The sequence below is a fragment of the Oncorhynchus gorbuscha genome, linkage group LG15 (assembly GCF_021184085.1).
Source record: "Oncorhynchus gorbuscha isolate QuinsamMale2020 ecotype Even-year linkage group LG15, OgorEven_v1.0, whole genome shotgun sequence".
Taxonomy (NCBI): Eukaryota; Metazoa; Chordata; class Actinopteri; order Salmoniformes; family Salmonidae; genus Oncorhynchus; species Oncorhynchus gorbuscha.
This window is the reverse complement of record NC_060187.1, coordinates 59,920,067-59,991,939: the sequence shown is the minus strand read 5'-3', so window position 1 is coordinate 59,991,939 and position 71,873 is coordinate 59,920,067. Positions and strand designations below refer to the sequence as shown.

At 43.3% G+C, this 71,873-nt stretch overlaps 3 protein-coding genes and 1 long non-coding RNA gene across 9 annotated transcripts; all 4 read left to right on the top strand.

The window, feature by feature from the left end:
• The first annotated feature begins 336 nt into the window (after positions 1-336).
• LOC123996880 lies at positions 337-1,978 on the top strand. Its single transcript, XR_006832049.1, has 3 exons — positions 337-467; positions 656-748; positions 1,852-1,978. It is a non-coding gene; the product is annotated as an uncharacterized LOC123996880 (long non-coding RNA).
• Positions 1,979-34,154: 32,176 nt separating this feature from the next.
• Positions 34,155-44,462, top strand: LOC123998347 (myomesin-3-like). Of its 6 annotated transcripts, none has more exons than XM_046303477.1 (15): positions 34,155-34,246; positions 34,363-34,484; positions 34,668-34,824; positions 35,239-35,472; positions 35,736-35,864; positions 36,836-37,091; positions 37,323-37,382; positions 38,277-38,344; positions 38,528-38,635; positions 39,534-39,618; positions 41,108-41,146; positions 41,302-41,434; positions 41,575-41,680; positions 42,629-43,489; positions 43,822-44,462. In XM_046303477.1, the coding sequence occupies exons 6-12, from the start codon at positions 36,890-36,892 to the stop codon at positions 41,325-41,327; spliced, it is 588 nt and encodes a 195-aa protein (XP_046159433.1). In that variant the 5' UTR covers positions 34,155-34,246; positions 34,363-34,484; positions 34,668-34,824; positions 35,239-35,472; positions 35,736-35,864; positions 36,836-36,889; the 3' UTR covers positions 41,328-41,434; positions 41,575-41,680; positions 42,629-43,489; positions 43,822-44,462. The 6 variants fall into 6 exon arrangements, with proteins under 6 accessions (XP_046159433.1, XP_046159432.1, XP_046159434.1 ...); XM_046303476.1 differs by having other exon boundaries at positions 35,736-35,932; XM_046303478.1 differs by having other exon boundaries at positions 35,736-36,971.
• A 1,861-nt stretch (positions 44,463-46,323) lies between these two features.
• LOC123997203 (fatty acid-binding protein 10-A, liver basic-like) lies at positions 46,324-47,556 on the top strand. Its single transcript, XM_046301354.1, has 4 exons — positions 46,324-46,495; positions 46,757-46,929; positions 47,148-47,237; positions 47,442-47,556. Exons 1-4 carry the CDS (start codon positions 46,429-46,431, stop codon positions 47,490-47,492), a joined length of 381 nt encoding a protein of 126 aa, XP_046157310.1. The 5' UTR covers positions 46,324-46,428; the 3' UTR covers positions 47,493-47,556.
• A 13,590-nt stretch (positions 47,557-61,146) lies between these two features.
• Positions 61,147-65,500, top strand: LOC123997611 (serine/arginine-rich splicing factor 10-like). The gene is made up of 6 exons (XM_046302016.1): positions 61,147-61,339; positions 62,725-62,829; positions 63,767-63,870; positions 64,154-64,343; positions 64,465-64,515; positions 64,696-65,500. The coding sequence occupies exons 1-6, from the start codon at positions 61,275-61,277 to the stop codon at positions 64,922-64,924; spliced, it is 744 nt and encodes a 247-aa protein (XP_046157972.1). The 5' UTR covers positions 61,147-61,274; the 3' UTR covers positions 64,925-65,500.
• The last annotated feature ends 6,373 nt before the right edge of the window (positions 65,501-71,873 follow it).

Here is a 71,873-nt window from a genome sequence, read left to right as displayed (position 1 = left end):
CCCGCCAAGAGCCCACATGGTGTTGGAGGGCATGGGGGTCAAACTCTCTTGCACCATCCAGGGATGCCCACCCTCTAGGGTCACCTGGTAAGCACTCACACAAGGCTAATTGAAAATCTCTGAAGACGGATAGGTTACAGTATGCTTATTATGTAGCTACACAGGTTTTTGTCGTGTTAACCTTTGATTCCTGAATTGGAATATTGCTCTGATATTTGTGGGTGAAATTACCTTATTTGCTTCGGTATAAGCCTTGGCAATGTGTATAACCATCATCCTTGATAAGCAGATGCACTAAAAGACTAGCTGATGAAAAGAATATGTGTTCAGTATTCATGCCTGAGCATAGTCAGAGCTGTGGACCAGATGACCTGCGGCTTATGAGTTGAACAATCCCACACGGGACGCATGCATCCCAATGAGCTTCGAGAGTCTTGACTCGACTGAGACGGAGCGCAAGAAGAAATGTGAGATCAAAAGCCATCTATAATGCTAAAGGAGTCATGTTAACTGTTGTGTAGCATAGATTAGCATAATTAGCATTGGGCAGGAACATTGCATAACAGTGGTCATGTTTACATTTAATTGGGATTTTTGTTCGTTTATGTTAAGTTTTGTTAGTCATTTGGACTGTTATTAACTCTCTCCATCCCAGGAATAAGGATATGACACCTCTGGGTGCCTATGGCCAGGCCTGGAACTACAGTCTGAAGAAGAAGTTTGGCCTCAACTCGCTGGAAATCAGAAGGTAAACGAAAGGATTTTCATATGTATGCCTTTAGCACCCTGCTGTTCAAGACGTTGTAGTTACTTCCACTCCCCTCTTCCATTTCCTCCCCTTCCTTCTGAGTGAATATGAGAGTGAACCGTCTTCAGAAAGTATTCACACCCCTTGACTTAGTCCACATTTTGTTGTGTTACAGGCTGAATTCAAAATGGATTTTTTTTAAAAAAAAAAATTCTCACCCATCTACACACAATCAATACCTTGTATTTTAGTGCCTTGTTGCAAACAGGATGTATGTTTTGGAATATGTTTTATTCTGTACAGGCTTCCTTATTTTCACTCTGTAAATTAGGTTAGTATTGTGGAGTAACTACAATGTTGTTGATCCATCCTCAGTTTTCTTACAGCCATTAAACTCTGTAACTGTTTTAAAGTTACCATTGGCCTCATGGTGAAATTCCTGAGCGGTTTCCTTCCTCTCCAGCAACTGAGTTAGGAAGGACATCTGTATCTTTGTAGTGACTGAGTGAATTAATTCACTACCCAAAGTATTATTAATACCTTCAATATGCTCAAAGGGTTATTCAATTCTGCTTTTTTTACCCATAGGAGCCCTTATTTGCAATGCATTGGAAAACCTCCCTGGTCTTTGTGGTTGAATCTGTGTTTGAAATTCACTGCTCAACTGAGGGACCTTATAGATAATTGTATGTGTGGGGTACAAAGATGTCATTCAAAAATGTTAAACACTATTATTAGACACATGCAAGTCCATGCAAATTATTGTGTGACTTGTTAAGCACATTTTTACATCTGAACTTATTTAGGTTTGCCATAACAAAGGGGTTGAATACATTTAATCAAGATGTTTAAGCTTTAAATGTTTAATCAATTTGTACAAATTTCTAAAAACATAATTCCACTTTGACATTATGGGGTATTATTGTGTGTAGACCAGTGACAAAACATCTACATTTAATCCATTTGAAATTCAGGTAATAACAATACTTTCTGAAGGCACTGTACATGAGAATGTTGACATGTCTTGTGATTTAGCTTTGGGCTCAGCCTGGAGCCAAGAAGGTGGCACAAACACATGAGTCATCACCCTTCCCCATCCCCAGGTGCTCTGTTGAGGATGCTGGGGAGTACAAGGTGGCTGCCAGGAGTTCTCTGGGTGAAGCTACTACCATTTCCACTCTGGTGGTCAACTGTAAATAGCTGCTGATTCTGACAGCTTTCATGGACATGGTATTCCTGCATGCAGATTGCTCCTCTGTCTCACATTCAAAATGTTAAATGGGTAACCATGTCACATTTCCCCTTTCCTGTTCCATACTAGTCCATACTTGTTTTACTCATGTGAGACAACCTAAAGGGATGCTCATTCATACTTCTATCCAATTTGTAAGTCGCTCTGGATAAGAGCGTCTGCTAAATGACTTAAATGTAAAATGTAAATGTATGGGATTTAAATCACCGTTCATCCATACCAATTATTTCTAAATAATCTTGATCCAGTTTCCATCTGTAGTGACGTATTGCACCTAGATGACTGGTGTTCTAGACCATATCAATCTAGACCTTCAATCTAAACTGATTAGTGCATTACATTACATGCCATTACGAGTGATGAAACGCGTGTAGCCTAGCGCTAAGAGCATTGGGCCAGTAACTGGAAGGTCGCTGGTGTAACTGAGACTCGTGCGCTGAGAGTCGGGAAGCAAGTTCAGGGAGTGAATACATTTAATTAATAAATGTAACATAATACAAAACACGAACAAAGCACAGACATGACACAGAAACAGAAACAATGACGCCTGGGGAAGGAACCAAATGGAGTGACATATAGGGCAGATAATCAAGGAGGTGATGGAGTCCAGGTGAGCTGCATAATGCGCTGAAACGCCTAACGATGGTGACAGGTGTGCGCCATAACGAGCAGCCTGGTGACCTAGAGGCCGGAGAGGGAGCACAAGTGACCGCTGGTTTGAATACCCTACCAGATAAGGTCAGAAATCTGCCGATGTGCCCTTGAGCAAGGCACTTAAACCTAATTTGCCCCAGGGATGCTGTACTACTATGGCTGACACTATAAAACAACACATTTCACTGCCCCTATAAAACATCTGAATATTAAATGGGATAGTCCACTTATTAACTAACCAAAAACCTACGGTGTTTGCAGTCTACCGCCCACATCAACAGAACTTTGGACCTTTCGTTACACCACCACAACAACTCTGTTGACAGAAAATCAAATCAAATTTGAATCAGAAGGGATGTTAATAATATTACAAGAGTAATTAATTAATTAAATTCTGAATCTTTTCCCCAAGCTTCTTAATGGCCTAGAAACAGTGTGAGGGTGCCCCGAAAATATCGGGACACTCCTTCCCCTCGTAGATCAATTAAATGGCAAAGGAGTAATGAGACACTTCAAGGGGCCAAGCGCTCCTATTCACCTATCATCCATATTTCACCTGCTCACGTTCTCCTTCGATTGTTTAAATGGGTTAAAGGGAATATTAGTTGTGACGTGTATAAAAGTGGCCTTGCCAGGATTGATTTGTCTCTCTTTCTCTCTCCTTTCCCTCTACCTCTCTGCACTCTCCCCACACCTCTCTCTCTCTCCCTCCTCCTTGTCCCCCCCACTCCACGATTCAGCATATCAAGGAGCCGAGGCCACAATCGAGCAATCCTGGACCCCAAGTAAGTTTCATGCAGCGTCTAATGAAAAATGTCCTTCTTAATTTCTCTGCAGCCTTTTGGAGTTCACTCTCTTCTCCTCCGCTAAGACGGAGCCTTTGAAGACACGACTCTGAGCCTCTGCTGCATGTGCTCTGACATGGTTTGGCTGACTGGATACAAGGAGGATTGGATGGCGAAGGGATGCTTATGGTTCATCGGAGTGTGTGTGTGTGTGTGTGTGTGTGTGTGTGTGTGTGTGTGTGTGTGTGTGTGTGTGTGTGTGTGTGTGTGTGTGTGTGTGTGTGTGTGTGTGTGTGTGTGTGTGTGTGTGTGTGTGTGTGTGTGTGTGTGTGTGTGTGTGTGTGTGTGTGTGTGTGTGTGCGTGCGTGTGCGTGTGTGTGTGCGCCTGTATATAAAGGAGTTGATTGGGAGGGGCAGGTGAATGAATCGCTGCCATTTCAGCGCCAGTCAGAGTCATTTCACACAGAGAGAGTGTGCGATTTGTTCACATTTGCTGGCAGCTTAGGGAGCCCTATAAATCAAATCATATTGTAATGTTATATAGGCTATGTCCCTCTTCCACCTAGATACAGAGCTGGTAGAGAGGCTGGTTGCACCCACAGGGAGACCATGCGGAGTAGTGATTAGACACTGACTAATAACCAACAGATTATTTATCTATATTGTTTCGCACTGCTGTGTTGCCTTAGTAAATGACTTGCTCTTCCTAGATTGTGTCAGCATCACACACAACTGGAGCAAACTGTTATTGACAATAACAAACTCACTGTGTCACACACTGTTTAAAGTGGTGTGCAAGTCACAATCAATGGACTCAGACGGTGGTGTCCTCTGCATGTTTGAAATGAACTTGCAATCATTCTGAATGAAGCTTTATCAGCATGTAATGCCATTCATACACACTTGCTGAGGAGAAAATGGGATTTGAATTGCAGAATGACATTAGTGTGGTGCTGAGACTTCATTATGCCACGTGGAGCAGGGAGACAGACACTATTATCCAATGTGGATTACTCCCTAGAAATAAGGGCAACCCCAGCACATTTATCATAATCATGATGGGGACGTGCAGGGAATGATTGAAATAGAGAGAAAGTTGGGGAGAGATGGGGAGTTATTAAATTGATGTGCATGCGAATGATTGCCCTGGTCTGTAATTTAGACAAAGATCATTATGGAAACATGTCTGTGACCTTTCAGATCTGTTGGTGGGAATGGGATCTGACTAGGCCCGTTAGTTTTCAGTTTTATCTCACAATTAGGCCAGACCCTGTTTTGTAGACGGAAAAGGGGACCTCCGAAAAGGAAGAGTTTCATGTTCGTAAGTTAGATTTTATTGTTTAAATACATTATGAAAAAGATTGGTGTGTTTTTTCACTATTTAGTCATGGGGTTGTTCAGTGACAGACATGTATTTGTTTAACATCTATCACTTGATTGTTATGTTTCAAAGAGACAAATAATCATGTTTTTTCCCGCTAAATGCTATATATCCGCCTCACTCTCAGAGAAATAAGTAGTACGGATAGGCTTTACACAGTCAAATGTAACAAATAACTCAATTGCTTATAAATAACTGTACATGTGATACATACAATATTCAAAACATGTTTTTAAGAACATTATTCACTACAGTAATATGAGATCTGTTTGTAGAACGTTGACACTTGACATTTTAGTCATTTAGCATATGCTCTTATCCAGAGTGGCTTAGAGTAATTGCATTCATCTTATTAAGATAGCTAGGAGAGACAACCACATATCACAGTCAAATATACAGGATACAAACATTCCATTCCAGCTAAATAATTGATATATAGCATTTTGCAAAAACACATTTTCATACACATCTAAAATCTGAGAAGAGTAATAACATTTTACACACATATGAAGGCACCCATAAGCGATCATTTATGATTAAAAAAACAAAAATGTGAAACATTTGTGGATATAGACTTTTGGAAATCAACTCTTCATACAGCGCATTCAGAAAGATTTCAAACCCCTTGACTTTTTTCACATTTTGTTTTGTTACAGCCTTATTCTAAAATGGATTATACCGGTTTTTTCTTCTTCTCATAAATCTACACACAATAACCCATAATGACAAAGCAAAAAATAATATATATATTACATTTACATACATCAGACCCTTAAATCAGTACTTTGCTGAAGCACCTTTGGCAGCGATTACAGCCTTGAGTCTTCATGGGTATGACGCTACAAGCTTGGCATACATTCTTCTCTTCAGATCCTATGAACCTCCGACAGGTTGTATGGGGAGCATCGCTCCACAGCTACTTTGTGGTCTCTCCAGAGATGTTCGATCGGGTTCAAGTCCATGCTCTGGCTTGGCCACTCAAGGACATTCAGAGACTTGTCCCGAAGCCAATCCTGCATTGTCTTGGCTGTGTGCTTAGGGTCTTTGTCATGTTGGAAAGTCAACCTCCGCCCCAGTCTGAGGTCCTGAATGGTCTGGAGCAGGTTTTCATCAAGGATCTCTCTGTACATTTCTCCGTTCATCTTTGTCTCGATCCTGACTAGTTTCCCAGTCCCTGCCACTGAAAAACATCCCCACTGCATGATGCTGCCACCACCATGCTTCACCGTAGGGATGGTTCCAGGTTTCCTCCAGATATGACACCTGGCATTCAGGCCAAAGAGTTCAGTCTTGGTTTCATCAGACCAGAGAATCTGGTTTTTCATGGTCTGTGAGTCTTTAGGTGGCTTTTGGCAAACTCCAAGCAGGCTGTCATGTACATTTTACTAAGGAGTGGCTTCCATATGGACACTCTACCATAAAGGCCTGATTAGTGGAGTGCTGCAGAGATGGTTGTCCTTCTGGAAGGTTCTCCCATTTCCACAGAGCAACTCCTGAGCTCTGTCAGAGTGACTATCGCATTCTTGGTCACCTCCCTGAACAAGGCCCTTCTCCTCCAATTGCTCAGTTTGGCTGAGCAGCCAGCACTAGCACTAGGAGTCTTGGTGGTTTCAAACTTCTTCCATTTAAGAATGATGGAGGCCTCTGTGTTCTTGAGGACCTTCAATGCTGCAGAAACTTTTTGGTAGCCTTCCCCAGATCTGTGCCTCAACACAATCATGTCTTGGAGCTCTACGGACAATTCTTTCGACCTCATGGCTTGGTTTTTGCTCTGACATGCACTGTCAACTGTGGGACTTTATATGAACAGGTGTATGCCTTTCCAGAGTCTCCTAGCCAAGGGTCTGAATACTTGTGCAAATAAGTTTTTTCTTTTTTTCTAAAAACCTGTTTTCATTATGGGGTATTGTGTGTAGATTGATGAGGAAAGCAATACATGTAATCCGTTTTAGAATATGGCTGTAACATCACAAAATGTGGAAAAAGTCAAGGGGTCTGAATTCTTTCTCAATTCCTGTCTCTCATTAATTCTATGTTTATCCCCTTGTGAGGGCGGTGCATGCGTGCCAGAGAAGGAGTAAGTGTGTGTGTGTGTGTGTGTGTGTGTGTGTGTGTGTGTGTGTGTGTGTGTGTGTGTGTGTGTGTGTGTGTGTGTGTGTGTGTGTGTGTGTGTGTGTGTGTGTGTGTGTGTGTGTGTGTGTGTGTGTGTGTGTGTGTGTGTGTGTGTGTGTGTGTGTGTGTGTGTGTCCTTCGTGCTTGTGTGTGTGCGTGCATGCATTCCTGAAGATGAAAAATATCCCCCCTTCCATTACTAGTACATGCCAGTTGGCGTATCTGGGCCTTCGTCCAGTTAATTAAGGTCTTCTTTGCATTGGGCATTTTCACTCTGCTGCCACAAGTGAGAGAATCTGAGGGAGACCAAGGCTTCTTATTCATTGCTTGCCAAGAATAATGGGATAACACCAGTGTCCTCCATAGTACGCAGATGGCAAACCTCAACTTCATCTGACATAACGTCATCATGAGGTTGGAGATGGTGAGAAAATGACTTATCTTATTGGTGGATTATTTCCCATCTATATGTTTGTTCTTGCCTGTCGGTTATTTCTCTTCTTCTTTTGCCTTCCCCTCCTCTTCTTCGCCCAACTTTCCCACCTACACCTCCTCCTTTTCCTTCTTCCTTATAGTCTTACTCTTCCTCCTTCCCCCAACCCTCCTCCTCTTCCTCTGTAGTTGCAATGCTGGAGCGGGAGGCTCTATTGAGTTCAGCTTCCCTCCGACCTGGGCGAAAGAGGGGGAGAGTCTGACCCTGCAGTGTGCCTTCTCCTCAGCCCTGCTGCCCTTCCAACAGGACGTGGCCTGGTTCAGAGATGGTGAGTGGAAGTGGGTATTAGCTTGGTCCCAGATCTGTTTGTGGGGTCTTGTCAACTACTATCGACAGTGACTATAGGAGTTGGCAAGATAGTACAAACAGATCTTAGACTAGGCTAGTAAGAATCCTTCCCAAATATCAACTAGTATTGGAATTGTTGGCTGTATCGTCTGAACTGCATACAAGCCGTAATTTATACACTGAGTGCACAAAACATTAGGAACACCTTCCTTATATTGAGTTCCACCCCCTTTTGCCCTCAGAACAGCCTCAATTAGAGCGTTGGACTAGTAACCGAAAGGTTTCAAGTTCATATCCCCGAGCTGGCAAGGTACAAACCTGTCGTTCTGCCCCTGAACAGGCAGTTAACCCACTGTTCCTAGGCCATCATTGAAAATAAGAATTTGTTCTTAACTGACTTGCCTAGTTAAAAAATGTAAAAATTAATCGGAGCATGGACTCTACAAGGTGTTGAAAGCGTTCCACAGGGATGCTGGCCCGTGTTGACTCCAATGCTTCCCACAGTTGTGTCAAGTTGTCCTTTGGGTGTTGGACCATTCTTGCTACACATGGGAAACTGTTGAGTGTGAAAACCCCAGCAGCGTTGCAGTTCTTGACACACTCAAATCAGTGCGCCTGGCACCTACTACCATACCCCGTTCAAAGGCACTTAAATATTTTGTTTTGAACATTCACTATCGAATCAAATCAAATCAAATCAAATTTATTTATATAGCCCTTCGTACATCAGCTGATATCTCAAAGTGCTGTACAGAAACCCAGCCTAAAACCCCAAACAGCAAGCAATGCAGGTGTAGAAGCACGGTGGCTAGGAAAAACTCCCTAGAAAGGCCAAAACCTAGGAAGAAACCTAGAGAGGAACCAGGCTATGTGGGGTGGCCAGTCCTCTTCTGGCTGTGCCGGGTGGAGATAACAGAACATGGCCAAGATATTCAAATGTTCATAAATGACCAGCATGGTCGAATAATAACAAGGCAGAACAGTTGAAACTGGAGCAGCAGCACAGTCAGGTGGACTGGGGACAGCAAGGAGTCATCATGTCAGGTCGTCCTGGGGCACGGTCCTTGGGCTCAGGTCCTCAGAGAGAGAGAAAGAAAGAGAGAATTAGAGAGAGCATATGTGGGGTGGAACCAGGCTATGTGGGGTGGCCAGTCCTCTTCTGGCTGTGCCGGGTGGAGATAACAGAACATGGCCAAGATGTTCAAATGTTCATAAATGACCAGCATGGTCGAATAATAACAAGGCAGAACAGTTGAAACTGGAGCAGCAGCACAGTCAGGTGGACTGGGGACAGCAAGGAGTCATCATGTCAGGTAGTCCTGGGGCATGGTCCTAGGGCTCAGGTCAGATGAAACTGGAGCAGCAGCATGGCCAGGTGGACTGGGAACAGCAAGGAGTCATCATGTCAGGTAGTCCTGGGGCATGGTCCTAGGGCTCAGGTCCTCCGAGAGAGAGAAAGAAAGAAGGAGAGAATTAGAGAACGCACACTTAGATTCACACAGGACACCGAATAGGACAGGAGAAGTACTCCAGATATAACAAACTGACCCTAGCCCCCCGACACAAACTACTGCAGCATAAATACTGGAGGCTGAGACAGGAGTATTGAATGACAAACATACACAATCCATGTTTCATTTGTTTCAAGGCTTAAAAATATTTATTTAACCTGTCTCCTGCCCTTCATCTACACTGATTGAAGTGGATTTAGAAAGTGACATGAATTAGGGATCATAGCTTTCACCTGGATTTACCTCAGTCTGTTCCTAATGTTTTGTACAATCAGTGAAAATTCAGGTGAATCTCCAAAAGCCCCACTGGGCACAGGCGTCAAATCTACATCTATTCCATGTTCGTTCAACAGAAATGATGTGGAAACAACATTGATTCAAACAATGTGTGCCAGGTGGGCTGTTTTTTGTTGCCTCAGCTTCTTTGTATTATTCTGGTGTAAAGTACGTCACTTGCTAGAAGGTGCTGGGCCCCAAGAAAACTGGCATAAATGAAGTAGGACGCCCACACAAGAATGCCACCTCCCTCCCACAGGAGTCCAACTGCGCCAGTCCAGCAGGGTGGAGCCTCAGACCACCCTTCGCTCCGCTTCCCTCACCCCGAAGGGCGTGCACAAGGAGCAGGAGGGCATGTGCATGATGCGTCTGCGTACCTGGAAGGGGGTCAAAGAGCATAAAGCCTACATTTTTGTCAAAGGTAGGTTCTGGGATGTTTTGTGTGTATCTGTGGGTCTGGTGTGAGGTTGCATGTTCCCTATAACATTCACAATAGCATGTCTGAGTTTGGAGTGTTCATAGTTTTTCTGGTGAAAATGTGGCCACCATACCTTTGGTGGCAGTGGTGAGATTTCGGTGCCAGTAGGGGCACTATACCAACATTAAGGCAATAATAAGAAACCACAATGCCAAAAGCAAGGCAGCTGCCAGCTGACCTGTTATGATCTTCAAGCAACTAGCCAACACTACAATAAAAGTAACATTTTCCCAAAGTTGCCGGAAGGCCTTGAGATAAGTCTGGGACCCACAGGTGTCTGTGATTGGGATTAGCAGTAGTGCATTTCAAAACAAACCTAACACTTCCACACTTAATTTAAACCCACCACATTCACAGTCACGTCCACTGAATATTTAATGACACCAGTCGCCCACACCTCCCCACCCCCTTGCCCCTCCTCTCTCCCTCATCCCCACCACTGCAAACTCCCAGCCAGAGTGAGACCTCAATATCACTAACACTGCATTGTATTTTCTGTCTTATTAAAAAATCTTGGTCCTTAACTTCTGCTTGAGTTAGAGTCATTAGGGAGTGGAAGTGGATTTTTTTCAGAATTTGCATTACAAATGGGAGGTAAGAGAGAAGAGACAAGGGCTGTGTTTGGTTTAGCCTTATAGCTTATCAGAGGGAGGGAGGGAGGGAGGGAGGGAGGGAGGGAGGGAGGGGGAGGGAGGGAGGGAGGGAGGGAGGGAGGGAGGGAGGGAGGGGGAGGGAGGGAGGGAGGGAGGGAGGGAGGGAGGGAGGGAGGGAGGAGGGAGGGAGGGAGGGAGGGAGGGAGGGACCTCTTCACCACCAAGTACAGCAAAGTAAAATTATGGACTGAGGGTGTCTAATAGTTCAAAATGTTCTCAAGAGAATATGTCAAAATAGTGAGATGTCTGACATTTGACCGCAAGGACATTTATGACCAGTCATGCTGATACCTAGGCAATTGGTCATGACTCATCGGCCTTAAAGCTGAGATCTGCGAAAAGTGAAACAGCGCCACTGGTCGCCCAAGGCACATTTATTTGTTATTGTTATTGCTGTTCTATGGCGCGTGCAATGATGTCCGAGGGTGAAAAAAGGGTTTGTGGCTTTTGAAGTAATGTATTTTATTGTTGTAATGACGCAAACGGACGTGGCAGTTTCACCGCAACGGATTCCAACTTCAATTTCTCACACTTGCAGCACAAACTGTAAGAGAGTTGGGAAGACATTTTACTTGACATTTCTCTACTCTTTTTGTTGGTGCAAAAGCAACAGTCTCTCAAAAGCCTCCGAGAATAGAAAACGGGTCTAATACATGTCACATCTTATCTCTTTAATCCTCTTAACATAATTCCCTCATTCTCTTCTCTCTCTCTCCTATATCTCACTCCTATCTCTCCATCTATACCTATCTCTCTCTCTCTAGTAGACACCTCTCACTCCTATCTCTCCGTCTCTACCTATCTCTCTCTCTCTCTCTTTCTCTGTCTCTGTTTTACTGCTCTCCTTTGCTCTGTCTTTATAACGAATGCAGATTTGATGACCTGTTCACCTTACCTCCAGACAATGCATCATCCTTCCCTGGCCAGAAACCCCCCCCCCCTAAGGTGCGGACTCCCGGACGCACCTCAAAACCATAGGGAGGGTCCGGGTAGGCGTCTGTCCATGGTGGCGGTTCCGGCTCGGGACGTGGACCCCACTCCATTAATGTCCTAGCTCCTCCCCTTCGCGTGCTGGGATAATCCACCCTTGCCGCCGACCATGGCCTAATAGTCCTCACCCAGAACCCCACAGAACTGAGGAGCAGCTCGTGACTGAGGGACAGCTCGGGACTGAGGGGCAGCTCGGGACTGAGGGGCAGCTCGGGACTGAGGGGCAGCTCGGGACTGAGGCAGCTCGGGACTGAGGGGCAGCTCGGGACTGAGGGGCAGCCCGGAACTGAGGGGCAGCCCGAAACTGAGGGGCAGCTCGGTACTGAGAGAAAGCCCAGTACTGAGAGGAAGCCCAGTACTGAGAGGAAGCCCAGTACTGAGATGAAGCTCAGGCAGGTAGTAGGCTCCGGTAGATCCTGGCTGGCTGGCGGATCTGGAAGATTCTGGTTGACTAGCAGATCTGGAAGAGACTGGTTGACTGGCAGATCTGGAAGAGACTGGTTGACTGGCAGATCTGGAAGAGACTGGTTGACTGACAGATCTGGAAGAGACTGGTTGACTGGCAGATCTGGAAGAATCTGGTTGACTGGCAGATCTAGAAGATCATGGCTGATTGGCGGATCTAGCTGCTCTATGCAGACTGACAGCTCCTTGCAGACTGACAGCTCTGGCAGCTCCATGCAGGCTGACAGCTTCTTGCAGACTGGCAGCTCTTTGCAGACTGACAGGTCTTTGCAGACTGACAGCTCTGGCTGCTTCATGCAGACTGACAGCTCTAGCTGCTTCGAACAGACTGACAGCTTTGACTGCTCCGTGCAGGCTGACAGCTCTGACTGCTTCATACAGACTGACATCTCTGGCTGCTTTATGCAGACTGACAGCTCTGACTGCTCCATGCAGGCTGACAGCACCCTGCAGACTGGTAGCTCCTTGCAGACTGACAGCTCCTTGCAGACTGGCAGCTCTGGCTGCGTCATGCAGACTGACAGCTCTGACTACTCCATGCAGGCTGACAGCACCCTGCAGACTGGCAGCTCAGGCTGCTCCGAACAGGCAGGAGGCTCCGGCGGCGCTGTAGAGGAGGAAGGCACTGATAGCGCTGAACAGGCGGGAGACTCCGACAGCGCAGGAGGGAGGAAGGCTTTGATAGCGCTGAACAGACAGGAGACTCCAGTAGCGCAGGAGGAAAGGAAGGCTCTGGCTGTGCTGAACAGGCGAGAGACTCCGACAGCGCATGAGGGAAGGAAGGCTCTGATAGCGCACTGGATAGACCGGACCGTGCAGGCGCACTGGAGCTCTTGAGCACCGAGCCTGCCCAAGCTTACCTGGCTTGATGCCCACTCTCGCCCGGCCAATACAAAGTGCTGGTATGTGCCGCACCGGGCTATGCACCCGCACTGGAAACACCTTGCGCTCCATAGCATAACACGGTGTCTGCCCGGTCTCTCTAGCCCACCGGTAAGCACAGGGAGTATGCGCAGGTCTCCTACCTGGCATAGCCATACTCCCATTAAGCCCTCCCCCCAATACTTTTTTGGGGCTGCTTTTCGGGCTTCCAACCGCGTCGCCGTGCTGCCTCCTCATACCAGCGCCTCTCCGCTTTATCCGCCTCTAGTTCTTCCTTGGGACGACGATATTCTCCCGGCTGCACCCAGGGTCCTTTACGTCCAGTTCTTCCTCCCATGTCCAATTCTCCAAGTGGTGCAGCCTCTCCCACTGCAACTGCTCTTCACGATTAACAGGGAGAGTTGGCTCAGTTCTGACTCCTGACTCAGCCACTCTCCCTCTGAGCCCTCCCCCAATAAATATTTGGGGGTGACTTTCGGTTTTCGTTCTGCGCCGCCGTGTCTTTTTTTTTTAACTCCATTCGCCTATAGCCCTCTTCGCACTGCTCCAGCGATTCCCAGGCGGGCTCCTGCACTCTCTCTGGGTCGGCCGCCCACCTGTCTATTTCTTCCCACGTCGTATACTCCATTCCTCTTCTGTCCATAACGTCCTCCCTTCGCTGCTCCAGCTGCCTGTTACCACGCCACTCGGTCCGTGTGTGGTGGGTGATTCTGTAACGGCATTCTTCGTTTGTCAAAAGAGAGTAGGACCGAAATGCAGCGTAGTGGTTACTCATGACTTTAATGGAAAAGTGACACATGAAATAACTATACAAAATACAAAACAACAAACCTAATTACAGCCTATCTGGTGAAACTACACAGAGACAGGAACAATCACCCACGAAATACAAAGCGAAACCAGGCTACCTAAATACGGTTCCCAATCAGAGACAACGAGAATCACCTGACTCTGATTGAGAACCGCCTCAGGCAGCCAATCCTATACAACACCCCTAATCAGCCACGATCCCAAATACTACAAACCCCAATACGAACATACAATATAACATAAACCCATGTCACACCCTGGCCTGATCAAATAATTAAAGAAAACACAAAATACTAAGACCAAGGTGTGACAACTCCTTCAATTCAAGGGGCTTTAACATTGCCAAAGCAAGTGAAGTAGATAAAATACAAAAGTGAAATAAACAATCAAAATAATGAACAGTAAACATTACACTCACAGAAGTTCCAAAAAGAATAAAGATGTTACAAATGTCATATTATGTATATATACGGTGTTGTACAAAAGGGAAAATAAATAAGCAGAAATATGGGTTGTATTTACAATGGTGTTTGTTCTTCACTGTTTGACCTTTTCATGTTGCAACAGGTCACAAATCCTGCCGCTCTGATGGCACACTGTGGTATTTCACCCAGTAGATATGGGAGTTTATCAAAATCCTTCTCTCCCTCACTTTCTCTCACTCTCTTTCTCCCTTTTCTCCATATCTCTTTCCCTCTGCGTTGCTCCCCATGTTCATGTCTCCCTGTCTTTCTCTCCGTGTCCTCTCCCTCTCCAGCCTTTCAATTCAATTGCATTTTAAAGGGCTTTATTGGCATTTACAATGACAAACCAAGTGAAATGAACAAAACAGTAAACATTTCACACAAAAGTTCCAAAATAATAAAGGCATTTCAAATGTCATATTATGTATATTTGCAGTGTTGTAATGATGTGCAAATAGTTAAAGTACAAAAGAGAAAGTTAATTAACATAAATATAGGTTATATTTACAATGGTGTTTGTTCTTCACTGGTTGCCCTTTTCTTGTGGCAACAGGTCTCACATCTGGCTGCAGTGATGGCACACTGTGGTATTTCATCCAATAGATATGGGAATTTATCAAAATTTGATTTTTATTTTTTATTCTTTGTGGGTTTATGTAATCTGAGGGAAATGTGTGTCTCTAATATGGTCATACATTTGGCAGGAGGTTAGGAAGTGCAGATCAGTTTCCACCTCATTTTGTACATAGTCAAATATTTCCTTCATTTTGTGTCAGTGACAGTGGTCAAGTATTCTGTTTAGGGCCAGATAGCATTCTGGTTTGCTCAGTTTTTTTTTGTAAATTATTTCCAATGTGTCAATTATCTTTTTATTTTCTTATGCTCCCTCCCTCCCTCCCTCCCTCCCTCCCTCCCTCCCTCCCTCCCTCCCCCTCCCTCCCTCCCTCCCTCCCCTCTTCTTTCATGCCTTCCCCATACCCTCCCCTACTCAGATGCGTCTGCAGTCGTGTCTGGTGGCCCAGGCTCTCCTCTGGCCCTGAAGGTTTCTGGCGTACAAAAGGACTATGTCTTCCTCACCTATGAGCCTCCCAGTGCTGATGGAGCCTACCAAGTGGAGGGTTACTTTGTGGAGAGGTGCTTTTATGTTATACTAGGGAAATTGTGTTTCCATAGCTAGTGCTGACAGTGAGGACTTGTGAAGAGCAGAATCAACATCCACTGCATACAGTATTCAAAACAATTGCTTTGTGAGAAGGTGTTAAAGTTCACAGTTAGCCATTGTTATGTAAATGTTAGGAGGCCTTTGTATGGATACCATACCAAGGACATAGGTTGAGGTATAACCTTTTCACATTACTAAGCCAAGCTGGCCTGCATACCTGAAAATATATACATAACTAGGCAAGTCAGTTAAGAACAAATTCTTATTTACAACGACAGCCTAGGAACAGTGGGTTAACTGCCTTGTTCAGGGGCAGAACGACAGATTTTTACCTTGTCAGCTCAAGAATTCGATCTAGTAACCTTTTGGTTGCCGGCCCAATGCTCTAACCACTAGGCTACCTGCTGCCCCAGGCCAAAACAGTGAGTTTTGCGTTAGCACTATAGTGTGAAAAGGGGATTAGAATTACTCTGAGGAGGTAAATGGCAATAAACTACTCTCAGGGTAAATTCTCAAAGTGCAACGTGCGCTCTCAATATATCACGGATAATGACTAGATCTACTCAGGTGTACATTCCATCTAAACGAAAAGAGTTATCTTAGATATGAGCTATCGTTGTCTACTCAAAATCAACAACGCACAGCCAACGAGACTAAACTGTTGGGCCACATCTTACTCTGCTGTGTGTGAGGAAATTGGATCGGGCAGATAAAACCCCAGCCAACTTTGATGTAATATCCATTTGGCAAAGCCCAAAGAAGATGGATGATATGCGTGATAATAATTCAACATGGAACACAGCGTTAACAGCATCAAAGTCCTCCCATAGGTAACAGGTGCTCACTAATCACTGAAGCTGATCGATGTGCGTGTGTGTGTGTGTGTGTGTGTGTGTGTGTGTGTGTGTGTGTGTGTGTGTGTGTGTGTGTGTGTGTGTGTGTGTGTGTGTGTGTGTGTGTGTGTGTGTGTGTGTGTGTGTGTGTGTGCGTGTGCGTGTGTGTGTGTGTGTGTATGCATACTTTCATCGTACTTACACATCTTCTCTATCATGCATGCAGAGGGCACATTAAAGACTAATGTTAGGTCTCTCTCTGATGTCTTACAATTATACAATATATGTATAATCATATATATATATATATATATATATATATATATATATATATATATATATATATATATAATATGCATCAGAGAAAGACCTATCAGAGACCTAACCTTCCAGTTGCCTAGCAACACATACACAGCTTAATGTTCTCTCATGCTATTTCTTTACTTTGTTTGCTTTCCCAGGTGGCATTGCTTCATGTTCAGTGATTTATCAGCATTTGACGGCTGCTTTTCTACTTCACTTTTTCTTATAAATGAGTTGTGAGACTTATATATATTTGGGTTGAAAAATTATTGTCCTTTTTTTGCCTGAAATGTGTTTTTATTTTGTCCAATCAAAAATGTTTACAAATGTATTTTATAATGACAAAATTATATTTCATGGAGAAATAACAAAATAGGGGAATGTTGCGCTAAAAACTATTTTGGAAGTCATAAATTTGTGATTTAAAAAAAAAGTCTCTGATCTTCTCCTTTCCCTTCTCACATGGTCTCTTTCTCTCTCGCCCTCACTCTGCCTCGCTCTCTTCCACTCTCTCTCTCCCTATTCCCAGGTGTGACATTGGTAGTGGGCAGTGGGTGAGTTGCAATGACACCATTCAGAAGGCATGCATGTCACTACCCTTTGAGTGGTCTGAGTGACAGCACCATCTACCAGTTCAGGGTGTGTGCCGTCAACCAGGCAGGTGTGGGACTTCCCTCTAAGGCCACTGAGCCTGTCATCACCACCGACCCTTTAGAACACACTAGAACTATGGGTAATCTGCACACTCAGATTTACACACCGAACACACTCTGGGTAGTGGTCATTATATAGAGAGAGACAACATAGGCTAAATAGAACACATAGAGTATATATTGTGTGTGTGTGTGTGTGTGTGTGTGTGTGTGTGTGTGTGTGTGTGTGTGTGTGTGTGTGTGTGTGTGTGTGTGTGTGTGTGTGTGTGTGTGTGTGTGTGTGTGTGTGTGTGTGTGTGTGTGTGTGTGTGTGTGTGTGTGTGTGTGTGTGTGTGTGTGTGTGTGTGTGTGTGTGTGTGTGTGTGTGTGCTAAGTTCCATGCACGAGAACATACAGTATGCATGTGTGTGAGTACGTGCGTTCCTGTGTGCGCTGTGGGTGGGGGCTATGAGAGAGAAAGTGTAGCGGAGAGGACAGATAGGTGCTCTGGTCAGATGCTGTGGGTCATTAGGCACAGATGAAGTACGGCCAGAAGGTTGGCTTGCCTCTGACTGTTTCCCCCATCTCTCTCTCTCTCTCTCTCTCTCTACCTTTCTCTCTGCTGAGCCCTGGCATGCTGGCATTGGATGGACGGCTTCTTCCATGTCATCTAGTCATTGTGCTATCATGCGTTTCCTTCCTTCATTTCTCTCTCTCTTTTTCTTCTCAATCAGTTATCAAGGTGGACAGAGGTAGAGAGATCACCATCACCAAAGATCAGCTGGAAAGTGAGAAACCACATATATCATCATTGTAGTACAATTAATAACCGTGTTTGTAGCTATGGCACTACAGCCTTTTCAATGGTATTCTCGAGCTACTTACCCTAGACCGAATACTTACGATACAGTACCACTGCATATTTCTGCTTTCCCCTTACTCTTTTTACTCTTTTTTTATTTATTTTTTATTTTACCTTTATTTAACCAGGTAGGCAAGTTGAGAACAAGTTCTCATTTACAATTGCGACCTGGCAATTGTCATTTGAAAGCACATGTTGTGCATTTCTACACAGTTTGACATGATGTATCATTCCTCTCTTGAGGGGATTTTTTTGGGGTGGGAGGTTATATGGAGGGGTATTTTGAAAACACAGTATAAGTGGAAATGGAAAGTTTTTGTTTTGTTTTTGTTTTGGTAAAACCGATTTTTGGGGGGAGGAACAGATAACTGTAACACTTTTGCCATGGGGCAGAAAGAACCTGTGGCAGTTTCAAATTGTAACATTTGTCAACTTCATATTCATAATCTCCAGCGTGTTTCTGTGTTTTGTCGTAAAAAAAGATAGAGAAAGATAAGTGTTTTCAATGACATCATCAACCAATTAGCAGACAGGCAATGCCTACTAACAACTGGTCAGAATCAGGCAATGCACACACTGTTGTCATTGGAAACACTTGTCTTTCACTATCTTTTTTTACTACAAAACCCATCCGTGGCAATGTCGCCTATGATATTTAATATAACAACGTCATGTTCCTTCATATCTTCCATCATGTTAATAGCTTTGTGAAAGCAATGTCTTTTGTTCCATTAAGTGGACTATTCTCTATGGTGTCCTAGTAAATGCACATTATAGCCCAGGGTAGTCAGAGTGCTTCTCTCTGAATAGGGATCATAACATGCCCCTGGTGTAGCTCAAAGAGGGAGGAGGAGGTAAAGACCATGGAAACACCAGGGAATGGTGTACTATTATTGATGAGAAATAAAGTACTACCTCAACCTCATAGACTGCCATGCTCTCTTTTCGAGGCACCCTGGTACAGCTTTAGGTTTCAATGAATCAATAACTGTGTGTGTGTGTGTGTGTGTGTGTGTGTGTGTGTGTGTGTGTGTGTGTGTGTGTGTGTGTGTGTGTGTGTGTGTGTGTGTGTGTGTGTGTGTGTGTGTGTGTGTGTGTGTGTGTGTGTGTGTGTGTGTGTGTGTGTGTGTGTGTGTGTGTTTCTCATTATTAAAAAAAACAGATTTTATATCTGACCCTTGCTTGGTCATGTGATCCAATGCTCTGGGCCTTGTTTGGCATGGTACACTGTAGGAAAAATATTTGCAATAGAAAAGGAAAATATGTGTTCCTATTGGACATTCAGATAGTACACCTCCCTATCTCAAAACATTTTCTCCTTCAGACCATGACCCTTTACTATCTTCTACACCCATCCTCCCTTCTTCCCTCTGACCTCAGGTCAGATGAAAGTCCCATTCCCTCCCACTAGTGTCCATGCCTGTGAGGTGACAACTACGCCGTGCTTAGCTGGACTGAGCCAGTGCCGAGAGGCAAGGAGCAACTTACCTTCTATGTGGAGGGGGTGAGTTAAGGCCTGTGCTCCTACTCATACGCACAATACAGAGACACAGGCACACACACACACACACACAGACCACCTAAACACTCATTAAAACGCAGGTCCAATTAACCCTCAACCCGGCCATCTCAGTGCGTGTAGTGTCAGCCCGCAGCTTCCCATTGACCTGTTTTACTGTTCTGTAGACTAACTTTAGACTCAGGGCCAAATTAATGAAGAGCTCTGACCACTATGCTAATTAAAGATTAAAGTGGAGGGGGAAAACACTTATATGGCTGCCAGTGTCAGTTTAGGTGGGCATCGGTGCACTCATTAAAAACTGAGAGACCTTGAAGTTGCTCTCTCGTGGCGTGCGTTTTGGCGTCGCTAGTTAATTTGCTTTTTCATGAACTACCAACAAACGTTCGCGTGATGTGCAAGGAATGTTTCCAAGAGACCATTCCTTTAATGTCAAATAGAACATACGTGGTAACCATGTTCTCAGAATTTAAGATATTAAGAGTACAAAACATTTCCATGACATAGACTGACCAGGTGAATCAATGTGAAACCTATGATCCCTTATTGATGTCACCTGTTAAATCCACTTCAATCAGTGTAGATGAAGGGGATGGGACAGGTTCAAGAATTATTTTTAAGCCTTGAGACAATGATTGTGTATGTGTGACTTTCAGAGGCTGAATGGGTAAGACAAAATATTTTAGTGCCTTTGAAAGGGGTATGGTTGTAGGTGCCAGGCGCACTGGTTTGAGTGTGTCAAGAACTGCAACGCTGCTGTGTTTTTCACGCTCAACAGTTTCCTATGTGTGTCAAGAATGGTCCACCACCCAAAGGACATCCAGCCAACTTGACACAACTGTGGGAAGCATTGGAGTCAACATGGGCCACCATCCCTGTGGAACGCTTTTGACACCTTGTAGAGTTCATGCCCTGACAAATTGAGTCTGTTCTGAGGGCACAGTGGGGGTGGAACTCATTATTCGGAAGGTGTTCTAATGTTTTGTACACTCGGTGTATGTTCTAGACACATTTCATTGGAACGTTGCAAGAACAAAATATTTACGTATCCAGTTTTCTGGGGTCAGGAGAATATTCCATCAAAGTTCCACCAAGCACAAACATAACAAGGTCGCCATGTTCTCAGAACACAAGATGTGAATGTTCTAGACAAGTTAAATGAGAACTTTGCAAGAACATACATGAGCCCCCCAAAAAAATACTAATTACACATCACTTATTGATGCCAAGCCAATCAAAGCCCTGATTGGTGAACCACTGATGCTAAGTTTATAGCTCTTTGTCTGTTGCTGTCACGCCTTGGTCATGGTGTTTTGTGTTTTCGTTATATATTCGATCAGGCCAGGGTGTGACATGGGTTTAAATGTTGTGTTTCGTATTGGGGGTTTTGTAGGTATTGGGATTGCGGCTGAGTAGGGGTGTAGCATAGGTTGGCTGCCTGAGGTGGTTCTCAATCAGAGTCAGGTGATTCTCGTTGTCTCTGATTGGGAACCGTATTTAGGTAGCCGGGGTTTCACTGTGTATTTCGTGGGTGATTGTTCCTGTCTCTGTGTAGTTTTCACCAGATAGGCTGTAATAGGTTTTCACGTTTCGTTTTGTTGTTTTGTATATTTATTTAAGTTATTTCATGTATCGCTATTCTTTATTAAAGACATGAGTAACCACCACGCTGCATTTCGGTCCGACTCTCTTTCGACAAACGAAGAACACCGTTACAGTTGCTAAGGTTAGGGATACTCACACACAGGTGCTTTTAACATAGTGTTTTCAACTTACACACATCATTACATTGTGCATGTTCATTTATACAGTGATTATTATTCAACATGTCCTAACCTGGGATTGTGACCTCACAACCTCTTAGGTCACCGTACTTCTATCTTCCCGATGCGCCACCGCGTCTGTGTCAGGTGTCAGTAAATCAGATTATTCTCTTATCATTGATTTGATTGACTTATTTCAGCAATTTAAAGGCTTTCTGTGTAGTTGTCTAATATTGGTGGGTTATATTAACCTGTTTTAATGATAGCCCTGAATCACTGTGATTAATCAAATATTTTGTCTGAGGGTACTTTTAACAGAGGTGAGATTTACTTCAAAGTGTATTCACTGAAACAGTTGTTTCAGATCTACACAAGTGCCTAGGGAGGGGTGGTGGTTAGGGTTTCTTCTGGACAGGGCCTCTGCACGAACACATGCCCTAAAGGTATCGAAAGGTTGATGGAATATTCTCCTAACCCTCGAAAACGGGACGCATTAATGTTCTTGCAATGTCCCATAAAACACGTCTAGGACATTAATGTTGTATAATCTGAGAACGTTGCAACCACATTCTTGAAAAGTTATGTTTGACATTAAGGGAATGTTCTCCCAACTTTAACACCAAAACGTACATAAAATAATGCTCACAAGGTTTTAGATAACATAGACAGAATGATTCCCTAACTAACGGAGAACTGGACACAAACATTAGGGGAACATTATGTGTAACATTACAAAAACGTTCTCTCTCCCTATAATTGTTACCTGGGTCAAAGCTCTGTCTCTAGGCTTTTGGGGTGATTAAAAGTATAACTCTTGGTTTTATAGGTTCACGGTTGTGAATTAGACACAGTTTTGTTCTGGTTTAGTTTTAACGTTGAGGTTTTATAGTACATGTTGTGGGTGTGTTCATACATGGAAAACTATACAGGACACAAGTGTTCCTATTTTGATGAATGTCTTACAATGAGTTTGTCAAAGTTCTGGTTTATCAAAATGGCCGCCCAGGAAAATAAAACGTTCACTAAAGAATTAAAGTGCTGGGAGGGATCATTAATTTTACATCTTCCCCAAAGTGCCCCAGTTCTTCAATATCAACCAGGACTCTGCATTCTAGATGCCCAACAGCTTGCAGTTCCAATAATGAGAAGAAAAGTGGCAAACTGCCATAGGAAATTTATTTTTATTGGACTTTTATAAGTAACTCTGTAATAAAACTGTCCAATACATCAAAAGCATCTGAAATTATCAAGATCTCCCGCTTATGTTCCACCCAGGAATATTCAAATATCCTCGGCTCACCCTTGGGCATGCGCTTTAGAATTGTTGATCTCCTTTTAAACACTGGGTTTTATTCAAATGTACATTTTTTTTAAATGACTAAAAGATATGGGAGCCAAGTTAATGGAGCAGAAGAAAAGATACACAACAGTGAAAAACAATTTGATTAATAGAATTCAGTGATTCACTGTCTGTCTGTCTGTCTGTCTGTCTGTCTGTCTGTCTGTCTGTCTGTCTGTCTGTCTGTCTGTCTGTCTGTCTGTCTGTCTGTCTGTCTGTCTGTCTGTCTGTCTGTCTGTCTGTCTGTCTGTCTGTCTGTCTGTCTGTCTGTCTGTCTGTCTGTCTGTCTGTCTGTCTGTCTGTCTGTCTGTCTGTCTACTTCTCTTTCCATCTACCTCTCTGTCCCTTTCTGCCTGCCTGTCTCTCTCTCTGTTCGTACTTCCTTCTGTCCATCAGTCCATTGCAGGGAAAAACAGTTGGCAGCTGGCCAGCATGGACATCACGGTGGGCTCTCCCAGGTTCCCCATGTTTAACCTACAGAAGGGGAAGTCCTACTACTTCCGGGTGCGCTCCTTCCTTCCATCACGTGGACTGGGATATGTTTCGTATTGCGTCAGATAACAACATTGACGAATACGCTGATTCGGTGTGCGAGTTCATTAGAACGTGCGTTGAAGATGTCGTTCCCATAGCAATGATTAAAACATTCCCTAACCAGAAACCGTGGATTGATGGCAGCATTCGCGTGAAACTGAAAGCGCGAACCACTGCTTTTAATCAGGGCAAGGTGACTGGTAACATGACCGAATACAAACAGTGCAGCTATTCCCTCCGCAAGGCTATCAAACAAGCTAAGCGTCAGTATAGAGACAAAGTAGAATCTCAATTCAACGGCTCAGACACAAGAGGCATGTGGCAGGGTCTACAGTGAATCACGGACTACAAGAAGAAAACCAGCCCAGTCACGGACCAGGATGTCTTGCTCCGAGGCAGACTAAATAACTTTTTTGTCCGCTTTGAGGACAATACAGTGCCACTGACAAGGCCTGCAACGAAAACATGCGGACTCTCCTTCACTGCAGCCGAGGTGAGTAAGACATTTAAACGTGTTAACCCTCGCAAGGCTGCAGGCCCAGACGGCATCCCCAGCCGTGCCCTCAGAGCATGCGCAGACCAGCTGGCCGGTGTGTTTACGGACATATTCAATCAATCACTATACCAGTCTGCTGTCCCCACATGCTTCAAGAGGGCCACCATTGTTCCTGTTCCCAAGAAAGCTAAGGTAACTGAGCTAAATGACTACCGCCCCGTAGCACTCACTTCCGTCATCATGAAGTGCTTTGAGAGACTAGTCAAGGACCATATCACCTCCACCCTACCTGACACCCTAGACCCACTCCAATTTGCTTACCGCCCAAATAGGTCCACAGACGATGCAATCTCAACCACACTGCACACTGCCCTAACCCATCTGGACAAGAGGAATACCTATGTGAGAATGCTATTCATCGACTACAGCAGGAAGGCCATAAAGATCATCAAGGACAACAACCACCCGAGCCACTGCCTGTTCACCCCGCTATCATCCAGAAGGCGAGGTCAGTACAGGTGCATCAAAGCTGGGACCGAGAGACTGAAAAACAGCTTCTAATCTCAAGGCCATCAGACTGTTAAACAGCCACCACTAACATTGAGTGGCTGCTGCCAACACACTGACACTGACTCAACTCCAGCCACTTTAATAATGGGAAATGATGTAAAATATATCACTAGCCACTTTAAACAATGCTACCTAATATAATGTTACATACCCTACATTATTAATTATTCATTCTCATATGCATACGTATATACTGTACTCTATATCATCTACTGCATCCTTACGTAATACATGTATCACTAGCCACTTTAACTATGCCACTTTGTTTACATACTCATCTCATATGTATATACTGTACTCGATACCATCTACTGTATCTTCCCTATGCTGCTCTGTACCATCACTCATTCATATATCTTTATGTACATATTCTTTATCCCCTTACACTGTGTATAAGACAGTAGTTTTGGAATTGTTAGTTAGATTACTTGTTGGTTATTACTGCATTGTCGGAACTAGAAGCACAAGCATTTCGCTACACTCGCATTAACATCTGCTAACCATGTGTATGTGACAAATAAGATTTGATTTGATTTGATTTGGTTCTTCCTTCAGGACCTTCTCTTTGGAAGTTTTTAAAAACAGTCCTACCTTGAACCATACAGGCTTCTCCTACAGGGATGGCTTTAGATCATAAAATCATTCTTTCTTAAGAGTGTGCCAATCAGCTGAGCTCCGTGTTGTCTGTGTTATGCTGTTAGCTGCTCCTGCTCCAGCCACCTCCGTCTTTTCCATCCGAGACACATATTCTGCTGTCCTGCTTCAGTGGCAGGAGCACGTGGAGAAAGAGGGCATTCTGGGATACTACCTGTACAACAGCGAGGCTGGGAAGCAAGAGTGGAGGACGATCAACAACAAGCCAACCACCCACACCAAGTACAGTACTGAACCCATTTAAATGAACTGAGATCCTCTTTTTTGAACGCTGTTTCTATTGTGTGTTGGATAAATATTGTTGTTTATTCTCTTGCCACCAATTCTACAACAGAACATGATGGGCCAGTTTCCAGGACACAGATTAAGCCTAGTCCTGCTCCATTGACATTTCCAGTTCAATTGTTTTTTAGTCCATAGAACCATCCCAATGTAGAAAGCAATGCTTAGGCATTAGGACTATATGCATAGTAAAATTTGACATGGCAACACCTAGGCCTATATTACTTGTTTTTTCCTCTCAGGTTTACAGTCCATGGTCTGAATGAACATGAACATTTGAACATCTTGGCCATGTTCTGTTATAATCTCCACCCGGCACAGCCAGAAGAGGACTGGCCACCCCACATATGCTCTCTCTAATTCTCTCTTTCTTTCTCTCTCTCGGAGGACCTGAGCCCTAGGACCGTGCCCCAGGACTAACTGACATGATGACTCCTTGCTGTCCCCGGTCCACCTGACAGTGCTGCTGCTCCAGTTTCAACTGTTCTGCCTTATTATTATTCGACCATGCTGGTCATTTATGAACATTTGAACATCTTGGCCATTTTCTGTTATAATCTCCACCCGGCACAGCTAGAAGAGGACTGGCCACCCCACATAGCCTGGTTTCTCTCTAGTTTTATTCCTAGGTTTTGGCCTTTCTAGGGAGTTTTTCCTAGCCACCGTGCTTCTACACCTGCATTGCTTGCTGTTTGGGGTTTTAGGCTGGGTTTCTGTACAGCACTTTGAAATATCAGCTGATGTACGAAGGGCTATATAAATAAATTTGATTTCATTTGATTTGATTTTGAAGTCGAAGAAGGAGTGTGTGTTCAGAGTTGAGTCTGTGGGGCGAGCTGGGAACAGTATCTACTCCAACGAGTCTCCCGCTATCTTGGTGAAAGCAGTTGTCGGTGAGTACCAGACAAAAAAACTGCGGACTGACCCACAATGGTGGACATGCTCCTGGGACATGTTCATTAGGGCAAACTGAAATAATGAAGAAATATTTAAACAAATAAAGCTAGTGTTTCTTATTGAACAAGTTCAGATAGTTGCTCCCTTTTTTCCCGTCCGTTTTCCTCCATTTGGCGCCTGATGAATACGACCCTGCTGTCATATCAAACAGTTACACCTGACAGGGACGAGGGGGAAACGTGTTGATAGTTGTGAATGCTTTCGTAGGGATCTCTTATTCACACTTTCACTGGCTAATCTGACGGGATAAGGAGGTGTAATGCAAAATGTTAAGTGATCATGTAAATAAGTTGGGGTCCATTTTCTTTTTCAGTCAGTCTTTGTTAGTAGCCAAGGCTTGTTACTCTGTTTTCTTCTTTCTCTTCATCAATCTATTCCTGACCTCAATTCACCATTACTTCATAACAGCCTCATGAACCCATTACGTGATGACAGCTATTAGATCTAATGGGTAGGCTCCTGATTTTTGTGTTTTGTGTTTGTTCACAAACACAGTGAAGTAAATAGACGTGTGATGAGGTAGGCACCTGATGAATAACTACTGACCCCACTCATTGCTGTCTTACCCTATAATAGCATGTCTGATAACAGTAATAATAATAATACAAATAATAACATGCACTCTGCAAACTGCTACATTGTAATGACCGTTCATTTTAGCTGCCACTCACAGTGATGCCAGATTCCGAAGCTGGTCTCGGATCAGTTGGTGATATGGCTGAAATCCTTGTACTTTGTGTCTGGAACCCTGTGTGGCCTTAAATTAACTGACCTGATACACGGAAGTGGCCAGAATAGAATAGAATGGAATGGAATAGAGAATAATAGAAGCTGATTAGCTATTTATTCAAAACACTATCCATCCAAAATATCTATCTTAATGTAATACTTTTTTTTGTTTGTCTCTGGGCAGGCTGATGAAAAGTCTAGTATGCCAAAACTTTCTTTTCAAATACATCTCCCCTTCCCAGTCGCCCCATCCACTTCCACTGCCATCGCCCTGTTGCTCTGCACTGGCTCTGAGATGATTCTCACCTGGAGAGCCCCTGCTAACAATGGAGGAGACCCTGTACGAAGCTACTACCTGGATCAGAAGGACAAAGAGCTGGACTCCTGGAGAAATGTCAACACCAAGCCTGCCAAGGAGAGGCAGCACAAGGTGAGGAAGGTTCTGGTACCCAGGTGTCACTGCCGTTAGAATGTTGGGTCACACTTCACATGATAAAGACCCTCTACCAGAGTAATGTTAAGTAAGGGATAAACGCTGATGCTCTGTATATTATCTTGTAAATAATTGACCGTGTGTTCATTAGTTCCAAGATAATGTACAGAGTGGAGGCATTTATCCTGCTTGTACCAAAGTTGCAAAATAAAATAATACTGAAGCACATGTTCACCGGTAGAAATGACATGTTTTAATTGATATTTACATTTTGATAATTAAATTCATACTTTTTCATCCTCCCACCAAACCTAGTCATTAGTTCAGTCGGTTAGGTAGCCAACGTAGCAGGCGGAAGATAAACATCTGAGCAGAGTCCCTGCATCTGGTTTTCAGAACATCTGGTTGTTAAGGACACACTGTTCATTACAGTAGAGGAGATCACATTGCATATCAAACACTAGGCTAGAAGCTACTGTGGCTAAATAATTTGTGGCTATCAAATCTGCCATTATGACAGAAATTCAACAATACCAGTTGCTGAAAACAGTTGGTCAAACTACAAACATGTGGAAGGATTTGACAGCATAGCTTCAATTGCGTCATGAAGAACAGGATGAATTCATGTTCATCATTCACCACATTAGGTCATCAGATGTCGCAAAAAAAAAGTATTTGCAAAAACAAATGAATGCTATCTAGCTAGCTAAGTTTTTCCTCGTTGGACCTGCGTTTACAATGTATCCTATTTCGGTTTGAATCAATAAGATGGCACCGACGGAGATGGCAGCATTGCAACTAGCACTTAGACAACAATGCAGTATTTAGTTTTTCATGTACTTTTACAAGATTAGCTCAGGAAATGTTTTGTGTCATTACATACAGCCGGGAATAACTATTGGAGTGGCGGTAACTCACCAGAACTACCAGCATTACGACCAGGAATACGACTGGAGCAAATCCTTTGTTCACTCTCCCCAGAGCAATTTAACTTATTCCAGTGGCTGACTCAAAAGGGCGGAGGAGAGACATTCGAGGCGGCCTGCTGGTTCGACTTAGGAGACGCGCACACCACCCACCGCTTCCCAGTATATTACTCGCTAATGTTCAGTCTTTGGATAACAAAGTTGATGTGCATAGACCAAGGATTTCTTTCCAGAGAGACATCGGGGCCTATAGCACTTTATTCCACATGGCTCTCTCGGGATACTTTGACGTAGTCTGTAAACCCAGCAGGATTCTCAGTACATCGAACATACAGGAATAAATATCTCCCCGGGAAGCAGAATGGCGGAGGGGTGTGTTTCATGATTAATGACTCATGGTGTAATTGGGGCTCTCCTTCACCGTGGCTAACATGAATTAAACATTTAAATGTGTTAACCCTCGCAAGGCTGCTGGCCCTGACGGCATCCCTAGCCACTTCCAACAGAGCGTGCTTAGACCAGCTGGCTGGTGTGTTTAAGGGCATTTTCAATCTATCCCTATCCTTGTCTGCTGTCCCCACATCCTTCAAGATGGCCACCATTGTTCCTGTACCCAAGAAGGCAAAGGTAACTGAACTTAATGTCTATCGCCCCGTAGCACTCACATCTGTCATCCATGAAGCGCTTTGAGAGACTAGTCAAGGATCATATCACCTCTACCTTACCTGACACCCTAGACCCACTTCAATTTGCTTACCGCCCAATAGATCCACAGACGATGCAATCGCCATCACTCTGCATGCTGCCCCATCCCATCTGGACAAGAGGAATACGTTTGAGAGAATGCTGTTTATTGACTATAGCTCATTATTCAACACCATAGTGCCCTCCAAGCTCATCATTAAGCTCGAGGCCCTGGGTCTGAACCCCGCCCTATGCAACTGGGTCCATGACTTCCTGACGGGCAGCCCCCAGGTGGTGAAGGTAGGAAGTATCACTTTCACTCAATGTCAACAAAACAAAGGAGATGATCGTGGGCTCCTGGAAACAGCAGAGGGTGCACCCCCCCCCCCCCGATCCACATTGATGGGACTGCAGTGGAAAAGGTGGAAAGCTTCAAGTTCCTTGGCGTACACATCACGGACAAACTGAAATGGACCACCCACACAGGCAGTGTGGTGAAGGCGGCGCAACAGAGCTTCTTCAACCTCAGGAGGCTGAAGAAATTTGGCTTGTCACCTAAAACCCTCACAAACTTTTACAGATGCACAATTGAAAGCATCCTTTCGGGCTGTATCACCGCCTGGTATGGCAACTGCACTGCCCGCAACTGCAAGGCTCTCCAGAGGGTGGTGCAGTCTGCCCAACGTATTACCGGGGGCAAACCACCTGCCCTCAAGGACACCTACAGCAACCGATGTCAACAGGAAGGCCAAAGAGATAATCAAGGACATCAACCACCCGAGCCACTGCCTGTTCACCTCGCTATCATGCATCAAAGCTGGGACCGAGAGATTGAAAAATATCTTCTATCTCAAGGCCATCAGACTGCTAAACAGACATCACTAGCACATTAGAGGCTGCTGTCTATAGGCATAGACTATAAATCACTGACCGCTTCAATAATGTCACTTTAATAATGTTTACATATCTTGCATTACTAATCTCATATGTATATACTGTATTCTATACTATCCTGCAATATCTTAGTCACATAATGTTTACATATCTGGCATTACTCATCTCATATGTATATACTGTTTTCTATACTATTCTACGGTATCTCATTCACTTAACAATGTTAACTAAACTTGCATTACTAAACTCAGATATATATACTGTATTCTATACTATTCTACTGTATCTTAGATCGTTCTGCTCTGACATCGCTCCATACGTATGTAGTCCTAATTCATTCCTACTTAGATTTGTGTGTATTGGGTATATGTTGAGTAATTTGTTAGATATTACTTGTTAGATATTACTGCACAGTCAGAGCTAGAAACACAAGCATTTCGCTACACCCGCAATAACATCTGCTAATCACGTGTTTGTGACCAATAAAAACAAATATATTTTACCTTTATTTAACTAGTCAAGCCAGTTAAGAACAAATTCTTATTTTCAATGACAGCCTAGGAACAGTGGGTTGACTGCTTTGTTCAGGGGCAGAACAACAGCTTTTTACCTTGTCAGCTCAGGGTTTTAATCTTGCAACCTTTCGGTTACTAGTCCAACGCTCTTACCACTAGGCTACCTGCCGTGATTTGATTTTGTTTTGGCTTTCTGTAACTTTGAAGCAAGTAAGTTCTGCATGGTGCAGTGGTTTAATAAGTTAAAAGGTGCCCATTGTTGGAACTACTTCAGAGGTGACCTATATATTTTCCAACTGTCCCGTGTATTTACATGTAATGCCCTCTCTAGAATGGCTTCCTAGCCAATTATTCAACAATGCCATGTAATAACTAACCGGGGTGCAACTTTCACTGGGGATGTGGGGGAACCCCCCACATTCTGAAATTGCATTTTTGTCCCCCCCCCAGTTTTACCATTTTACCATGATGGACGCCTCGGAACGGTCGGGTAGGTTGTTTGGAGTGTTTATCTGACTGATTTTTTTCTTCCCCAGATAATTATGTCCCCCTCACTTCTGATAACCAATAATAATGATGTATGTAATAAATCAGTAAAAAACATTTATCCCTGGAATACACTCCATTAGAACTAACTGTCTTTGTATCTATGTAGAAAACAGAATTAGTGGTGGTCAGAGAGCTGAACATAATAAGGCTCTGGTGGAAGTATACTGGAGGAAAAAACACATTCCCTCTACTACCTTAGCTGTGTCACTAGGCAACGGGTAGTGGTGTCCATGGAGACTAATGGAAAGTTAAAATTGTCACCTGTCTCTTTTTGCAACTGTGACCTGTAATTTTATGACTTGCAAAAGAGTTATATTGTTGTTTTTAGACTCAACAGAACAAAGCAACTGAAATTCTGCCACACTGCAAAATAGTTTAGAAGTGTGGAGCAAACCGTACTTTTTCACTGCCTAGGGTCTTGTTCAGGAGGAGGACGAAAGCAAACTGAAACAGGGATGTCCAATAAGAAACGCTTGTTTTCGTTTTCCATTGCAAAAGATATTGCTACAATGTGCCCTAATGTCCAAGGTATTTATCATATAAAGCCATTGATCTGCTTGCAGTCATTTATAAAACACAGAGGTCACACGCAGTGTTTGGCTAAACCAGCCCCTCCTCCAATAATAGTTCCTCCCATCTTTGAGTTTGCTTTTTGCTCTTATTTTTACAAGCTGCTCACTTGCTGCCTCCATGTAAATGAGATTAATTAGAATATCGATCCAACGGAGGCTTCATGCTCAGGGCACTTCGGTCTTCCTGCTTGTGTAAGCCAATGTAAATGACTTTACCCCCTGAATCCCTTCCATCCACCACCACCAGTTTAGCAGGCAGGCAGGCATGCCACCTATCCAGCCTTATTAGAAGAATGTCTGAGATGTGAACCCTTAGGATTTTTTGTTATCTCGCTTAGTTTGGAATTCCACCTCCATCTCCATGGCAGTGCCTTTACTTCCACTGATTCAGAATCAGGTGAACTGATTCCATCTAGTGGCGATATGTCAAATCGACAAACACTTTGGGACAAATGCCCCATCTCCCCCTGCCCCCGCTATATTTCACTGCAGAGCTCCAAGCGGCACTGTTTAGATATTGATTTGATAAAGAGGCTTTTGTTGTACCTAAGTATGGATGGCCTAGTGAGCAATCTATACATTTAGGAGGCATAGTCTTTCGATGGTGTGATTCCCATCACACTTAGATAAGCCCCTCAGGTTTGTCTATTGATAGCCATTGTCCCTTGGCTCAGTCCCCCTAAAGCAGAAAGACTTCATAGGCAATAAGGACTTTAAAGGCTAAGTGGCTGTGAAAAAAAGTGGTTGAGATCAATGATCTGAATCCCCTTCCTAAAGCCAGCCTCTATGGGGCTTTTCCAAACTGCACTGGCAGAATTTATGCTTGGCTTTACAGTATGTGGCTTGGTTAGGATTAGCCAAGTTTTTTTCAACTGCACAATGTCCATCACATCAATGGAGTTGAGTGGAGACGAGAGTGTGCGGACTGTATCTCTGACTACGCCAAGTCGCTGTCAGTCGATACTTCTAAACATGTAGATATGTCAAACCTTACCGTGTACCTATGTTTGTCCTCTGTAGCTGCGTGCCTTTCTTCATTTGCTGAAATCCATCATTTTTAATAGAACGTTAATCAAATTCAACCATCACATGCTAAATGTTTCTTTGTCTCGACTGACAGCGTCTGCATGTAGCCAGAGGTACACGCCTTCCACAGTCGTCGTTAACCCAACTCCCCCGCCATGTCCATATGTGTGGAGTTGAAGAAACCCGGCTAAATCAGGACGTGAGAACACAACCTCAGATTTCAAATGAATCTCTGCGAATATCAGGAGTGCCCGAGGTTATCCAGATACTGTGTTGAACTCTCCTTACAAGGTATCTTTTTTGTTTTGTCCACGGTTTGTCCATGTAAGAATTGACATGCTGAAACTCGGGGCGAGCTGACCCTTGTTTTCTCAATGACCAGGGTATTGTTCCTTAGGCACCAAACAGAAGAACTTGACCCATAAAAAACACTGTTGTAAAAATGTTTTGAAATGTTTTTCTACAGTATGCCCTAATGAACACAACCCTGGTTTTAATTTGGACAGTAACTGTATTCATTTTGTATTGTCTTATTTACAGGTCTGTAACCTGGATAGTGGGCATTACTATCAGTTCTGTGTTTTTGCTGCCAACGTGGTTGGTGTTGGTAAACCCTCTGAGCCCAGTGAGGCTTTCCTGTGTGATGAGTGGACCATGCCTGAGCCAGGTCAGGATGATGCAATCCTCATGAAAACACACACACTTACTCATGCACGCACATACACACGGACGCACGCACACACATGGTCACTGTACACACACGCAAAGAGTTCGCACCCACATGCACGTTTACTCTCTAAATCACACACACACGTTCATACATTTCCTCTCTAAAACACACACTCTCTCTTTCTCCCTCTACCCACTCTGTCATTCGGTAATGGAGCAGTTCAGTGCACAGCCGTGGCCAGCTGTGTTGGCCCCATGGTCTTTCTCATAAAATGGCTGCCTGTTGTGATATTCATATTGGAAATGGAGAGAGCCACACACCATTTATCCCGCACAGCCCATTAATCCAGCTGAATCCATCCTGATCTCCCCGTATCTTAAATAATTTAAATGCGACTGAAAATCGTTAAGCAAATGAACTACCGTGCACTGGCACTAAAAACGAAGGGGTAGATTAAACAAAATCACTTTACTTGTTTTTAAAATGGTATTATTATGATTTGTTTGTTTCTTTATGATGGCCTGCTCTGTCGCAGACAACTTGGCTGTTTATGGGTGAGTATATGAGACGGGAAAAGGACGAATAACAATATTCTCCCTGTTTTAGCCTGATTTTAAATCATTTCAAATACTTTATCTGTGCCTGAATAAGCATGCATGTTGCAATGTAAACAATAGAAAATCCAAAAAAGTGCAGACCCTGCCCACCTGGCACTCCAGTCAGGATGAACCAAACACTGATTTCAAATAGTACTTGAACCCAGGTTTGGTTGGTATTTTTCTAACACAGTAGACACTTATCAATCCATGTACTGTATAGAATGAAACACTGTACGGGTTGACACAGATAAACAAATGTGTGTTTTTCCCTCATATTTCTCTCTTTGTGTTATGCTAACCCCACTCATCTCCCAGGCTGCCCTTATAACCTGGAATTCAGGGAGGTGAGGGTTAACTCTCTTAGTCCTCCTGTGGGCAGTGCTTCTCTACGAAGGACAGCAAGGACCAATCACAGGGTACCTGGTGGAGCTGAGCGAGGGAGACCAATCACAGAGCTGGACTGCTGTGAATGAAGAGACAATTGCAGACGCCGTTTTGAAGGTTGGTGAGATATACCTGTTTTATGTAATAAGGATATAGATGCATTAAAATAGAGGTAATGTGTTTTTGTTTTTGATAAAATTATCAAATTGATTTTGGTGTGTTTGTGTTCCCAGGTGTCAGGGCTCTATGCTGGTCAGACCTATCGTCTCAGAGTGTGTGTCTTCAACAAGGCTAGAATGGGCATCCCTTCTCTGCCCTCTGAGTTTATCAGAGCCCAGAGCCCAGACCCAACCAGGTGAGTCATTTTAGGGATTTAGTTAGTCTGGTTCAAGGTCTGTTTGTGTTTGGAGTAAACATGACCATAGAAGTTGGCAAAAGAGCACAAACAGGTCTGGGATAAGGCTTGATTTTAGCCATACAGGTCCCTGATGAACAATATCATCAGAATGACTTATGATTCATGTTCTTTCTCCATCAGGCACCAGAGACATAGAGAATGGTGTGGACAATGATGGCTTCATCTTCCTGGCCTTTGAGGCCACTGAAATTACGGAGAAGAGCACGTTTGTCTGGAGCAAAAACTACAAAGAGGCTATTGAAGCTGGGAGAGCCAAAGTACTGTGGGAGAACAATAGGTACTGCAAGTGTGTGTGTGTGTGTGTGTGTGTGTGTGTGTGTGTGTGTGTGTGTGTGTGTGTGTGTGTGTGTGTGTGTGTGTGTGTGTGTGTGTGTGTGTGTGTGTGTGTGTGTGTGTGTGTGTGTGTGTGTGTGTGTGTGTGTGTGTGTGTGTGTTACAGAGAGAAAAAAAAGACCTGTAGAATTGTGAAAGGACATTTAACCCATGAAAGAATTTAATGTTAAGAGGTCAGCAAAGGGTCGGACTCAGTGGAGATTCTTCCTCACCTCACACTACAATGCAAAATGTCCTCCCTTTTCACTGAGCACTATGGTCCCATTCAGGCCTACTAAGTCCCCTGGTCTGTCCTTTAAGCCTACTGTCCTTGTGTCCGTCCTTTTAGCTAACTGTCCTTCCTTCTGTCCATCCCCAGGCCCATCCTCACCTTCACAAACGCCACTAAAGAGGACCTGGGCCTGTACACAGTGGAGATGAGTGACAACCCAGACATCTCTTCCAGTTTCACCTTCACTGGGGAAGGCACTTTATACTCAAAGTGAAAGACGACCTGCACAAAAGATTGCTGCTCCCTGTAATTCCCCCTCTCTCTCTTTTCCCATAGATCTGGAGAGACTGACCGAGCTTGGCTGGCACATCTGCCACCCATGTAAGACTTAGTCTCTGTAATCATACAAGTCTCTATCGAGCTAAAACAATCGATAGTACTCCGTTTCAAATCGAAACAGGCATTACGATACATTGTTCAACACCACAATTTCAACAACCTATTCACTCAGATGTTTTCTTGGGTAAATCCTATTTTTTGATTCCTGTCATTGCGCCCTTCCTAGATTATTTTAGTTTGCTGAAGCTTGGAGGCCAGCCTGAATGCATAACCTATTCCCTCTCCATTGTTCCCGCCCCCTACAGTGCTAGCCTTGCGCTCCAAGTGGCAGGTGGAGGTGTCAGATAAAGGGAACGTGAGACTCTGGATGCAGACTGAGAGCCTGAGCAACGCTGCAGAGCTCCGCCTCATTCTCAGCGACAGAGAGATCTCTGGTGCTGCAGTAAAGGAGCACTTCAAAACCCAGGCTATGTGTTCTAATCTCAGAACCCAGAACTAAATAGTGTGTGTACTAGTCTGTCAGGAGAGTGTGTATGTCTCAAATGAATACTAAAACTAGCTTGGGTGTCAGAATGTTCCTGCTTAAGTCAATGGTGCAGTAATGTATGAATAGGAAGACAATGACAAGTTGGCTGAAACAGAAACAGACTGGTCCAGGCAAGTTATAGCTTGTCTCCCAGAGGTGTGCATAAAGCATAAGCTACTGCATTTTGCATACACACATTTTTGGGGGAATATATGCAGATGATTGTGTTTCCGAATCCATTTCCATTTCCAGTGAAATCCAGTGAAATGTAGATGTGCCACAAAATAGCTAAATGTTTTATATTTTCTCATTCAAGTTTGCATTAGTAAGAGGTATTGGCTGTATAGAAAGAGAAAGTAATCACAAAACAATCACAATCCAAAAATGTTACCCTCGCCATCATATTTGCAATTTCATTTAAACACAAATCACCTTCATAAAGATTTTCACCAGAATGTACGTAGCAATATGATAGCAATGTTGATTTGCTATGAAATCAACCTCAAAAATAACCACAGGTTGGAAGATTACTGTCGGCAGAGGTTGTTGCAACAGATGTGGATTTTCCATGGGCTTAAACTAATATTACCCAACATGCATGTTTTTGGACTCAGTGTCTTGCATGTGGTTACTCGGTATGGAATAGCATGATTGCATCCATGCACGTTTGTATACGTGTACGTCAACACTGCTAAGGGTTTATTACTAAATGACTACAGACAAGGATTTTGTGAATAAACCAATCCCCATTTCCCTCATTTTAGAACCCTTGCCAAGTCACACTGTGAGTTATGCGTGCCTGCGTGTGTGTCCACATGTATGTACATTCATGTGCTTGTGTGTGTCCTCTCTCTCTCTCTCTCTCTCTCGGCCTGTAAGATTAACTTTGACAAGGCCAGTGGGCTGATAGAGATCCTGTTTGACCAGCTGTCTATGGAGGACGACGGCCCCTACACAGCTCAGCTCTGCGACGGCCGCGCCAAGAACCAGTTCGCCCTGGTGCTCGTGGACGAGAGTGAGTCCATCTTGTCACCCCAACTCACTGCCGGGATGTTCATACTAAGGAACCGAGCTGAGCTAAACCAAGCCGTGATGAGCTGGCCTATTTTCGCATCCTCCGTAGCTGCTGGAAGTGGTGAGCCAGCACTGTTTGCTTCAGATCGGCACAGTAGTGTGAAAAGGGCAATTTATTATTGCTGTGAACTCTAAAGAGCAGTAAGTGTTTGGCTTGGCTTGATATATAGATTTGTTCCAATCAATTTAGTTATTATATTCAATGTTACTGTCTTATTATTTATAGTTAATATATACAGTATATCCTCAGTGTGCTAGTAGGGAAGTAACCCTGTGGTTGTGTCTTTGGCAGAGTTTAGTCAGACACTGGCTCAGTCCATAGCCGACAGAATGGACTACAAGAGAAAGTCAGGTAAGTGTTCCCCTATTGGCCCCTGGTTCACCTCTAGCCTCTGGGCTGGATCCAGTTCCTCATTTGTAAATCGGGAGGCCTTGGAACACATAGTGAGCGCGGGGGGGGGAACATTTTTTTATTTGGCTTTCCCACAATTCAAATTCAGTAGGGAGACGACTAGCCTAGGCTACGTAATGTGATTACGTAGGGACTTCTTCACCAGCTGACCACCACTACCAAGACCAGTGTCCAAATCAGTTACTTTCCCCACCCACCCTCCCTATAACCTCTATGTACAAATAAGAGAGCAGGTCTGGAATCAGTGTGGCAGGATAGGATGATTACACAGAAGGATCGCCATGCTTTTACTTGATGGTGCTTTTGGGGGGCGGGAGAAATAATGAGGAGGTAACTTGATTTAACTCCAATCGCTTTTATTCGAATGTCTACAGTGCGAACAGTGAAACAATGAATAAATCATGCCGCGAGAGGAACCGGGTCAGGGTAAATAGGTGCCGGAAACAAACAAAGTCATATCTGAGAAGGTGCCGGATCCTCTCAGAGAGTTTAGGATGTGTTTTCAGTAGATAGTAGATAAATAGTAGATAAATATCTCATTTCTGTGTAAAATAGGTTCCAAATGTGCTGAAACAGATTCAATACGCCTCAATGCCCTAGTTTCCTATCTATCGTCAACCGTTAGTCCCTTTCCTTAGCTTTGTGGCTAGTGGCAAAAACATACCTATCTACTGTTTATGGAGTGCAAACAGTGTTGAACAGGCAGCTATGTCTTTAGAACATATAGTGCTGACACACCAGAATATAGAGAGTTTCATTGATTGAGTGCCAGCAAAGATGGCCGCTGTATCTCTGGTCCAGTGTGCGCAGTTAATCATCGCTCTGTTTTTCAAGGACCCTATTTTCTGGAGTTTTTGTCATGGACCGTGACAGAGGACTGTGAGTTTATAACCAAATGCAAGGTCATTTGTAGATTATTTATCATTTATAGATTCATTTCTCCAATATCTTGTTATCTTCGTTATGGAATAATCACACGGATTCTGTTCTAATATGCATGTGTGTTGTTATGAATGTATTCAGTGTTAATGTATCATTAGAATCCTCTGTCATTCTGGGTCCATCCTCTGTCATTCTGGGTCCAGGTGACCAACGTAAGCAAGGATACGACTCTGAAGTGGTTCCAGGACGGCGTGGAGACTCCAACTGTGTATGACCAGCAGACTGGAGTCAGCACCATGACTGTGCAACAGGTACACATACCACATCCAGTCCTCATAGGGCTGGTTTCCTGAACCCAGATTAAACGTAATCCTGGACTAAAACACACTTTCAATGGAGAGTCTCTATTGTGAATGATTTTAATCCAGGACTAGGCTGAATCTGGGTCCAGGAACTGGCCCAAAATGTCACATATCACTTATGCTCCACCCCACTATTTAGCACCACCGTGGAGATTTGACCTGGCGACCTTCCGGCTACAGATCTGCCGCTCTAACTAAGCTACCTACCACCTCATATTTACAGTATTGTAATGAATATGTAAAGTAATGTTCAGTAGTACTGGGTGTACATTCATGGGATGGAGGCAGATGAGGGAATAGGGTTAAGCTCAGGAGAACACACACACACACAGAGAGAGAGAGAGAGAGAGAGAGAGAGAGAGAGAGAGAGAGAGAGAGAGAGAGAGAGAGAGAGAGAGAGAGAGAGAGAGAGAGAGAGAGAGAGAGAGAGAGAGAGAGAGAGAGAGAGAGAGAGAGAATCTGTGTCAGATTGAGTATTTATAGATCATTGCATAATTACCCACTGGGCACACACTGGTTGAATCAACATTGTTTCCACATCATTTCAACTAAATTGCATTGAACCAATGTGGAATAGACGTTGAATCTGTGCCCAGTGGGTAGGATTATCTGTGTACAGAAAGTCAAATGTGTTCTCAAACCCTATGTGTATATGTGTGTGCGGACAAATTTTTTTATTTTTTTGTACCTTTATTTATCTAGGCAGGTCAGTTAATTAAGAACAAATTCTTAGTTTCAATGACGGCCTAGGAACAGTGGGTTAACTGCCTTGTTCAGTGGACATGAACCAGACATGACTGCGTGTGTGTCATAATGATTGACTTGTTTTCTCTCTGGTGAATCTCAGGTGACTAAGGAGGCAGGCCACTACAAAGCTGTGGCGTCTGATGGTGGAGGACAGGATGTGAGCACACTGGAGTTACTACATGAAGGTGAGACATCATGGCACTGTCATGGACAACCACAGACATGGGCCCATGTTCGTAAAGTACTCTGTTTATCTTTGTAGATCCTAATGAATATGATGACTTGAACTGGGGGGACCTGATCCTAGATCAGCACTCCTACTCTGAAGTGCTTTATCAATACGGTCCCCGGTCTAGCAGAAATATCCGTGAAATGTTACAGTATGTGGTCCCTCAAGTTATATTGTTATGAGGCCATTTCAAAGTGCATTTGTTTGCAGTATTTGTTTGTGCAGTATTTGTTTGTGCAGTATTTGTTTGTGCAGTATTTGTTTGTGTAGTATTTGTTTGTGCAGTATTTGTTTGTGCAGTATTTGTTTGTGCAGTATTTGTTTGTGCAGTATTTGTTTGTGCAGTATTTGTTTGTGCAGTATTTGTTTGTGCAGTATTTGTTTGTGCAGTATTTGTTTGTGCAGTATTTGTTTGTGTAGTATTTGTTTGTTTTAGTATTGTTTTATGTCTCATGATGATTCAGAAGGTGCAGAAACTGAGACGGCACATGATGTAATATTATCATCCATGTATTATTTTATTTATTTTATTTCACCTTCATTTGACTAGGCAAGTCACTTAAGAACAAATTCTTACTTACAATGATGACCTACCAAAAGGCAAAAGGCCTCCTGAGGGGAAGGGTGCCTGGGATTTAAAAATATAAAGAAATGAATACAATATAAATATAGGACAAAACATACATCACAACAAGAGAGACACAACACTACATAAAGAGAGACCTAAGACAACAACATAACAAGGCAGCAGTATATGACAACACAGCATGGTAGCAGCACAACATGGTAGCAGCACAACATGGTAGCAGCACAAAAACATGGTACAAACATTATTGTGCAAAGTCAACAGCACAAAGGTCAAGGTAGAGACAACAATACATCACACAAAGCAGCTACAACTGTCAGTAAGAGTGTCCATGATTAAATCTTTGAATTAAGATGCATAGAGGTTAATGACGATCATAAACGGGGTGGTTTGAGCCCTGAATGCTGATTGGCTGAAAGCCGTAGAATATCAGACCATTTATCAGGGGTATGACAAAAAATGACTTCTTACTGTTCTGATTACGTTGGTAACCAGTTTATAATAGCAATAAGGCACCTTGGGTGTTTGTGTTATATGCCCAATATACCACTGCTAATGGCTGTATCCAGGCGTCCATAGAATGTCCTATATGGACTTTGGTCAGCCGGATGGGAGACACTCTTGTTGACTCTTGTTGGCCCTGGCAGGAACACTGTGGACCAATCGCAGCGCTTTGGGACCCAGCCCAGAGGTCAGAGGTGAACCAGGGGCCAGTAGGGGAACACTCACAACGCGTTGCATCATGCATAAGAACAGCCCTTAGCTGTGGTATATTTGCCATGTACCACACCTCCTCAGACCTTATTGCTTAAGTAGAGCCCACTGTCTGGAGACATAATTATTCTGTCTTTATTTACAGAGTATGACAAGCTCTTCCAACTCCTGAGCAAACAGTGGGGTAAGTTCAGCGTAGATTTCCTAATACTATTACACTGGGTTTCTGTTCAGCACTTTGTGACATCAGCTGATGTAAGAAGGGCTTTATGAATAAATGTGATTGATTCCAATGAACATCATGTGAATATGTATGTCTCTGGGTGCCGCCTACCGTAGACGGGGGGTCTTTCCGGGCAGGATGACGATGATGAGCTGCAGTCCAGTACTGAAACATGAGTGACTTCTCAAGCATTCTATGGACAGTTTTTGGATGGGGACAACTTAAGATGAAGTCTTATCCTGACTACAGGTTAGAATCCAATACAAATGTATTGGACCTAGACTACAGTGTAGACAGCATGCCCTGTCAACTGTCAATATCCCAACAAGGACATTCTGTCACAGAGTATCATCTCTCTGAGTTTGACTTTTCCTCTCTCTGTGGCACAGCGCTGTCTACAGGCCCAGTGAGGATTCAATGCACTGCTATGGGCTTCAAGCTCTACTGCTCTCTCAAGTACTATATCAGCTACATGAAGACCAGCTGGCACTTCAAGTGAGTTCTGTACTCTGCCCTGCCACATGGGCTGTGCTCCAGGCCCACTGGTTCTACTTTGTATACATTATACAGTCAGCCTTTGCAATAAGGAATAGTTGCCCCTAGGTGCTGATTTTTGGTCAGTTTAGCATTTTCCCTACTAATTGTTAAGGCTAGGATTGGGGGAGGGGAAGTTGACCCTAAATCTGCACCTAAGGGACATTTCACACCAGAGCATGGTACGGGGACCTAGACTTTTATCGCCACCTGCTGGCAGCTTTTATGGTTAGCACCAACCACCAACCCTGGTTCTACAGAGTTACAGCGCAGGCAGACTTTTGTTCTAGTCCAGCATTAACACACCTGATTCAACTAACTAATTAAGACTTTGATTAATTGAATCAGCTGTGTTGGTGCCTGTCTGGAGAGCCTGCACCTCTCTATTACGAAAGTTGGTGACAAACCAACACAGAAAAACCACATGAATTTTACACGTGAACACAGGTGGTGCTCCAAAAACACGTTTTCATGTGATCACATGGGATCTCATATGAAGTTAATGTGATAACATGTTACGCAATATGTGATAACATGAAACTACACGTGAAAATGTGAAATTTAATGTGAAATCATGTGATTTTTTCTGTAAGGGCACTGCTGTCGCAGCATAGATTGTTGTCCAATTTAAACTCAGTTGCTTTAGCATTTTTGTTTTTCTTCACATCGCCCCACAGCTCCTTAGTGAGACAGTCTGAGCCTTTTAATCCCAAATCCATCTCATCTCACTGGATTGAAAAAGAACAAACGTAAAAGGCTTTTACAAAGAAACTTAAAACTGAACATGTAAAGCCCTCAGACATAAATAGTCATGGCCTTGTATGGAAGTATCTTTTGTTGGATTTTTACAAAAAATATATTCTATTCTATTGAATCATATTATCATATTTTATTTCATGTGTGTACCAGGGAGAGTAGGATTGACCAGTTGGAGAGGTGTACGCCTGGCAGCAGTATGCAGAAGCTGTGGGTCGAGGTCTTTGCGCCCACGGAGAACGATAAGGGGAAGTACACTCTGGATATGTTTGATGGTCAAGAAAAGCACACTCGCTCCCTCGACCTGTCTGGACAAGGATAGTCTGACCGGTCTGATTCACTCAAAAAGCACTATTGTCTCAAAGCAGTTAAGCGAAATAGGCGTCATACAGGGATTTTACTGCTTCAGATTCATGTCAATGTCTTCACCACTAGAATGTAAACCTCAGAATCTGACTATTATTACTCAAATATAATTTAATTTGTCTGCAATCTTGATCTACATTCGTATCTTCCAAGACAGGCAGTTGGTGAATATTACATTCTTCCGAAATACATTTCAGTAATCTATATTTAATTATCACTATCTTTAAAAGCCTTTGCTGATGCTCTGTTGGAATACCAGAGGTTGAAGTAAGTGCGTTACCATATTGATGGTGAGCGCCCAGCATAGCTTGCAGTGGTAAACACTAACACAAACAATTGCAGGTACTATTTTCTATCACTATTCTCACATGGACAAACAGAAAACTGTTCTATATTCAATATTAATGAGTTGACATATAGTATGGTGATGGATCTGAAACCATTTGCAAATGGTTGCTGAGCGCTTGCTGAGAAAAGTGAGTAGCATACTCTTTCATTGTTTCTTAATTGTTTAATTTTCTGTACACTGGAATGATTGAATGAGCTTACTATGGATGATTCAGGGGAGTAAATGTCCTTCTCGTTGCTTTAGATCGGGCCAGGGTGACCAAGGGGCTACCAGATGTGGTGGCTATCATGGAGAATAAAGTAGGCTAACTACTAAATAATACTGTCCTATTACGTGGTTACCATGTTCACTAGCACTTCATTATCCTTTTTACGTCCCATTTTTGTAATTGTACTGTTAGACCAACGAGTAGAAGTGCTGATCTAGGATCAGTTTAGCCTTTTAGATCATAATGAATACAATTAAATGGACAGGGGGAACTGATCATAGATCAGCACCTTCTCCAATACGTTTATTTTCGTTAAATAGCCTTACCTGCCCAAGTCAACAGTGACAAGTGGTGTTTTGTCATTGTTCATATTTAGATTGACTGTTGTGAATCATGTCATCTCTATTTCCCTCTCCTCCCCAGTCTCTGTGCTTGACCTGCTTAGCTGACGGTGAACCTGCCTCAGAGATGTTCTGGCTGAGGAACGACAAAGGCATCGTCTCAGGGGGCCAGTTCAACATCGCCAACGAGAACAAGTGCAGCACTATGACCCTCAACAGTGTGACTTGCGAGGAATCAGGCAACTACAGCATCTTTGTGCGCAACCAGTACGGCACTCAGACGGTCAACGTGACGGTGAGCGTGTACAAGCATGGCGAGAAGCCCCCGCGCATGATGCAGTGGAGATGTAACGAAGGAAGGAGTGTTGGTTTTGTTGCACTAAGAGACGATTACAACTGGGTACAGATGTCAATTCAATGTCATTTCCACGCTGGTTCCACATGACATGAAAACAACGTTGATTCAACCAGTGTGTGCCCATTGGGATGTGTTTGTGTGGTTGAGACAGTTTGTTTTCATGGGGTTAAATTGGAGTTAATGGGGAGTGAAATGCTAGAAGCGGTTAATTTGCGTCATTGGGATGTAAAGCAATGACTAAGAAGTTACTTGTGCTAGACGGAATGCGGTCAATTAGGACAATGTGAGGTCCAGTCAAAACTGCAACAACCTGTTTTCTTGTGTCATTAGACTACCAATAAATATCCCAAGAGTGTCAGCTACAATTGTATGATGTCGCCCCTTTCTTTCTGAAGCAATTTCATAATAGGACATGTGAGCAGGGGCTAGAAAGCTCAGAGGTAGGATTCATTGGCAAATCAAATCAAATTTATTTATATAGCCCTTCGTACATCAGCTGATATCTCAAAGTGATGTACAGAAACCCAGCCTAAAACCCAAAACAGCAAACAATGCAGGTGTAAAAGCACGGTGGCTAGGAAAAACTCCCTAGAAAGGCCAAAACCTAGGAAGAAACCTAGAGAGGAACCGGGCTATGTGGGGTGGCCAGTCCTCTTCTGGCTGTGCCAGGTAGAGATTATAACAGAACATGACCAAGATGTTCAAATGTTCATAAATGACCAGCATGGTCAAATAATAATAAGGCAGAACAGTTGAAACTGGAGCAGCAGCACAGTCAGGTGGACTGGGGACAGCAAGGAGCCATCATGTCAGGTAGTCCTGGGGCACGGTCCTAGGGCTCAGGTCCTCCGAGAGAGAGAAAGAAAGAGAGAATTAGAGAGAGCATATGTGGGGTGGCCAGTCCTCTTCTGGCTGTGCCGGGTGGAGATTATAACAGAACGTGGCCAAGATGTTCAAATGTTCATAAATGACCAGCATGGTTGAATAATAGTAAGGCAGAACAGTTGAAACTGGAGCAGGAGCATGGCCAGGTGGACTGGGGACAGCAAGGAGTCCTCATGTCAGGTAGTCCTGGGACATGGTCCTAGGGCCCAGGCCAGTTGAAACTGGAGCAGCAGCATGGCCAGGTGGATTGGCCAAGGCGAGCACGTTAAATGTTCATTTCGTGTCTTGATAGCAGCAGACTTGATGCCAATTGCAATTATCTCCCATGTTGTATTTCACTAGAGGTGTCATGTTAGTCATGTACACGGAGCAGATTTACATAGGTGCACGACACATCAAGTGCGTTTTTCTACATCAACCTAATTTATGCTCTGACCTCCCTGTATTAAGGCTGTAATCTCACTAACTCAAGAGTCGGCACCTGCAGCTCAAATCGGTCTATTCGCCTGTTAGCTTTCCACATAGAGCGTTTGTCATATCATGTGTCTCTGCAATCGCTTCTAAGAAAGCTGCTAATAAAGTAATTTGATCTTAGTGGCTTCACACCGTTTCATTCACCTCAACATGCTTCTGATGTCATTGTGTTCTAGATGTCTGCTAGAGGGATTCGTAATTCAATGACTATTAGAAGCATCTCATAAAAGTGCGGGAAAGTATTATGCAAGCAAAGAGTAGCTACAATATGTCTTCTGAACTGATAGAAGAGCTCTTGTCCAAGGTGTCATTCACCCATTGCCTGGCTAAACAGTGGAGTAGATTTGAACACTGTTTTTTAGGAAGAATCCACAGGACATCAGACCTGGGTTCGAATACTATTCAAACAGTTTCAGAGTTTGCTTTAGCCTGCCCGGAGAGCCATGTGGCCTGGTTTGCACTTTTGCGCTGATTTTATCGGTTCCATTGTGCTAGGCAAGCTCGATAAAGCCCAGCTAAAGTATTCAAAATGATCTCATATAGCAATTTAAACACAGGTCTGTATTTAGGACAGTATTGCAATAAGTGCTCAGAAACAAACTTGAGATCTGCGTGTCAGAAGTTTCAGAAGCCAATCTATTGGGATGAGTAAAACCCATGCATATGTCATTTTATGGCTCAGACGTAACGTACTCTTCCCCATCCCAAGACAACTGGAAGTTGGGATCATGCCAGACAGAGATGTAAGCGAACTCTGGGTTGTTCAAACAATGGGGGACATTACTTCAGAGGCTGTGTTACTGATTAGACACAGATGCACAGAGCGGAGCCCCCTCTACCTGCTGATATAAGTAGCTGTGGGGGACGCAGTGCCATCTCTACATTTGTGTTGAGCTTCGCACAGCTGTCTCAGGCTCTTATTGCCCATCTTGGTGAAGGAGGAGAAACCGGACCGGTACAGACACAGACAACATGGCCTTCAGTGGAACGTGGCAGGTGTATGCGCAGGAGAACTACGAGGAGTTTCTCAGGGCCATCTGTGAGTTGCATTGCATGTATAGGGTTGTTTAGGGGTAAATCTGAAATGTATTTGCTTGATTCCTTGTGTCCTCTTTCTCAAAACTCATTGGAGGAGAGAAGATGAATGGTTCCTCCCCTCTGACCTTCTCATCCAATGAGTTTTGAGAAGGAGAGAGGATGTAAGGCATCAAGGAAATACAAGAGATTGAACTATAGATTCCCAACTATGACCCAAAATGAAAAGGTAAGCTAATGAGTCATCCTCCTGCCCGTCTATCAGCCCTCCCAGAAGATGTTATCAAGCTGGCCAAAGACATCAAGCCCATCACTGAGATCCAGCAGAACGGCAATGACTTTGTCATCACCTCCAAAACTCCTGGCAAGTCCGTCACCAACTCCTTCACCATCGGCAAAGAGGCCGATATCACCACCATGGATGGCAAAAAGCTCAAGGTAGGCAATCCACATTTACCTGTCTGTGTTGAATCTATACTTATGAAAGTATTGATTGATATATAATGTTAAATCGACAGGTTTGAACTGAAGTCCAATAGTCTTGTATCTGCAGTTAGTGTATGTCTTGTACACTCTTCCAAGTTTCTAAGCTTGTCTGTCTTCACTCGTTATTGCCACGCATTACTGATCACCTCTCTCATCTCTGGCCCCCACAGTGCACTGTCAGACTGGAGGGAGGAAAGCTGATGTGCAACACAGATAAATTCTCCAGCGTCCAGGAGCTCAAGGGTGGAGAGATGGTTGAGGTAATTTGACCTAATGTTGGTAGCACTGAAAAAAAACACACTACACATCTGTCAGTACAGCGTGTCAAAATATAAGCATATACAGTTGTGAAATATGGGGCACAGGTCAAACAAGCTGTCTATTTCTACCTTAGGTGGTTTTATTTGTATAATTGTGACCTGACCACAGTAACTAAACACTTTTCACTACCTTCCCCATTTCAGACGCTGACAGTGGACTCTACGTCACTCATCAGGAGGAGCAAAAAGTTGTGAACCTGGAATGGTAGCAGGCAGGGGGCGGTCCTTGGCTATTTAAATAAACTTGCTTGACATAAAACGTGTGGTTGATTATGTGTGCTGTGAACATGCTGCTGTGCATCATTTAATAAACAGTGAACACTGATTGAATAATATAAAAGTATTCAATATATATTTCACATGATTCAAAATACACAGTCTATCATTTCACAGTGCCCTTTCAAATACTGAATAGGTCTACAGTGTGATAATTCACACTCAAAACAGCAAAGTTGGGTACATCAACTCATTTCACATTGTAAAACAAACCACTGAATCGCTAATGCATAATTTACATTCAAGATGTACAACTAAAAGAACACCTCTATCTATGGATTTCACATGACTGGGAATACAGACATGCATCTGTTGGTCACAGACATGCATCTGTTGGTCACAGACATGCATCTGTTGGTCACAGACATGCATCTGTTGGTCACAGACATGCATCTGTTGGTCACAGACATGCATCTGTTGGTCACAGACATGCATCTGTTGGTCACAGACATGCATCTGTTGGTCACAGATATGCATCTGTTGGTCACAGATATGCATCTGTTGGATCAGAAAACTAGTCAGTATCTGGCGTGACTAGGGTTGCACATTTTGGGGAATATTCAGAGCTGGAAACTTTCTGTGGGAATTAACAGGAATATATGGGAATTAACGGAAATCTATGCAAATTAATATTAATATCATTTAAATGTAGATTTTTTTTGCATTGGATATATTTACCATATCAAATGGGGACAGAAACATAAACATTTTACCTTATCATATGTAGACAAATTAAAATTAATAAATACTTCCAATAGAAAAAACGAAATAAATGTAGTTACAAATTGAACTTTAATCAAATGAGTTGACTCTTCCCATGAGAGGATTTCACTGAACAACAAAAGAAAGGGAATATCAAATGACCCCCAATGATCCATCGCATCTCCCAAAAACATCGGAAGTTTACATAGACTTATGTCGGAGTCAATAAAACTTGTTTTTAAACCACTACACAAATTTCTAGTTAAAAAACTATTGTTTTGGCATGTCGGTTAGGACATCTACCATGTGCATGACACAAGTAATTTTCCCAACAATTGTTTAGAGACAGATTAGTTCACTGTATCACAATTCACGTGCCAAGTTTACACACTGTGCTTGTTAACAGCTTGGACAATTCCAGAAAATTATGTCATGGCTTTAGAGGCTTCTGATTGACATAATTTGAGTCAATTGGAGGTGTACTTGTGGATGTATTTCTAGGCCTATCTTCAAACTCAGTGCATCTTTGCTTGACATCATGGGGAAATCAAAAGAAATCAGCCAATACCTCAGAAAAAAATGTGTAGACCTCCACAAGTCTGGTTCATCCTTGGGAGCAATTTCCAAAAGCCTGAAGGTACCACATTCATCTGTACAAACAATAGTACGCAAGTATAAACACCATGGGACCACGCAGCAGTCATACCGCTCATGAAGGAGACGCGTTCTGTCTCCTAGAGATGAACATACTTGGTGCGAAAAGTGCAAATCAATCCCAGAACAACAGCAAAAGACCTTGTGAAGATGGTGGAGGAAACAGGTACAAACATATCTATATCCACGGTAAAAACCAGTCCTATAATTGACGGAACTTGAAGGCTGCTCAGCAAGGAAGAAGCCACTGTTCCAAAACCACCATAAAAAAGCCAGATGACTGTTTGCAACTGCACATGGGGACAAAGATCGTACTTTTTGGAGAAATGTCCTCTGGTCTGATGAAACAAAAATAGAACTGGTTGGCCATAATGATCATTGTTATGTTTGGAGGGAAAAGGGGGAGGCTTGCAAGCCGAAGACACCATCCCAACCGTGAAGGACGGGGGTGGCAGGGGGTGGCAGCATGTTGTGGAGATGCTTTGCTGCAGGAGGGACGGGTGCACTTCACAAAATAGATGGCATCATGAGTAAGGAAACTATGTGGATATATTGAAGCAACATCTCAAAACATCATTTAGGAAGTTAAAGTTTGTCCATTTGGAAGACCCATTTGCGACCAATGACCCCAAGCATACTTCCAAAGTTGTGGCAAAATGGCATAAGGACAACAAAGTCAAGGTATTGGAGTGGCCATCACAAAGCACTGACCTCAATCCTATAGAACATTTGTGAACTGAAAAAGTGTGTGTGAGCATGGAGGCCTACAAACCTGACTCAGTTACACCAGCTCTATCAGGAGGAATAGGCCAAATTTCACACAACTTATTGTGGGAAGCTTGTGGAAGGCTATCCAAAACATTTGACCCAAGTTAAACAATTTAAAGGCAACGCTACCAAATACTAATTGAGTGTATGTAAACTTCTGACCCACTGGGAATGTAATGAAATAAATAAAAGCTGAAATAAATCAATCATTCTCTATTATTCTGACAATTCACATTCTTAAAATAAAGTGGTGATCCTAACTGACCTAAGACAGTTAGTGTATGTCAAATTAATGAATAGATAAAGCATGTCTGGTTGGAGGGGTGTATGCTGGGTGAAGAACATTCAGAAATTTCTTCCAATACTCATTGCCTGTGAGCATCAGAGGTGAACCAGTTGCATACACAGCTCGAGCAAGACATTCATCAGCATTTCTCTGACTACATTCCTCCATTGAGTCAAAAAACTTATGATTCCAGAAAGACCATGAGCTGTTGCTATCAATAAGGTGTCTGATTAATAATGTTTACCTTGAATAGAAGTATAGAAACTTTTGTCAGAGGTTGCTTGTTGTGAGCGCTGAGGGAACTTTATGCACTTGGCCAGATGATTCTGCAACTTTGTTGCATTCTTCACATATAATTTGGCACAGTATTTGCAAATGCACATAACTTTTCCTTCTATGTTTGCTGCAGTGAAATGTCTCCACACATCAGATAGTGCCTGTGACATTTTCCTGTAAAGATGAGAGAAAAAAATGGTAAAAAAACAAATACAATTCCATGTACATATAAATAGTTATATAAATAATAGTTCTGAAGAAGAGGACCAAAGCGCAGCGTTGTACGTGTTCATGATTATTTATTCAAACTGAAACAAAATAACAAAACGGAACAAAACGAAACAGTTCTGTCTGGTTCAAACACAAAACAACTACCCACAAACCCAGGTGGGAACAAGGCTACCTAAGTATGACTCTCAATCAGAGACAACGACAGACAGCTGCCTCTGAGAACCACACCCGGCCAAACACAAAGGAATAGAAAACATAGAAATAAAGAAACTAGAATGCTCACCCTAGTCACACCCTGGCCTAACCACAATAGAGAATAAAAGCCTCTCTATGGCCACCCTCTCTTTGGCTCCCCCCACTTTGGTGGCGCTTCTGGTGTGGGGACCCTCGCCAATAACCCCGGACTGAGGACCATTGTAGCGGGCCCCAGACTGGGCACCCTCGACGCGGGCCCCGGACTGGAGGCCGTCTATGGAGGCTCCGGACTGGAGGCCGTCTCTGGAGGCTCCGGACTGGAGGCCGTCTCTGGAGGCTCCGGACTGGAGGCCGTCTCTGGACTGGAGGCCATCTCTGGAGGCTCCGGACTGGAGGCCGTCTCTGGAGGCTCCGGACTGGAGGCTGTCTCTGGACTGGAGGCTATCTCTGGAGGCGCCGGACTGGAGGCTGTCTCTGGAGGCCGTCTCTGAAGGCTCCGGACTGGAGGCCGTCTCTGGAGGCTCCGGACTGGAGGCCGTCTCTGGAGGCTCCGGACTGGAGGCCATCTCTGGACTGGAGGCCATCTCTGGAGGCTCCGGACTGGAGGCCATCTCTGGACTGGAGGCTGTCTCTGGAGGCTCCGGACTGGAGGCCATCTCTGGAAGCTCCGGACTGGAGGCCGTCTCTGGACTGGAGGCCATCTCTGGAGGCTCCGGACTGGAGACCGTCTCTGGAGGCTCCGGACTGGAGGCCGTCTCTGGAGGCTCCGGACTGGAGGCCGTCTCTGGAGGCCATCTCTGGACTGGAGGCCGTCTCTGGAGGCTCCGGACTGGAGGCCGTCTCTGGAGGCTCCGGACTGGAGGCCGTCTCTGGAGGCTCCGGACTGGAGGCTGTCTTTGGAGGCTCCGGACTGGAGGCTGTCTCTGGAGGCTCCGGACTGGAGGCCGTCTCTGGAGGCTCCTGACTGGAGGCCGTCTCTGGACTGGAGGCCGTCTCTGGAGGCTCCGGACTGGAGGCCGTCTCTGGAGGCTCCGGACTGGAGGCAGTCTCTGGACTGGAGGCCATCTCTGTAGGCTCCGGACTGGAGGCCGTCTCTGGAGGCTCCGGACTGGAGGCCATCGCTGGAGGCTTCGTGCCATGGATCATCACTGGAGGCTTCGTGCCATGGATCATCACCGGAGGCTCCGTGCCATGGAGCATCACTGGAGGCTTTGTGCCATGGAGCATCACTGGAGGCTTTGTGCCATGGAGCATCACTGGAGGCTTTGTGCCATGGAGCATCACTGGAGGCTTTGTGCCATGGAACATCACTGGAGGCTTCGTGCCACAGAGCATCACTGGAGGCTTCGTGCCATGGATCATCACGGGGGGCTTCTTGCCATGGATCATCACAGGAGGCTTCTTGCCATGGATCATCACAGGAGGCTTCTGGCCATGGATCATCACGGGAGGCTTCTTGCCATGGATCATCACTGGAGGCTTCTTGCCATGGATCATCACGGGAGGCTTCTTGCCATGGATCATCACGGGAGGCTTCTTGCCATGGATCATCACTGGAGGCTTCTTGCCATGGATCATCACTAGAGGCTTAGTGCCATGGATTATCACTGGAGAGACATATGGGCAGTCTGGTACGTGGAACTGCCATAGGGCTCACCAGGCTGGGGAGACATACAAGAGGATTAGTTCTGGGCGCAGGCTGATCTTTCCATTAAGCTGCTCCAGTGGGCTTGCTCCGGGAAGTACACCTGACGGTCCCACTGGGCACAGACGTCAATTCAACGTGTATTCCACGTTAGTTCAATGTTGAAGGTGTCTGAATACTTTACGAATGAACTGTACATAGTATCAGGCATAAGTACATGTGGCCATTGACTAATTTTATAAAATTACTGCAAAATAGAGTTGGTGATTGAAATAATCAAAACTGGGGTGTATTAATTACGTCTTTCAATGGAAACTTTTACCGTTTTAAGAACCAAAAGGATGCAAACAAAGCAAACAGAATGAAATGGGGATGGACCTCCCTAAATTTGTCCAATACAAACTCGTGTTGTCCTTGCTAAACGTCTTCCATTTGGAGTAAATGGTTTCTGCTGCAAAACGTTTTGCAACAGACAAAGTTATTTGCAACAGAATCAACGTAAGGAAAGTGGCCCTACATTGGTGTTCCGGTGCGGGGAGTGACACATCCAGGCTGCGATGCATGTGGTGATGGTCATCCCGTAACGCATCGGCGCCAGAGACACATATTCTCAAAACCTGTCTTTAAAGTGGACCTACCCGGCTGACCCAAGTGGTCTGGTCAAGGTTGTGGTCCTTGTTTCCCGGTTGATGGCGTTCCGAATTGACCCTCCAGCTAGACAAGAGACCTCAGGATGCGTATAGACAGGCAGCCCAATTCTGATATTTTTCTCACTAATAAAGGGGTGTCCAACTCATTCCATGGAGGGCCTAGTGTCTGCTGGTTTTTGTTTTCTTCCTTTCAATTAAGACCCGTAGCATTCACTTCCATCATCACCTCCACCCTACCTGACACCCTAGACCCACTCCAATTTGCTTACCACCCCAATAGGTCCACAGATGCACACTGCCCTAACCCATCTGGACAAGAGGAATACCTATGTAAGAATGCTGTTCATCGACAACAGCTCAACATTTAACACCATAGTTCCCTCCAAACTCGTCATTAAGCTCGAGACCCTGGGTCTCGACCATGCCCTGTGCAACTGGGTCCTGGACTTTCTGACGGGATACCCCCAGGTGGTGAGAGTAGGAAACAACATCTCCAACCCGCTTATCCTCAACACTGGTGCCCCACAAGGGTGCATTCTCAGCCCTCTCCTGTACTCCCTGTTCACCCATGACTGTCTGGCCATGCACGCCTCCAACTCAATCATCAAGTTTGCAGCCGACTTAACAGTGGTAGGCTTGAGTACCAACAACGACGAGATGGCCTACAGGGAGGAGGTGAGGGCGTACACATCACAGACAAACTGAAATGGTCCACCCACACAGACAGTGGGGTGAAGAACGCGCAACAGCGCCTCTTCAACCTCAGGAGGCTAAAGAAATGTGTCTTGTCACCAAAAACACTTGTCACTCACAAACTTTTACAGATGCACAATCGAGAGCATCCTGTCGGGATGTATTACCGCCTGGTACGGCAACCGTAAGGCTCTCCAGAGGGTAGAGAGGTCTGCACAACGCATCACCGGGGGCAAACTACCTGCCCTCCAGGACACCGACATCACCAGATGTCACAAGAAGGCCAAAAAGATGATCAAGGACAACAACCACCCGAGCCACTGCCTGTTCACCGCGTTATCATCCAGAAGGCGAGGTCAGTACATGTGCATCGGGGGTTGTTGGGACCGAGAGACTGAAAAACAGCTTCTATCTCAAGGCCATCAGACTGTTAAACAGCGATCACTAACATTGAGTGGCTGCTGCCAACATACTGACTCAAATCTCTAGCCACTTTTTAATAATAAAAAATTGGATGTAATAAATGTGTCACTAGTCACTTTAAACAATGCCACTTTATATATTGTTTATATAACCTACATTACTCATGTATATACTGTACTCTATACCATCTACTACATCTTGCCTATGCCGTTCGGCCATCGCTCATCCATATATTTATATGTACATATTCTTATTAATTCCTTTACACTTGTGTGTATAAGGTAGTTGTTGTGAAATTGTTAGATTACTTGTTAATTAAATATTACTGCATGGTCGGAACTAGAAGCACAAGCATTTAGCTAAACTCGCATTAACATCTGCTAACCATGTGTATGGGACCAATAAAATTTGACTTGATTTGATTTAGACAACCAGGTGAGGGAGTTCCTATCTAATAAGTGACCTTAATTCATCAATCAGGTACAGGAGGAGCGAAAACCCGCAGACACTTGGCCCTTTGTGGAATGAGTGTGGTGCACTAATTGATATTTTGACCAATCACATCAGATCTTTTTCAGAGCTGATCTGATTGGTTAAAAGACCAATTAGAGAAGAATAAAAAAATCAGAATTGGGCTAGATGTCTAAATGCAGCTTAAGGTGTGCTGAAGGCCAACAAACACTAACAGGAGAATACAAGTAAACCGAGCAATTGGCCAAATATTCTCAGCCTGGTATTGGACTGAAAAATAATATGTAGAATAAAAGGTGTAACTATTTAGTAGTTATAGAACTCAGTCTGTAGCATTTCATTTGCACAACATTGAAACCATGAAGGGCACCTAGTTCAACTGCACTGGGACAGACATGAGTTTTATTCTATGCAAAATCCCATATTATACAGTATATTATAGAATGAGCAGAGCTTTTGCCTACCCAAAATCATAAAAGTGCATAAATTATTTTGTTCCCCACTTTAGAAACCACACATTTTTAAACAAGTCATTCGAGTAAAACAGACCACTGAACCCTTTGAAACAATGTTTAAAATAAATGTACAAACATTTAGGGTGCACGCTTATAACAAAATTAAAAACCTTCCAAAGAAAGGAAGGGGTGGAGTATCCACAATCAAATACTTGACAGAACATGTACATGACTAAAAGAAAATCTGTATTCTGATTCAAATGAATGTGTGCACTCATTCAATTCAAGACGACAGACAATGAAGGGGAGATGAATGCTTACACATTTGAAATGACTACTTAGATGGGGCTTTTAAAGTCCAACTTTCACTAACAACCAAGGTAGTGAAAGATATCACATTTTCAAAACCCATCAGACAGTTGGGTTTCAGTACCACCTTTGAGTGACTTTGCATAGGCACACCTAACTGAAACAACCAGGCAAGTTGTGAAATAGTACTAATGAAATGAATGAAACTTGTGACATTTCCAAACCATTGATTTCCATATTTTTTTAATGGTTTGGTTTGAAGACACACACACACACATACACCATCACATGGACAGATAGGCTCGCTAGGCCTACACAAGACACTTCAGTATCATTGCATTCACACATTTTGTTTGTGCATGCCGCCACCTATTGTGCGGTAGTGTAGAATGTTACATATTGATACAAACAGAAAAATGCCAACCCTACAGTACCAGTCAAAAGTTGACACACCTACTCATTCAAGGGTTTTTCTTAATTTTGTACTATTTTCTACATTGTAGAATAATGACACATGAAATGACACATGAAATCATGTAGTAAACAAAAGTGTTAAACAAATCAAAATATATTTTGAGTTTCTTCAAAGTTGCCACCCTTTGCCTTGACGACAGCTTTGCACACTATCAGCATTCTCTCAACCAGCTTCACCTGGACTGCTTTTCCAACAGTCTTGAAGGAGTTCCCACGTATGCTGAGCACTTGTTGGCTGCTTTTCCTTAACTTTGCAGTCCAACTCATACGAAGGCATCTCAAGTGGGTTGAGGTCAGCTGATTGTGGAGGCCAGGTCATCTGATGCAGCACTCATCACCCTCCTTGGTCAAATATCACTTACACAACCTGAAGATGTGTTTTGAGTCATTGTTCTGTTGGAAAAACAAATGATAGTCCCACTAAGCACACACCAGATGGGATAGCGTATTGCTTCCAAATGCTGTGGTAGCCTTGCTGGTTAAGTGTGCTTTGTATTATAAATAAATCACTGACAATGTCACCAGCAACGCACCCCTATACCACCACCTCCATGCTTCACGGTGGGAACCACACATGCGGAGTTCATCCGTTCACCTACTCTGCGTCTCACAAAGAGATGGGTAATCTGCTTTTACCATCAGTTGTATTAGCCAACGTACAATCATTGGATAACAAAATGGACAAACTACGATCACGTGTATCCTACCAATGAGACATTAATAACTGTAATATCTTATGTTTCACCGAGTCGTGGCTGAACGACAACATGAATAACATACAGCTGGTGGGATTTACGCTGCATCGGCAAGATAGAACAGCCACCTCCGGTAAGACAAGGGGTGGCAGTCTGGGTATATTTGTAAACAACAGCTGGTGCACGAAATCTAATAGTAAGGAAGTCTCAAGGCTCGCCTGAGGTAGAGTATCTTATGATAAGCTGTAGACAACACTATTTACCAAATGTTTTTATCTATATTCTTCGTAGCTGTCTATTTACCACCAAACTCAAATCAAATCACAATTTATTTGTGACATGTGCCGAATACAACAAGTGTAGACCTTACCGTGAATGCTTACTTTAGAAGCCCTTAAAAACATCTTAAGGATCTGCCCCTCTTCTTAAAATGTTGGCTAAAATACCCAAATCTAACTGCCTGTAGCTCAGGCCTTGAAGCAAGGATATGAATATTCTTGGTACCATTTGAAAGGAAACACTTTGACGTTTGTGGAAATGTGGAAGGAATGTAGGAGAATATAACAGATAAAGATAAAGATAATACAAAGATGTACCATAATCTTTGAACTGCAACAGAAAGGCCATAATGTATTATTCCAGCCCAGGTGCAATTTGGATTTTGGGCACTAGATGGCAGCAGTATATGTGCAACGTTTTAGACTGAGCCAATGAACCATTGCATTTCTGTTCAAAATGTTGTATCAGTACTGCGCAAATGTGCCTAATTTGTTCATTAATAACTTTTCATGTTCATAAGTGTGCACTCTCCTCAAACAATAGCATGGTATTCTTTCACTGTAATAGCTACTGTAAATTGGATAGTGCAGATATCTTAAAACCTCCGCCAGCGGAAGTGCCCTCGACAACATTCCGCTGAAAAGGCAGCGTGTGAAATTCAAAAATATTTTTTCAAAATATGTAACTTTTATACATTCACAAGTGCAATACACCAAATGAAATAAACTTTTTGTTAATCTACCCATCGTGTCCGATTTCAAAAAGGCTTTACAGCGAAAGCACAACATATGATTATGTTAGGTCAGAGCCTAGTCACACAAACACACACAGACATTTTCCAGCCAATGAGAGGAGTCACAAAAAGCAGAAATAGAGAGAGAATTTATCACTAAGCCTTGATAATCTTCATCAGATGACACTCATAGGACTTCATGTTACACAATACATGTATGTTTTGTTCAATAAAGTGCTTATTTATATCCAAAAATCTCAGTTTACATTCGTCGCGTTACGTTCAGTAATGTTTGCTTCCAAAACATCCTGTGATTTTACAGAGAGCCACATCAATTTACAGAAATATTCATAATAAACTTTAATATAAGATACAAGTGTTATGCACAGAATTAGAAATATACTTCTCCTTAATGTGTCAGATTTTAAAAAACTTTACGGAAAAAGCAAACCATGCAATAATCTGAGTACGGCGCTCAGACAACAAATCAAGCCATACAGATATCCATCATGTTGGAGTCAACAGAAGTCAGAAATAGTGTTATAAATATTCACTTACCTTTGATCTTAATCAGAATGCACTCCCAGGAATCCCAGTTCCACAATAAATGTTTGATTTATTAGATAAAGTCCATAATTTATGTCCAAATACCTCCTTTTGTTAGCGCGTTCAGTTCACAAATCTAAACTCACGACGCGCCGGCAGGTCCAAGCGAAAGTTCAGAAGAAAAGTAATATTACAGTTCGTAAAACGATGTATATATATCCAATAACGTTCCAACCGGATCATATGTTTTCATCTGGAGCCAAATGGAACAGCGGTAGCACTCACAGAGAAATGCACCACAGGAAAATGGCATTCTGTCGGGACTATTTCTCCCACTCCTCTTTCTATTCTGGTTTAGAGACAGTTTGCACTGTTCTGTGAAGGGAGTTGTACACAGCGTTGTACGAGATCTTCAGTTTCTTGGTAATTTCTCACATGGAATAGCCTTCATTTCTATGAACAAGAATATACTGACAAGTTTCAGAAGAAAGTTATTTGTTTCTGGCCATTTTGCGCCTGTAATCGAACCCACAAACGATGATGCTTCAGATACTCAATTAGTCTAAAGAAGGCCAGTTTTACTGCTTCTTTTAATCAGCACTACAGTTTTCAGCTGTGCTAACATAATTGCAAAATAGTTTTCTAATGATCAATTAGCCTTTTAAAATGATAAACTTGGATTAGCTAACACAGCGTGCCATTGGAACACAGGAGTGATTGCTGGTTGCTGATAATGGGCCTCTACGCCTAATGTAGATATTTAATAAAAAATCTATTTCCAGCTACAAGTCATTTTCAACATTAACAATGTCTACACTGTATTTCTGATTAATTTGATGTTGTCTTAATGGACAAAAAATGTGCTTTTCTTTAAAAACAAGAATTTCTAAGTGGATGTGTGTGTGTTACGAGTGGAGAAAAATACTCATGGGAGGCAATCAAAAAGTGTCAAATTTAGTCAAGATGAACATTAATTTATTGAGGCTTATTTAATCTAATAGAAGTTTCGTAATCCTTAGGTTGTTATGAGTGTACTGTTGTGTGTTGCACGTGACATCCTGGCAACTTTGAGGAAAAAATACCATCTCGAAGTTTGAGGCTAGCATAGCATCTCACTCTCCATTGCATACAGGCAGTTGACATCAATATTTTTTTTATTCTTCAAATAACAAGGTGTATCCACCAATCCACATTTTGTTACGTTAGCCTTTTAGTGTTTAGCAAATGGTAGGCTTATCACATACAGTACCTATTTTTCAACATCCGGAAAAGACGCCTTTTCAAAGTCCTGGGAAAAAAAATATTTTAAACATGTGGAAAATACTTTTCATCCATTTGTTGGTCTCACTTAGAGCGACAGAACGGCAATCACCAGCCCTGCGAGTAACCAGTTATGTTCAGCACATTGGAATGAATACATCAGGGTGTATATCTCAAGCACACTGGTAAAACACTGGTGTTGCAGTAATGAACATTTACCAACAGATGGCAACAATGTGCCCTTGTACACACATAACAAGGACTGGTCAATTTTTTTATTTTTTTATTGCCTGTTGAAGTTGCATTATTTGGCTAATATTAGGTAGTGTCATATGAGTCATCCTGATCTTGCCAGCTTACATTCTGTTTGACTACACGGATATCAGTATAGCGAAACAGACCGTAAGCTCTCGCAAGATCAGAATGGTTTGTACAATGCTAAATAAAATGGTCTGGTGGCTTCAAGGAAATAAATTGTACTGTGTGTTAGAAATGCTAGGGTCGATTTCTAGTCCATCTGCACCTGCTGCATACCTCCCCAGGCCACTGGATACCAGGGGCCATCACTAGTTAACAGTCACAAAGACAAAAAGAACACATATTTCTACATTTTCTCTTCTTAAAATCTGATTTTAAACCTAACCCTAATCTTGTCCCTCAAAAGCATATTTTTGTTTTCATAAATTTTTACGATATAGCCAATTTAGACTTGTTTTGGCTGTTATCTAGTGGAAACCTATCACCTTTGTGCCAAAAAATATATATTGGATTTTTCCAGTAATTGTCTTCAAAGCTGATTCGTTCCATCACTCACAGCTGAAGATATGAACATTTTAATATTAATCCAATGTCTGCCATGCTTCTGGATGACGTGATGGCATTGTTGATGCTTGCGCTTGCTCCAGTGTGCACTGAGAAGGTGTTACTGACTCTGTAAAGCAGATTGCAGCTACCCCAAAACGGAGTATGCGAATGTGAGTAGATTACGTTGAAAACAACGTTCCAACATGGTCGACTGTCTCCTCAGTGCTCGAGACCCTTCCACACAACTTTCTAAAACTAGGCCTACACCAAACATGCAAAACTAAATTTTTATTTTTAAAAAACCTCCTGGATGTTTTTTATATAAATTATTTCAGCGGTGACCCTAGCTCTCGAGAACCCAAGGGTGCCCAAGGGGAATCTACAGTCGTGCCAGTCTTGGGTTCTCAGTTGATGGTATGGAGGACAACTGGATACGTGAACTATTGACGCTCTGTTTTAACATGTATAAACATTTGTCATTCTCCCTAGCAATATGGTTTTGGAAACTTCAGGAACTTAACTTTCATATGCAGTGTATTCGGAAAGTATTCAGACCCCTTGACTTTTTCACATTTTGTTACATTACAGCCTTATTCTAAAATGATTTAAATAGTTTTTTTTCCACTCATCAATCTACACACAATACCCCATAATGACAAAGCAAAAACAGGGTGAGTGGTCAGAACGCTCGGATCAATGTGTGCCTCAGAGTGAAATGCTCTAAATTTATTAATGGACAATCTGACTCTCAGTACTTTGAATTTACAAATGCCCAGAGCACACTCTGAGCGCCTCTGGCACTCCAGATTGAATTTACGAGGTTATGTGAGGTTTTATGTGTGTGTTGGAGGTGCGTCTTGGTCAGTTTAGCTCAGAAAATGCCGCACCCCTCAATGGCCCCCTAATCGTACATAATTAGCGGGCCGGCCGTGGTTACTCATCATTTAACATCTAAATAGCCCTTGCCCAAATTGCCAGATGGCCAGGCCACCCCTGGTGGGCAGGGCTAAAATAATGGTATCTGAGCCTGCGCGCTGGCCTCTGTTCGCGGATAGATGAGGCCACCTCGCTGCTTTTTGCTACAGCTAGAACAAGTCGTATAATTTACTGGTATTATATCAGAAATTTCAACCGTAACAACAATATTTTACAATGGCTAGGTACATGAGGCCCCCTAACCCATCACTCTTCATTAGAAACATCTCCGACGAATCCAGGTAGCTATGATTGAATCATTCGGACGTGCGAGGTAGTACGGTAGCTAGCTAACGCTAGCTAACGTATGCTAGCGAGCAACGTTAGCTAGGTGGCTAAACTGTGTTTACTGATTTTTAACTCATTTACAATGAGAACTTGTAGGTAAGTGTTGTCGGTTGCTAGTTGTTTTTAAGTTTGTATGATTGGAAACATTAACGTTAGTTGGATAGCTAAGCTGGTTGGTTACCTGAACGTTAACTCGCTAAGCTTTGTATCAAAGCTAACGTTAGCATGTCTGCTAGGCTGCACATGAGTTTGCACCAAATATAATGGTTTGCACAAAAACAGGAGAGTTGTTTGAACCAACTGTGAATAACTTAATTATGCTGGCCATCTTTATACCTGCCAGGTTGCCAGCAGTGGTGGAAAAAGTACCCAATTGTCATACTAGAGTAAAAGTCGAGATACCTTAATAGAAAATGGCTCACGTAAAAGTCACCCAGTATAATCCTACTTGATTTTAAAAGCATTTGGTTTTCAATATACTATTAAGTATCAAAGGTTAAAAAAAACATTTATATTAAGGAAACCAGAGGACGCGATGTTCTTGTTAATTAAATTGTATTTACTGATAGCAAGGGGCACACCAACTCTCAGGCATAATTTACAAACAAAGCATTTCTGTTTAGTGAGTCCACCAGATCCGATGCCGATGACCAGGGATTTTCTCTTTAGGTCTGCGAATTAGACCATTTTCCTGTCCCGATAAGCATTCAAAATGTAACGAGTACTTTTGGGTGTCAGGGAAAAAAAAGTGTGAATGTGAAAGTCGTCAAAAACACATGAAATTAAAGTACAGATGCCTCCAAAAAGTACTTAAGTGGTACTTTAAATTATTTTTACGTAAGTAACTGTGACTGTTTCTTGCCTTTTGCCAACTCTGGCTGAACCAGTACCTGGGCTTAACTGGCATGTATGACAACAAGTGACAGGAGTTGACATTTTTTTAAAACCTTTTATTTAACTAGGCAAGTCAGTTAAGAACGCATTCTTATTTTCAATGACGGCCTGGGAACAGTGGGTTAACTGCCTGTTCAGGAGCAGAACGACAGATTTGTACCTTGTCAGCTCGGGGGTTTGAACGTGCAACCTTCCGGTTACTAGTCCAACGCTCTAACCACTAGGCTACCCTGCCGCCCCGCAATGCATGAAATATCTCTTGTCCAATGTCACATTTTATACCTCCATTTCTATGGTAAGTATTAAGCCAATTTAGTTGAATCTGAAGGTTATTGACCACAGTTGCAGGTTTGAACTTTGAATCACACTGGTTTAATATTAGCCCAAAAAGGTTGTACTTCGCTGGCCATTAGATTAAATGTCCTGTCATTTCGCAACACTTTAGGCCAGAGGAACTACGCCGCGAATTTGGTCGTTATGGGCCTATTGTAGATGTCTACATTCCACTTGACTTCTCTACACGGCGACCAAGAGGATTTGCTTACATTCAATATCCTTTATACTCATGCAATGTATTAATGAACATGTCTTTCATTCGGTGCATTATTATTATTATTCACACGTGGGGTATTGACTGTCGCACGTCTGGAGTTTGTCTGCTGTTATTATATATTTACTGTATATTTGTCATAAAAAGTAGGCTATACTGGATTATGGGAGGGGAACATTGAATGTTGTTAAACGCAGTAAAAAATGTGTACAGACGTAAATCAACATCTCTCCTAACTAAAATTGCTTCTGTTACCCTAGAAATGTTAAAGACGTACAGTTCTGGAGAAACCCCAACAAAGAATGTAAAGACTGGTGTAGAGTAGTTTCAAGCCAAAGGGACCATAATGATTTCAGGCGACAGGAAATAGTGGGAGAAGAACACAAAGGGCAAAGTTAAAGCATGAAGATACAAGGAGGAGAAAAGAGGGCACGAAAGGCAGCTGTTTGACTACCAAAGAGAGGAAAATTAAAGGATGTATTGGGCGAAGACAAGCCGGAAATCTCAAGTTCTTCTGCCGAGCAGTTAAAGAGCATAAAGGTCAAGCTGAAGCTTAAAGGTAACAAGCTTAATGTTTTGTATCCTACCAAATAGAACCCTTGCTCTTCACCTCCAAATATTTTGCTCTGTGTGTTCTCTGTACAAAGGGGCAAGACGATTATAACTTTAATTGTAAGCAAGTTTGCTGAAATACGATTTCAATGTTGCATTTGTGTGGCCTTTGTTCTCTTTTCCTCCCGAAATTTGAACAGAAGTTTCAGCTTCATGTTTTTATTATTTTAGCTTACTATTATTCCATGTTGGCACACAATTGACTTACCAATTTGAAGCTTCCAGCCTCTTTACTGAATTTTAAAAATACTTTCGTAGTTGTATGTGTGCATACGTCTCCCCATTTCCACAAGTGAAAGTAAAGAGCCCTAACAGTCTGTAGCACATTCGAGGACGTGCGAGATGCAGAGGATGCCCTCCACAATCTGGACCACAAGTGGGTGTGTGGTCGACAGATCGAGATCCAGTTTGCACAGGGTGACCGAAAAAGTAAGAATGGGTTTTTATTTAGGTGCCCTGTATGACTGCACTATTTACTACCTACCAATCAATTCATTGTGAAAAATTAAGTTTCACCGTCAACAGTTTACCCAAGAATCTAAGTAGGAAAAGTCTAACTAGGCTTACAGCTTCACTTTTATTGGTAATATCTTGACTCGGGTCTCTGACTAGTGAAATCATTGCCAACCTGTATACCAAATTATTTTTAAAAACCCTTCTTGCTCAACTATCCTTGTGCCAAGTATTTCATTTTAATGACTTGTCCCTCCAGCCCCCAACCAGATGAAGACTAAGGAGAGCTCTCCCCGCAGAGGGTCCCGCAGCAGCTCCTTCTCCCGCTACGATGACTACGAACGCGGCGATGGCAGACGCAGACGCTCTCGCAGTCGCAGCTACGAAAGGCGCCGGTCGCGTAGCCCTTCCTGCGACCGCCGTCCTCGGAGGTCAGAGAGCCCTAGAGAGTGAGTTCCTCGGTGACACTGAAACTAAACCACTGTTTCGCTTGTCAAGTAATCCTCCTAATTGCAGACCGAAATTCCTTTGTATACAGACTGGTTCTTACTTTCACTTTTCTCTCTACAGCTCTCGATCATATGGCAGGCACAGGCGAAGCAGAAGCCATGAAAATGACAGGTAGATATATATATATACACGACTCATTATTCTGACTTGTCTAACACGACACAGTGCATGAGATTGCATTTATAATGCATAAGCCTATGTGGTTTCAAAACACTACACGGTTGTCAAGTCCGTGTATTCATTAGTTTGTTGACTGATTGTTCTGTTCATATGCCATCCTTTTTTCTACAGGTACAGAGGCCCTCCACGTGAACACCACAGGATGCACCACGCACCCCCGTCTCGTAACCGCTCTGCATCCCGCTCCCCCTCTCCTCCCAGATCCAGGCCCAAAGACGCAAAGTCTCAGTCCAAATCCCCCAGCCCCGTTAAGGACTTCCACCCCTCTTCTGGCTCCCAGAAACAGGCCTGTCGACGCTCCTACTCCAGATCTGTGTCCCGATCTCGCTCCAGATCCTAGGACCCCACCACCCTCAAACCCTGTTATTCTGTAGCTAAAGATATTTTTGTTCAACACTACAACATATGAATATGGTATCTAGGGAATGGTTGTTCCACACCCCACCGCTGTTCATTAGTTGAGTTATTATGATATCTCTGGGCTGATGCCATACAACAGGAGAGCTGGTTGTCCCTACAGATGGATAGTACTTTTTATGTTAGTTCAGTTTCATTCACCTCTGAAAAACATTGGCTGTTTTTAATTTACATTCATCAGTTTAATTCTATTAATTGAGAACCCGATGGATTTAAGTTCAGCACATAAGAATTGGTCAACTATGAAATGCAAAGGTACAGTTTTGGGCTCTTCTGGCTACAGAAGAGGTTGAGAGTACAAAAACCCATTTATAAGAAAAAAACAAGTTAAATCTGGAGTTTGCAGTGATATCTAGCCATCAAGTTAACTGCTATTATTTTTGTACGTTTGATGTTGCTAAAATCTCCTGCATTTTTTTTATTTGATATCAATTGTTATTTTGTGTTCAAATCGAGCAGCAGTGTTTTCTTTTTGTGGATTAAAAATGTTACGTTTTAACTTTTGTTAATCATCTGAGTTGTACAAAGATGTCGTTCTCTTGAAGGTACGAGACACCGGACAGTTTATGTACACCTATCCCTAACAAACTGTCCAGTGTCTCGTACCCCCCCCTAGAACAGCCAGGACCATTCTGCAAGGTGTCAGGTGTGTTCCACAGGGATGTTGGACCATGCTAGTGCAATGGTATCTCGCAGATTGGAGACAACACGCATACATTCATGCTGCGAACAGCCAGTTTGATCTCATTCCAAAGATGCTCTAAGTAAAATGAACTCGCTGTCATTTTTCCACTCAGTTGTCGGTGATTGTGTGCCCACTGGAGCTGCTTCTACTTGTTTTTAACTTATACGAGTGTAACCTGGTGTGGTTGTGTGCTGTAATAGCCCATTAGTGACAAGCATCAACAAGTTGTGCATTCTGAGATGCTGTTCTGCGTCGCTTAGGTTACTCGTTTTGTCCATCCTAAGCCACGGTTATGTTACTCACGGTTTGTAGGAGTGATCCATTTTCTTAGTGAGTGGGCCAGTGAGTATTGTTGGGTAGGTTTAATTCTTTCTATATCTGACTTCTTACCTGTAAAGTTTAAAAATGTACCCTATTGATAATATTTTTTTGTATGCTATACTACATGAACAAAAGTATGTGGCCTTCTGCTCGTCGAACATCTCATTCCAAAATCATGGTCATTAATATGGAGTTGGTCACCCCCCTCCTTGCTGCTAATACAGCCTCCACTCTTCAGAGAAGACTTTCCACTGGATTTTGGAGGATTGCTGCGGGGACTTCCGTTCAGCTATATGCATTAGTGATGTTGGGCGATTAGGCCTGGCTTGCAGTCGGCGTTCCAATTCATCTCAACTGTTTTTGGTGGGGTTGAAGCCAGGGCTCTGCAGGCCAGTCAAATTCTTCCACACCGATCTCGACAAACCATTTCTGTATGGATCTCGCTTTGTGCACGGGGCATTGTCATGCTGAAACAAGAAGGGGCCTTCCCCAAACTGTTGCCACAGAATCATCTAGAATGTCATTGTATGCTGTAGTTTTAATCTTTCCCTTCACTGGAGTTTAAGGGGGCCTAGCCGGAACCATTTATTCCTCCACCAAACCTTACAGTTGGCATTATGCATTCGGGCCGTTAGCATCTGGCATCCGACAAACCCAGATTTGTCCGTCAGACTGCCAGATGGTGAAGTGTGATTCATCACTCCAGAGAATGTGTTTCCACTGCTCCAGAGTCCAATGGTGGCGAGCTTTACACCACTTCAGCAGATACTTTGCATTGTGCATGGTGATCTTAGACTTGTGTGTGGCTGCTCGGCCATGGAAACCCATTTAATGATGCTCCCAACAAACAGTTCTTGTGCTGTGGTTGCTTCCAGAGATATTGGAACCGGGGACAGATTTTTCGTGCTTCAGCACACCTAGACGTTTCCACTTCACAATAACAGCACTTACAGTTGACCGGGACAGCTATAGCAGGGCAGAAATTTGATGAGTTGGAATCCTATGATGGTGCCACATTGAAAGTCACTGAGCTTTTCAGTAAGGCAAATCTACTGCCAATGTTTTTGTATGGAGATTGCATGGATGTGTACTAGATTTTTATACACCTGTTAACCACTGGTGTGGCTTAAATGGCCAAATCCACTCATTTGAAGGGGTGTCCACAATCTTCTCTATATATAGTGTATTTACTGAGAATATTGTTACTAGTGATGGGCACCATTATCAGTTGCATTTTTCTATTTATCGGTTTGCTTAAATACATGGCAAATTTGCAACTGAGCGAACATTAATATTTTCACTTCCACAGCTCTATGAAGTCCAGACAACTGCTTGTGGATTGCCTTTTGGTGCCAGGTGTGAATGTTCTAGCACACACCTACATAACCAGTTTAAATACAATGGGAAATCACATCCAGTTGATGGCCCATCAGCAGGCTGCTAAGAGAAAGTCTGAGGGTTTTGTGCCTGCAGGAACAGTCGTGTGCTTTTTTTGACATAATCGTGAAGAATAACCCGATTTTAAAAGGCCTTGCTGGTATCGATAAACAATATAAATATAATTCCAAATGATTAATGATGGTCCGGGCCCACCACTAATTGTTCGTCTGGGACGTCTAAAACACTATCCATGTTAAATTGTTACTGATTATTTAGGTCGAGGACAGACTGATCCGTGGAGAACGGACACCAAATTAGAATGGATGTTGGTTAATGCACGTGGGTGGGTGCTTAAATGAGTCCTATTTCACACATGTACACGTCTATATTAATACGCATGTGTAAATTGGAAATGTGTTTTTTGCATATTCCAACTCCCCCCGAAACACCCATGGAGTGTGATTTATAAAATACCCTATTTTCTAATTGGCCGTCGGCCCGTCAAAAGTACAACTCATTTGCATTTTTTGGGCTACGGAATGACTACCAGTGCTATTCTACACATTTTTCCATGAGACAGAGAAAATTTATTTTTAAAGCAAATCATCAGGTTTTATACAAATTTTGCAATGACATGCTTTTGGGGTCTTTCCCGCCTGCCACCGAAAATACTAACAATATGGGTCGTGCTCCCCCTGGTCAGTAATAAGGCCCTGACTACCACTGCTATACAGTCAACCACATTTCCATCCAGTTTGTATGCGTTTATAGTGTCATTGTAAATTTCTAAACGACTGGAGGCGTATTATTATTATTTATTTATTTAATAACTCCGATTGAAGTAAATTTGGAGTCATATGGTGTGTGGTCCTCCCATTATGACTTGGGAAAACCATCCAGTTTATTAGGCTACAGATGAAATAAATGATATACTTCACAGGATGGTGAAGGTTGTTGTTGCTTTCCAATAAGTATCGAGGGTCTTGTTCTGTGGACATGATCGGTACTTGACTGCCAGATAACATTATTCTCGCTCTCATCCATAAACTCAAGTAGACCAGGCAACTCCCGCTGTATCTGCAAACCCTGCCAAGCCCAGTGGAGGCACATTTGCTATTTAACGCAACAGTTTTTATGACAAAACTATCAGTTGAGTTGAAAATACAATGGGACACACATTGAACTTTAGATGTGTATTCGGTGCATGAAAATTGAAGTGAAAAGTATATTTTGTGCGCACTAGGTCATCACGCATCCTGTTTTCATTGATCATCCTTGAGCTGTTTCTACAAGTTGGAGTCCACCTGTGGTAAATTCAAGTTGATTAGACATGATTTGGAAAGCCACACACCTGTCTATATATGGTCCTACAGTTGACAGTGCATGTCAGAGCAAAAACCAAGCTATGAGGTCGAAGGAATTGTCCGTAGAGCTCCAAGACAACTTTGTGTCGAGTTGCGGACTGTGCAGTTGCTGTACCAGGCCGTGATACAGCCCGACAGGATGCTGTTGTACCTTCACCTCAAGTCTGTGTGGACCATTTCAGATTTGTCAGTGATGTGACAGGAACTTGGAAGCTTTTCACCTTCTCCACTGCACCCTCGATGTGAGCGTGTTCCCTCTGCTGTCCATGATCAGCTCCTGGCACCACTCTGCCAGGGACCCTCACTTCCTCCCTGTAGACTGTCTAGTCATCAGGCCTACCACTAGTGTCAGAGTTGCAGGGCCACGCAGTCATTGGTAAACAGGAAGTACGGGAGGGGGCTGAGCAGGCACCCCACTGGGGCCCGTGTTGAGGATCAGCGTATTGGGGGTGTTGTTGCATACTGTCACCACCTGGGGATAGCCCATCAGGAAGTCCAGGACCCAGTAGCACAGGGTGGGGTGCAGAACCAGGGCTTAATGATGAGCTTGGAGGGTACCATGACATTGAAGGATGAGCTGTAGTAAAAAAATACATTCTTACATAAGTGTTCCTCTTGTCCAGATGAATCCATTGGGGCGGTATGCAAATTGTAGTGGGTCTAGGGCAGTGGTTCTTAACCTGGGTTCGATCGAACCCCAGGGGTTCGGTGAGTCAGTCTCAGGGGTTCGGCGGAGGTCAAGACAAACATCCGATTCATATGATTCATGATGACACGCTCCGCTTGGCCATCATTGGCTGCAGGTGATCAAGATACATCGCTTGGCCCATCTGTGCTGCAGGGAATTTGGTGCGCTCAGTTTGTGACTGTCGTGATGGTACGTCTTGTGATTTCTTTCTTAATATTTTTATCCCTTCATACTTACTATGTCGAGCAAAAAAAGAAAGTGGTCGGATGAATATGTACAATATGGATTTACATGTATAACCGAACGTGATAGGAGTCAGTGTCCTAACTGCATGATTTGCAATGCCAAGTTGAGCAATTCTAGTCTAGCACCGGCAAAACTAAGAGAACACTTCCTTAAGCTGCATGGAGATGGAAAATACAAGAACACAACGCTCGCTGAATTCAAGGTGAAGAGAGCCAGATTCGATGAAAAGGCTACTCTGCCTGTTCTCGGCTTTGTACTCATCAACAAACCGCTCCTCACAGCATCGTACGAAGTTGCTTACCTGATCGCAAAGCAGGGCAAACCACACACCATTGGTGAAACACTCATAAAACCAGCTGTGTTGAAGATGGCGAATATCATGCTGGGAAAAGAGGCCGAAGTTAAGTTATCCCAAATTCCTCTTTCAAATGACACCATCAGCGACAGAATAGAGGACATGAGCAAAGACATCTTGGCTCAAGTAGTTGCGGATCTGATTTCAAGTCCGGCAAAATTCAGCCTTCAACTCGACGAGACCACAGAGGTTTCCAATCTAAGCCAGCTTGCTGTATTCGTGCACTATGTGAAAGACGACGTGATAAAGGAAGAATTTTTATTTTGTAAGCCTCTTACAACAACAACTAAGGCAGCCGATGTGAAGAAACTTGTGGATGACTTCTTCAAAGACAACAGTCTTTCGTGGGATATGGTTTCTGCAGTCTGGTTTTGGTGCGCTAGTGAAACCCGATGCACCACACATCATTGTTACGCATTGTATTCTGCACAGGCATGCGTTGGCAACAAAAACCTTGCCTCCAAAACTGGCAGAAGTATTAAAAATTGTAGCGGAATGCGTGAACTATATGCGAACTAGTGCTCTGCGGCATCGCATCTTCAGTGAGCTGTGTAAAGAAATGGGCTCTGAATTTGAGGTACTTCTGTACCATTCTAACGTTAGGTGGTTATCCCGGGGACAGGTGCTGAATCGTGTTTTTGCCGTGCGTGTGGAATTGGCCGTCTTTGCAAGAGCACCAACATTGTCATGCAGATTGCTTCAAAAATTCTGAGTTCATTCTCATTTTAGCGTACATGGCCGATATCTTCGCAGCTCTCAATCATCTCAATCAAAAGATGCAGGGCGGTGGAGTCAACATCATCGAAGCGGAGGAAAACCTGAAGGCTTTTCAAAAAAAGCTACCGTTATGGAAACGACGAACAGAGAACAATAACTTCGCAAACTTTCCCCTGCTGGACGACTGTGTAAGTACGATCGAAGATGTATCTGGAATCGGAGACATTTCTGTACCCGCTGAACTGAAGCAAGCAATTGCCACGCACTTAGAAGAGCTTGCAAAGTCTCTCGACGGATACTTCCCTACAAGAGAGTCATATCCAGCATGGGTGAGACAGCCGTTCACGTTTAGTGTTGAGACAGATGTCAATGATGAATACCTCGATGAAATCATTGAAATTCAGCAGAGTCATGTTCAACAGCAACTCTTCAGAACAACAACGCTTTCAACGTTTTGGTGTCAAATGGTAACGTACCCTGTTATTGCTAAGAAAGCTCTGGAGATTTTCATACCGTTTGTTACAACATATCTTTGCGAGCAATCCTTTTCGAGGATGCTGGACATAAAAAAGAAAAGGAACAGACTTTGTTGCGAAAATGACATGAGAGTGGCACTTGCCAAGGTGAAGCCGCGCATTTCTGAACTGGTCTCTGAAAGGCAACAGAAGTCACACTGACTTGCAGTAAATATTCATTATGTTTTTGTGTGAAAATTATAATCTGTGTGAAAATGTTTTGATGATTTTGTTCTTTGAACACAGTGATGTTGATACACGGTTCATTTTGTGCACCAGTCAAATATAAACCTGTTTTGAATTTGATTTTTTTTTCAATTAAGAAGGGTTCAGTGAATGCGCATATGAAACTGTTGGGGTTCAGTACGTCCAACAAGGTTAAGAATCACTGGTCTAGGGTGACGTGATCCTTAACTAGCCTGAAAGCAATTCACTATGACAGGAGTGCTAGTTCCCTTCACTTACTGAGGATACGAATATTCTACGAGAATGTGTAATCATCAATATAACCATGCGTAACTTTCAAATAAATACAGTAAGCTGTACTAAATGTGGGAAATGGTTTGGAATGATGAGCGCATTCAGGAAAAGACAGACACAA

Coding starts and splice junctions, on each gene's coding strand:
- LOC123998347 (XM_046303473.1), top strand. CDS start 36,776: ATGTACATTCATGTGCTTGTGTGTGTCCTCTCTCTCTCTCTCTCTCTC. Junction 37,383..38,276: donor GGACTACAAGAGAAAGTCAG/GTAAGTGTTCCC, acceptor CTGTTTTTCAAG/GACCCTATTTTCTGGAGTTT. Junction 38,345..38,527: donor AGTTTATAACCAAATGCAAG/GTCATTTGTAGA, acceptor TTCTGGGTCCAG/GTGACCAACGTAAGCAAGGA.
- LOC123997611 (XM_046302016.1), top strand. CDS start 61,275: ATGGCTAGGTACATGAGGCCCCCTAACCCATCACTCTTCATTAGAAAC. Junction 64,344..64,464: donor AGGTCAGAGAGCCCTAGAGA/GTGAGTTCCTCG, acceptor TTCTCTCTACAG/CTCTCGATCATATGGCAGGC. Junction 64,516..64,695: donor AGAAGCCATGAAAATGACAG/GTAGATATATAT, acceptor TTTTTTCTACAG/GTACAGAGGCCCTCCACGTG.
- LOC123997203 (XM_046301354.1), top strand. CDS start 46,429: ATGGCCTTCAGTGGAACGTGGCAGGTGTATGCGCAGGAGAACTACGAG. Junction 46,930..47,147: donor TGGATGGCAAAAAGCTCAAG/GTAGGCAATCCA, acceptor TGGCCCCCACAG/TGCACTGTCAGACTGGAGGG. Junction 47,238..47,441: donor AGGGTGGAGAGATGGTTGAG/GTAATTTGACCT, acceptor TCCCCATTTCAG/ACGCTGACAGTGGACTCTAC.